A 72,089-nucleotide genomic window follows, 5' to 3' on the forward strand; every position below is an offset into this window, starting at 1 on the left:
GTCTCATTGAGGACGTACCTTGAAAACTGTGTGTATGTATGAATGGGTGTGTTATCAAAGTGCTTGGTGACATACTTGTTGATGTTGCTGCCCTCCTTCATCCTCTCTCCAGTAGCTCCAGTCTTAGCTGCTCTCTCACTGCCAGCCAGGTCAACCAGACTCAGCTTACTCACCTTCTCACCACTCGTCTACAGAGAGGGGGGGAGGGGGGGAGAGAGGAAAGGAGGGGGGGGAGAGCAGATAGAAAGTAATCTTAGTAGATTTACATTTTGATAACATCCTTCATTTTAAACTGTTAAAATGACTCCAATCCTGCACACCGCATAAACCTTCGGAATGCAAACAAATGCAACAGTTTCAGTCAAAGATTTACCATCTCATCCCAGTCATTTCCATGCAGGATACAACCATCATGTCTCCCTGCTCTAACATAAAGGGCCAGGAAGGACGATATATATGAAAGGATTCATTAACCAGACTATCAGCTATTCCTATGGAGAACAGAGGCCAAAAGCCACACACAGCGAGGCAGAGACAGACAGAGATAGAGAAAGAGAGCGAGCGAGTGCAAGACAGTGCGAGAGAGCGAGAAAGAGAGACCGAGAGAGTGTGAGTGTGCAAGAGACTGAGTGTGCGAGAGCGTGCGAGAAAGAGAGAGTGAGGAGAGAAAGAAAGAGAGAGAGAAAGAAAGAGAGCGAGAGAGCTAGAGAGAACGAGCGAGAGAGAGTAACAAGCTCCCATTGTTCTCTGTGATTTACAATCTTAGCTGCAGGGGTGGAGCTTTACTCACTGTATTTGTCTGTGTGTGTGTGTGTGTGTGTGTGTGTGTGTGTGTACACATGTAAAGGGGTCCTTATCTTAAATAAGGTATGTGTGCATTAAGGCCTGGAGCTTGACTGGGAGACGGAGAGCTAATGGAGATGAGAGAGTAGGGGAGGGGAGGTAGGGAGGGGAGAGGAGGAGAGGATGGGGGAGGAAGGAGTCATTGGAAGGAGAGATCGTGGTAAGAGAGAGGAAGAACAGAGAGAAAATGCAGGAATGCAGTAGTGGAAGGAAAGAATGTAAGAGCGAGAATGTACGAGATAGATATAGAAAAAGAGAGAGAGAGATGGGGTGAGTGAATGATTTGAGTGAGAAATGTGTGAGAGAGATGGGGGTGGGGGTAGAGAGACAAAGGGCAGCGGGGGCAGAGGGGGTGTGCATTATGTTTGGGGTCGTGTGTGTGTGTTATGTCCGGCGTCGTGCTGAGTGGGAATAGAGCGGGAAGAGATTACAGTGAGTTGTGAAAACAAAGACTGCCCTTGTCCCCAGAGAGAGAGAGAGAGAGAGAGAGAGAGAGAGAGAGAGAGAGAGAGAGAGAGAGAGAGAGAGAGAGAGAGAGAGAGAGAGAGAGAGAGAGAGAGAGAGAGAGAGAGAGAGAGAGAGAGAGAGAGAGAGAGAGAGAGAGAGAGAGAGAGAGAGAGAGAGAGAGAGAGAGAGAGAGAGAGAGAGAGAGAGAGAGAGAGAGAGAGAGAGAGGAGAGCGCGAGCGAATGAGTGAGAGAGAGGAGAGAGAAAGAGAGAGGAGAGAGAAAGAGAGAGGAGAGAGAAAGAGAGAGGAGAGAGAAAGAGAGAGGAGAGAGAAAGAGAGAGGAGAGAGAAAGAGAGAGGAGAGAGAAAGAGAGAGGAGAGAGAAAGAGAGAGGAGAGAGAAAGAGAGAGGAGAGAGAAAGAGAGAGGAGAGAGAAAGAGCGAGGAGAGAACGAGAGAAGAGAGAAAGAGAGAAGGAGAAAAAGCATGAACCGGGGTGGGCCTGAGTCAAAAATGATTGGAAGTATTTGGCTGATACCTCATTAAATGTGGAATAAAGTTCATTTTAAAACTTGTGTAATCTAGTTGAGTAACAATCTTGTAGGATTTTCCCTAGTATTTGCCTACGGTTTAGTTAATGTGCTGTTCCAACTTCATCACCCTTTTATAAAGATGCCAAACTTCCTTCTCTCTCACCATGGCACCCCCAAAGCGACATCTCAGACACATATTCTTAGATCACTCTGTCAACAGGCCCCTGTGAATTTGCATAGGACTGAGTTTCCATGGAGATTAGTAAAGGGAGGATAAAGCCAAGTGAACCTCAGCAGAAACAGGAGGCCCAAAGACGCTCCCGCTCTTTATCTCCCTCTGTGTGTGTGTGTGTGAGCGCACGCACACTGAGGCATGGCCAGCCTTTATTTGTGCATTTGTTTAAATGATCCGTCTCAGACTATATTTAGGTCTGTGTTCCAGTCCACCACAGGTGCACCTGGGGCTGCGTTCAGCAACACAACACGGTATCAAACTGTTACAGCCTCCAAAGGGGAGGCTCAGTCCGCAACACTTTAGATCAGTGATGGGCAACTTTGATGGGGATGGGGGCCACAAAAAATGTGAAAGCATCATGAGGGGCCGCAGTGGCTCGCGGGTCCGCTACCGACCGACATCAATACCCACACATGCAGACCCTAGCGTTTTGGGGGTCCTAAGCACCACCCACATCAAGATATTTTTGGTTGTTGAAAAAATGAAGTTTTCAAGTTAATTTCCTGCAATTGTACACATTTTGCCATGGGGCGTAAAGAAAATGTTTCAGTTTTAAAGCAAGTTTGCTGCAATTGTACATATTTTCCCGTGGGTCGGAGAGAAGATTATATAACACATTTCATGCAGTTCTACTAATTTAGCCATGGGGCGGAGAGAAATGTTCGCAGTTTTTAATATATCTGAGTGACTCTGACTAACAAAATCAATGGGGGCCGCCCGGTCGGTAATTCGACCATTATTACTACAAGTTTAGATAGCTGGCTAGACTAACTTATATATATATATATATATATATTTTTTTTTAAGCTAATTGAGTGACTATAAGTGACTGACATAACAAGAGAAAAACTGCTGATGCACAACCACATTTCCAAATTGCACCTTGTGCATCGTACTATTCTAACTCTCAATAGTAAGAAGATCCCCTGACTGAGTTTTTTGGGGTAATCGATCTGCGGGCCTACAGCGGGCCGCCAATTGCCCATCCCTGCTTTAGATCAACTGCCTGCGTTACATTCGTTAGGCAGAGTGTTCTCCAAAATTCTGAAATGTATTTTTGTAACTCATTTGAATTAGCTTTTTTGAAATACCGATGTGGATAATAACATATGACTGTCCTTATGAGGAAAATAGAGGTTCACTTGTCTTTTCCAGCCTTAATTTAGCCTTATTTGACCCGAACTAGAATCAACTGTTCCAGCCATTTTTGACCCAAACTAGAATCAACTGTTCCAGCCATTTTTGACCCAAACTAGAATCAACTGTTCTAGCCTCATTTGACCCGAACTAGAATGAATTGTTCCAGCCTTTTTGACCCGAACTAGAATCAACTGTTCCAGCCATTTTTGATCCGAACTAGAATCAACTGTTCCAGCCTTATTTGACCCGAACTAGAATCAACTGTTCCAGCCTTTTTGACCCGAACTAGAATCAACTGTTCCAGCCATTTTTGATCCGAACTAGAATCAACTGTTCCAGCCTTATTTGACCCGAACTAGAATCAACTGTTCCAGCCATTTTTGACCTCAACTAGAATCAACTGTTCCAGCCATTTTTGATCCGAACTAGAATCAACTGTTCCAGCCTTATTTGACCCGAACTAGAATCAACTGTTCCAGCCATTTTTGACCTCAACTAGAATCAACTGTTCCACTAAAGCATTATTCACCCTGTGTGCTTCCGATATAATGCGGTGAGACCAGGGTTGGGTGATCAGGTCACACACACGCACAGACTCAAGCTCGCAACACACACACACCACCACACAAACATACAGGCCCAGGGTTGGATGACCGACCAGGTGTAGTGTGGATAAAAGAGGACCTGGGTTGGATGACCGACCAGGTGTAGTGTGGATAAAAGAGGACCAGGGTTGGATGACCGACCAGGTGTAGTGTGGATAAAAGAGGCCCAGGGTTGGATGACCGACCAGGTGTAGTGTGGATAAAAGAGGACCAGGGTTGGATGACCGACCAGGTGTAGTGTGGATAAAAGAGGACCAGGGTTGGATGACCGACCAGGTGTAGTGTGGATAAAAGAGGACCAGGGTTGGATGACCGACCAGGTGTAGTGTGGATAAAAGAGGACCAGGGTTGGATGACCGACCAGGTGTAGTGTGGATAAAAGAGGACCAGGGTTGGATGACCGACCAGGTGTAGTGTGGATAAAAGAGGACCAGGGTTGGATGACCGACCAGGTGTAGTGTGGATAAAAGAGGACCAGGGTTGGATGACCGACCAGGTGTAGTGTGGATAAAAGAGGACCAGGGTTGGATGACCGACCAGGTGTAGTGTGGATAAAAGAGGACCAGGCTGACACAGCAGATCAGCTGACATCAAGACAGACAGAGAGAGAACTTCATTACTTATTTACAGTTTTCCTAGAGGCTGACAGTGACATCACTAGCTAGTTCCTGAACAGTGCTCACTGACAGGACAGACAGTCTCTCTGGGACACTTTTACAGTCAGTGGCCCAGTTAGACAGTGCTTTAGAACTAGGGGGAGAGGAAGACAGAGTGATATGACGAATAAGATGCAGTATTCACAAAACATTACAGCAGTCGACTAAGATGTTATGTGGGAGAGGTTGGACTGACCGCGGCGTAAGAATCAGTTGGAGAGTGTGTGTGTGTGCGTGAGTGTTTGTGTATGTCCGTGTGTGTCTGTCTTACCCCAGACTGCAGGTCTTTGAGTGTGTGTGTGAGGATGATGTTGAAGACAGCGTGAGATCTGCTACTCTCCTCGTTCATGTTGGTGGCAGCCACCGTACGAGACTTATTCCCCTCCGACATCAGAGACTCAATGTCCTAGAGAAGAGATAGGAGAGAGGGGTGGATGGAGGGAGGGAGAGAGGGGAGAAGAGGGGATGGGAGAAATATTTTGGGGAGCGGACAGTGGAGAGGGGGAGTAAGAAGAGGTACAGGGAACAGAAGGAGGCAGGAGAGAGAGGGGTGGGAGAATAGAGAAAGGAAGGAAGGAAGGAAGGAAGGAAGGAAGGAAGATGAATAAATACATGTATATTTTCTCCAGAGAAACCATCCCTCTTGATCAGGGCTGCATGGTAACTTACCACCGATATGTGAACAGCTGTCAAAGTCATTAGCCACGGTAAGCCTTGAATCCAGGGAGTGTGACGTGAGAGACAGAGTGTGTGTGTTTGTGTGTGTGTTTGTGTGTGCGTGCAGTCCGCCTTCAAGGCAGTGTGTTGATTAAATAAGTCTGTGGATGTGTGTGGGTTAACACAGTTTTGTGAATTGTTTTCATTCTGACATGGCTCATCTTAACAAAGCTCTCAGCTACCACAACCCTCCCTACGCTATCCTCTACACTCCAACCTAGAACATGAATATTTCATAGTCTATTATTAACCATACCATAATATCAATTCTGTTGTTTATGAATATTGAATAAAGCTTAAATCATCAGTAGCATGGTCATATCAGTAGTCATTCTACTAGTGCTGGTAGTGGTGTGGCGTACCTTGTAGCTGGCCACAGCCAGGCGTGACAGGCCGTCCACGTACGGCCCCAACACCTTGTGTTCCCTCACTCTAAGAGCCTGCCTGCTCCTGGGGGGACGACACATATGAATGGGGTTTACTTCAGAAAGAAAACTGGCATCATCCTTCCATGCTCTATAAATGAATCTCAAATAGTATTTTATTTGAGACGTATCCCGCTACACCAGGGTTGTGCATCGGCAGTCACTTAATTAGCCCATGTCAGCAAACATCTTTTAGATTGGTAAGTTAGTCTAGCGGCCAGCTATCTAAACTTGGCGTAAGCATGGTCGAATTACTGACTGGTGTGGGGCCCATTGATCATCAGTTATCATATTAAAAACTGCAAACATTTGCCTCCACCCTATTGCAAAATAAGTAGAATTTCAGCAAACTTGCTTTAAAAATGGCATAATTTTCTCTACGCCCCATTGCAAAATGCGCAGAATTGCAGAAAATGAACTTTAAAAGGTACATGTTTTGTCTTCGCTGTCACGAGGGGGAGCCGCTAAAATGTTTTGCTCGCAACGTGGTGGGCGGGTATTTACATTTTAGTCATTTAGCAGACGCTCTTATCCAGAGCGACTTACAGTTAGTGAGTGCATACATTTTCATATGTATGGATGTGGGTACGCATGAGTTCCGTTTTTTTGTGGCCCCCACCTCCATCAAAGTTTCCCATCCCTGCTCTACACTCTCCTACGTTCTGTGTAAAAGCAACAGTTCTCCAAATAGAATCTGCAATAGCCAGATCAACACAAGTGGAATATCAATCAGTTCTAGACTCCATATAGAGCTAGAGGCTCTCTACATCCTCCTGTGTAGTGTGGCAGACTGACTCCATATGGCCGGACGATGTAGAGCCTCCTACTCCTGTGACATGCAGCTCTGTTATCTTTTTTTATTTTACCTTTATTTAACTAGGCAAGTCAGTTAAGAACAAATTATTATTTACAATGACGGCCTACACCGGCCAAACCCGGACAACGCTGGGCCAATTGTGCGCCGCCCTATGGGACTCCCAATCACGGCCGGTTTTGATACAGCCTGGAAATGAACAAGGGGGTCTGTAGTGACGCCTCAAGCACTGAGATGCAGTGCCTTAGACCGCTACGCCACTCGGGAGCCCAATTATTCTATAGGTTGTTTTAACAGAGGTGACAGGGTCATAACCTTTGGGGTCAAGCAGGGTGCCATAGGAGCTCTGAACAGACAAGCAAGTGCAAATGTGTGTGAAAGCACTGGGGCCCTGTTCTGAAATATGTTTGGAAATGATGTACTTGATTCCTCAGAGTTTAATCACTAATATGACATGACTGGATAGGTGAAAGCTATGTCATGGAACCCCTCCTCAAACCCATCTAATTGTGTTAGATCAGTGACTAGACTTCAAGGAAGGGATGAAGCATGTTTAAACTATCTTAAAATGGGGCCACGGACAAATTGTAGTATATTCCAACAAATAAAACTAAAACAAAACAAGAGTCCAAGAGGTGGTTAAAGGTCAATATTCAGGGGTCATACATACCCTTTGGGGTCGAGGAGGTCACGGACCTTCTCGTTGTATATCTCCATGTAGGAGACCTCTATGGTGAAGCCTTCACCCTCCCTCTGCTCCAGCAGGGTGCGGTCAAACAGAGAGCTGCAGAGCCGCGGGATCAGACCTGGAGAGTCCACAGAGCCCATCATGGTGTATGACTTCCCCGAACCTGGAGGGACACACACGCAGCCAATGGACGAGAGCAGCCGTTAGGAGACAGCCACTGAACTTCAACCTGTTTTAAACTTGAAACCGTAAAGATCTGTTCCATGCCAATCATATGAGGCCAGTTAGTAGTATCATAATGTACCAATGTCATAACATACCTGTCTGTCCGTAGGCGAAGATGCAGGCGTTGTAGCCCTGGAAGGCATTGTGCAAAAGACTCTCCCCAAGGCACTGAAACACCACGTCCTGACCTGGAGACAACCACCAGGCAACGTTACAACACCACACAATACGATCATATTAATTATACAATATAAAACCCTACAATAGGACTTTGTTGATGCCCTTCGGGGTGATTTAGAAATCACCTGGAACACAAACACAATTACAAGATAATCTACACGCTATACATGTTCAGCATGTGTTAATTCATATAGGACCTTCAGACTGTATATATGAACAGTGTGAGAAACAGCATAGGTACAATAGGCCCTAGTTGGGTTTAGATGACTAGCAGGTCTGACAGGAATATTTGACATTTAAATTAAGCCAAACACCTACAGATCCATCCAAGCAAGTACACAACAAAGAGAATTCAGGTGGGATCCTTAGTCACTGTAGAGAAAAACTTCTGAATATACCTGAAAACCACCTGGACAGACGTATACCTGGGGTGTGTTCAGCAGGACGTAGCATTTTGGAACATTCAGATAGAAATATGTTACGTAGAACAAACAGGCCTCTGTAGGCCGTCATGTAGAACAAGGAATTTTGTCGCTCTATTCGTGTCATTTCTACCTGCAACGTTCGACAACGTTTGGCAACTGAATGTGGCCTACTAAATATACAGGAGGAGGAAGAGCAGAGGGAAGGAAGTGAGGATGAGGGGTTAACGTGAGGGAAACAAAAACTGACCCGCAAACTTGTCCTTTTCCGACTCGTCCATGGACCAGAAACAGTAGTCGTAGGCGAAGGTCTGAGGGGACGAGAGACCAAGGACACAATGAAACAAAATAGTTTAGAACACATTTATAACAGCTGTTATCCAGCGGGCAAAACACGTTGAAATTATCAGTTGAAATGACACTTATGACATTATTATGATATTTCAAACAGTTTTGCCCGTTGGGTGGTTCTTCTTGAGCACAGGCAGTGATAAACATGCCATACAAATTAGCCTAACAGTTTGTGTACATGTCAATATACAAGTACAATGATTGCTTTATAAATCACATTAATTCAAAGTAGCTAGTCTGTCAAGACATTAACAGCATTGACAACCAAGCATTAATACAAATCAGTAGTAATGTACTGGACTGGGCTTACCTTGGTCTGACTCCTGATGACGTTCACACAGGGGATAGAGGTCAAAGGATGGTTACATGAGTAGAGAGAGAGAAGGATCATATCTCAGACACCATGTAAACAAACACCAGAGGTGTAATCATTAGTGCACACCGTAGCAAAAGATTGCAAACAGGAAAACTCTTTGCAACAAAAACAAGAGTTTCTATTGGACAAATTCAGGTAAGTCCCTCCCGGTTTAGTTCTGTTTGCTTCTGTCTGGTTCCTAGTGAATACACCCCAGGACATTTTGATGTACTGTAGTATACATCCAGACAGACAATCACACTGTAAACAGGATTTTATAAGACAGGTAAAAAAATAAGAAAATCTGTCACTGCGTCATGGATACACATTGGTGAATATGACAGATTATTATCCATCAATAAAGACCAAAGACCACTTGAGGTTGTTAGCCTGTCTGCCAATAACCCTTTATTTGAAGAAGTAGGCTACACAGTTTGAGCACAATATGGTCTATCAGACTGGTGAAAGAGATTACATTCTACTATCATAGATGTGATCAGCACTAGATAACAACAGAGGAAAATAAAGACTACGTGTCTGTCTCAATGATAGGATAGGCCTACAGATCATAAAATAAACAGTATTCATATTGTCAGAGGTCTGCAAATCCGCCCTTCCTGATAAATGAGGGGAAAAAATCATATCTCCCAACTTAAACAGGATGCAGCATAGGTAATATAGCTAACATTAATTAAGATGCTTATTCACGTTTGTAGGCTTGCTTCCAATCAAACTTCCTGCTCTCTCTCTCTCCATGTATCTCTCAGTCTTTGACACTCTCTCTCTCGCTCTCTAAAATGTTCAGTCCTGTGGGTGCCGAGGCCTGGAGTTGATAAACCCTTGTTTACGACAATGTTTCAATGTTACTCAACCAGGGTGGGATTTTAACACACGCTAAATGCGGGTAGATTTTGTCATTGGCGGGTAAGAATGTCTATTTCACCAGCCACATTTGCAGGTGGCCACACAGAGCATTTGGAAACAGTCTTTTCCCCCATCCAAAGCCCACATGTAGAAGTTGGTTGAATTGACCCGAACAGCTACTAAAATGTGACTTTGTCCTCGTGTTTCTTGGCTAGTTACATCATTTAGTTCACATGCTAGGTTGTTTTTCAATGTTAGTTTGTATATTATATATTTTTTATCCAGTCAGATAAAAACTTAAAAACAGCCTACCCGACCGCTCGTAGGCGTCCGTATGGTCCTAAATCACACCGTTGCCTCGTTTTGTATCACATTCCAATTATAAAACTGGGGGGGACAAAAATGCAATTTGAAAATGTGGGGGGTACATGTCCCCCCCGTCCCCTGTGTGTAAATGACGTATGCCTGTGGTGTACGTACTATGTAGGAATCTGAGCTGAGCCATAAGGGAGACAAGGCATCTACCACCCCACTACCACTATCAAATTAGGCAGGGCAAATCACTATTATTTTTATTATTTTATTTTATTTTTACGTCATTTAGCAGACGCTCTTATCCAGAGCGACTTACATTATTATTTTTTTCATACCCCCTGTGGGAATGAAAAATCACCCAGTAATTAACTTGTCATATTTGCAGATTAAGTGTTTGAGCTATTAATGCCTCAATATTTATCGTCTACAAAATAGCTATGACATAGCCAATAAATACAGTACCAGTCAAACGTTTGGACACACCTACTCATTCAAGGGTTTTTCCTTTATTTTTACTATTTTCTACATTGTAGAATAATAGTGAAGACATCAAAACTATGAAATAACACATATAGAATCATGTAGTAACCAAAAAAATTTAAACAAATAAAAATATATTTTATCTTTTAGATTATTCAAAGTAGCCACCCTTTGCCTTGACAGATTTGCACACTCTTGGCATTCTCTTAACCAGCTTCACCTGGAATGCTTTTCCAACAGTCTTGAAGGAGTTCCCACATATGCTGAGCACTTGCTGGCTGCTTTTCCTTCACTCTGCGGTCCAACTCATCCCAAACCATCTCAATTGGGTTGAGGTCGGGTGATTGTGGAGGCCAGGTCATCTGATGCAGCACTCCATCACTCTCCCTCTTGGTCAAATAGCCCTTACACAGCCTGGAGGTGTGTTGGGTCATTGTCCTGTTGAAAAACAAATTATAGTCCCACTAAGCGCAAACCAGATGGGATGGCGTATCGCTGCAGAATGCTGTGGTAGTCATGCTGGTTAAGTGTGCCTTGAATTCTAAATAAATCACAGACAGTGTCACCAGCAAAGCACCCCCACACCATCACACCACCTCCTCCTCCATTCTTCCAAGGCGGGAACCACATGCGGAGATCATCCGTTCACCTACTCTGCGTCTCACAAAGACACGGCGGTTGGAACCAAAAATCTCAAATTTGGACTCATCAGACCAAAAGGACAGAAATCCACCAGTCTAATGTCCATTGCTGGTGTTTCTTGGCCCAAGCAAGTCTCTTATTCTTATTGGTGTCCTTTAGTAGTGGTTTCTTTGCAGCAATTCGACCATGAAGGCCTGATTCACACAGTCCCCTCTGAACAGTTGGCAGGTAGCTTAGTGGGTAAGAGCGTTGTGCCAGTAACCGAAAGGTCGCTGGTTCTAATCCCCGAGCCGACTAGGTGAAAAATCTGTCGATGTGCCCTTAAGCAAGGCACTTAACCCTAATTGCTCCTGTAAGTCGCTCTGGATAAGAGCGTCTGCTAAATGACTAAAATAAAATAAATAAAAATAATGTGTCTGTTACTTGAACTCTGTGAAGCATTTATTTGGGCTGCAATTTCTGAGGCTGGTAACTCTAATAAACTTATCCTCTACAGCAGAGGTAACTCTGGGTCTTCCTTTTCTGTAGCGGTCCTCATGAGAGCCAGTTTCATCATAGCGCTTAATGGGTTTTGCGACTGCACTTGAAGAAACTTTAAAAGTTCTTGAAATGTTCCGTATTGACTGACCTTCATGTCTTAAAGTAATGATGGACTGTCGTTCCTATTTGCTTATTTGAACTGTTCTTGCCATAATAAGGACTTCTTCTGTATACCACCCATACCTTGTCACAGCACAACTGACTGGCTCAAATGCATTAACAAGGAAAGAAATTCCACAAATGACCTTTTAACAAGGCACACCTGTTAATTGAAATGCATTCCAGGTGACTACTTCATGAAGCTGGTTGAGAGAATGTCAAGAGTGTGCAAAGCTGTCATCAAGGCAAAGGGTGGCTATTTGAATAATCTCAAATATAAAATATATTTTGATTTGTTTAACACTTTGTTTGTTACTACATGATTCCATATGTGTGATTTCATAGTTTTTATGTCTTCACTATTATTCTACAATGTAGAAAATAGTAAAAAATAAAGAAACACCCTGGAATAAGTAGGTGTGTCCAAACTTTTGACTGGTACTGTATACAGCACAATTTTGGATTTCACCCCCCCCCCCCCCCCCATCTCAAAATCAAATGGTTTTGACCGTTTAGACGTTTTTACGGAGTGATCTCCTCTCGCTTCAGCCATGCAGTGTGCCTCGCAAACGTAAGTGCTGTCCTCATTAAATTATCATCTTTACTGTGTATATCTAAAAATGACCATACAGTGCATTCGGAAAGTATTCGGACTCCTACCATTTCTCCACATTTTGTTACGTTACAGCCTTATTCTAAAATTGATTAAATTAACCTTTTTCCTCATCAATCTACACACAATACCCCATAATGACAAAGCGAAAAACAGGTTTTTAGAAATCTTTTCAAATTTGTTAAAAAATAATAACAGAAATACCTTATTTACATAAGTATTTGGACCCTTTGCTATGAGACTCTAAACTGAGCTCAGGTGCATCCTGTTTCCATTGATCATCCTTGAGATGTTTCTACAACTTGTCTGGAGTCCACCTGTGGTAAATTACATTGATTGGCACACACCTGTCTATACAAGATCCCACAGTTGACAGTGCATGTCCGAGCAAAAACCAAGCCATGAGGTCAAAGGAATTGTTCGTAGAGCTCCGAGACAGGATCTGGGGAAGGGTACCAAAAAATATCTGCAGCATTGAAGGTCCCCAAGACATCAGTGGCCTCCATCATTTTTAAATGGAAGAAGTTTTGAACCACCAAGTCTCTTCCTAGAGCTGGCCGCCCGGCCAAACTGAGCAATCGGGGGAGAAGGGCCTTGGTCAGGGAGGTGACCAAGAACCCGAGGTCACTCTGACAGAGCTCCAGAGTTCCTCTGTGGAGATGGGAGAACCTTCCAGAAGAACAACCATCTCTGCAGCACTCCACCAATCAGGCCTTTATGGTAGAGTGGCCAGACAGAAGCCATTCTTCAGTTAAAGGCACATGACAGCCCGCTTGGAGTTTGCCAAAAGGCACCTAAAGGACTCTGACCATAAGAAACAATATTGTCTGATCTGATGAAACCAAGATTGAACTCTTTGGCCTGAATGCCAAGCGTTAAGTCTGGAGGAAACCTGGCACCATCCCTACGGTGAAGCATGGTGGTGGCAGCATCATGCTGTGGGGATGTTTTTCAGCGGCAGGGACTGGGAGACTAGTCAGGATCAAGGGAAAGATGAATGGAGCAAGTACAGAGAGATCCTTGATGAAAACCTGCTCCAGAGTGCTCAGGACCTCAGACTGGGGCGAAGGTTCACCTTCCAACAGGAATGACCCTAAGCACACAGCCAAGACAACGCAGGAGTGGCTTTGGGACATTTAAGTAATTTAGCGGACGCTCTTATCCAGAGCGACTTACAGTTAGTGAGTGCATACATTTTCATACTGGTCCCCCGTGGGAAACGAACCCACAACCCTGGCGTTGCAAGCGCCATGCTCCATCAACTGAGCTACAGGGGACATTCAGTCTCTGAATGTCCTTGAGTGGCCCAGCCAGAGCCCGGACTTGAACCCGATCGAACATCTCTGGAGAGACCTGAAAATAGCTGTGCAGCGACACTCCCCATCCAATCTGACAGAGCTTGAGATTATCTGCAGAGAAGAATTGCAGAAACTCTCCAAATACAGGTCTGCCAAGCTTGTAGCATCATACTCAAGAAGACTTGAGGCTGAGTAAAGGGTCTGAATACTTATGTATATGTAATATCAATTTCTAAAAACCTGTTTTTGCTTTCTCATTATGGGTTATTGTGTGTAGATTTATGAGGGGGGAAAAAACAAATGTAATCCATTTTAGAATAAGGCTGTAACGTAACAAAATGTGGAAAAAGTCAAGGGGTCTGAATACTTTCTGAATGCACTGTATACACTGATTGTTTAAATCAAAACTACCAAAACTATCGCTATTGCTAAAGCTGAACACATTTTTAAAAATATATTGTTAAGCCCCGCTCAGCATGTACAGCCAGATGAGAGTTGTGTCTCCGGTAGCGTACGATTATTCCGGTAAAACACAATTTTCAACACCACATAGATAACAATAACCCAGCAAGTAACAAAAGTTGTCACTCAACTAATAAAGCCTAATATCACGCAAGCCATTTTAGCATTTGAATGCTGAAGTTGCCACGCAGATGTGCAAAATCAGGAACAGCTCGCTTCCTCGCGATGGCAGGAAGCTGGACACAGCGCGCAGTTTGACTAGGCTACTGATATTGTCTGGTTTGTTCGGCATGCTAAATGACTTGTAGATATATGACCGGCAACACAGTTACATGCAGTTCGACAGAAGGAGAGGACGCATTAGTTGTCACAAAAGACTAGGTCTTTTCGGAAGTTAGAAAGAATGTAATTTGAGCAAAACTAAATTTGGGAACCGCCGATTTGTAACGTTCAAATTTGGGATTTTCCGACCGATGCATGCTATATTTGGATCGGTTTGGGGTTTGCGGACTGATGCACTTGTATCTTAAACATTTAAATCAGGGACCGATGTGTATCGGTGAAGCTTACAATCTTCCCTAGTAAAATGCATTTGAGTACTCCCTTATCTACCCCGTGGCTGAGCAGAAGCTTTGCACAGCACTGCATGAACACAATGACCTATAGAAACATTACACACACTAACTCACAGGCAGAGGGAGAGAGACAAGTTGACACTCAGTTTCTACATTGCATTCACGAAATGCTGGGTATGTTCCTCTCTAGCTCTCACACTCAGTGGCTCCCATCTGAGAGAGCATGCATGCATGAGACACGTATTTACACACACTTTCAGTCATTTTGTGTGTGCTTTAAAGGCCCCACACACTGATTGGCCATCAATACAGGAGTCTAATAGACATGTTACTTCTGGTTTCTGAACATCATCCTACAGAAATTCATAATGACCACAGTAAACATGGTATGAGTACTAGCTAACACATCAGGCCTCCATCTCACAGAGCTGGGTGGTGGACATGGACCTCCAGGATGGGACCAGCATAGCCAATCAGGCTTTAGTGACTGGACCAGTATAGCCAAATCAGAGCTCAGGTTCAAGCCCAGTGCAGCTATCTGACGATATGCGGACACACCCATTTTAACAGGCAATTGGCAGAGAATACAATAGTTTAGCTTGCATGTTTGATCAAATCTGTAGTCTGACACATAGGCCATTCTCAATAGGAGATAAGAACTAATCTCACAGAGACAGTTGTTTGAGGCTAGGGGTGTGTCAGTAGCTGCAATAGGCTAGCCCAGGGCCTATAAAGGATGATTGGCTTATTAAAGATGTACTCTCTATATAAAGCCATGCCTGCGACCTCAGGCCTACGTTGCTGACTGCTGAATCAGAGGGAAGAAGGGTGTGAATGAGTGAGTGAGTGAATGAGAGTGAATGAGAGAGAGAGAGAGAGAGAAAGAGAGAGCGAGAGAGAGAGGGTGCAAGCACTTCATCCAAGCGGTTTGCTACATGTTCTCACACACACCCCAGCCAACTCCCTTCCTAAACAATGTAGCAATAGTTACTTTTCCCTTGTCCTATCACTGTGACTGCTCCCTCTAGCCTATGGCCCTGTTCTTATCAGATCATCTCACAACACCAACACATGGCCAGAGACACATGGCCAGAGACACATGGCCAGAGACACATGGCCAGAGACACATGGCCAGAGACACATGGCCAGAGACACATGCTAGAAACACTGCTCAGTCAGCAAGGTGGACCACCACGCCTATATGGATGGTTAGGTAGGGGAAAAACTAATTACCACTACTGTCAGATGGATTCTATGCAGAGACTGTAGATTACCCTTGTGCCACCGGAAATTATTTGAAAACCCTAGGGCTGACAACAAGTAGTCGACTGGTCGATTGTTTGGTTGATAGGCTGTTGTTCAAACCATTTTTTTTTTGGGGTCGAGCAGTAACAAATGTGTATATATACAGTGGGGAGAACAAGTATTTGATACAATTACATTTACATTTACATTTTAGTCATTTAGCAGACGCTCTTATCCAGAGCGACTTACAGTTAGTGAGTGCATACATTTTCATACTGGCCCCCCATGGGAAACACACAGTGATATGTGTCTAATTTAGGCCAGACTGGGACTGTCTACAGTGATATGTGTTTGCAGGTTTTCCTACTTAGAAAGCATGTAGAGGTCTGTAATTTTTATCATAGGTACACTACAACTGTGAGAGACAGAATCTAAAACAAAAATCCAGAAAATCACATTGTATGATTTTTAAGTAATTAATTTGGATTTTATTGCATGACATAAGTATTTGATCACCTACCAACCAGTAAGAATTCCGTCTCTCACAGACCTGTTAGTTTTTCTTTAAGAAGCCCTCCTGTTCTCCACTCATTACCTGTATTAACAGCACCTGTTTGAACTCGTTACCTGTATAAAAGACACCTGTCCACACACTCAATCAAACAGACTCCAACCTCTCCACAATGGCCAAGACCAGAGAGCTGTGTAAGGACATCAGGGATAAAATTGTAGACCTGCACAAGGCTGGAATGGGCTACAGGACAATAGGCAAACAGCTTGGTGAGAAGGCAACAACTGTTGGCACAATTATTAGAAAATGGAAGAAGTTCAAGTTGACGGTCAATCACCCTCGGTCTGGGGCTCCATGCAAGATCTCACCTCGTGGGGCATCAATGATCATGTGGAAGGTGAGGGATCAGCCCAGAACTACACGGCAGGACCTGGTCAATGACCTAAAGAGAGCTGGGACCACAGTCTCAAAGAAAACCATTAGTAACACACTACGCCGTCATGGATTAAAATCCTGCAGCGCACGCAAGGTCCCCCTGCTCAAGCCAGCGCATGTCCAGGCCCGTCTGAAGTTTGCGAATGACCAACTAGATGATCCAGAGGAGGAATGGGAGAAGGTCATGTGGTCTGATGAGACAAAAATATAGCTTTTGGGTCTAAACTCCACTCGCCGTGTTTGGAGGAAGAAGAAGGATGAGTACAACCCCAAGAACACCATCCCAACCGTGAAGCATGGAGGTGGAAACATCATTCTTTGGGGATGCTTTTCTGCAAAGGGGACAGGACGACTGCACCGTATTGAGGGGAGGATGGATGGGGCCATGTATCGCGAGATCTTGGCCAACAACCTCCTTCCCTCAGTAAGAGCATTGAAGATGGGTCGTGGCTGGGTCTTCCAGCATGACAACGACCCGAAACACACAGCCAGGGCAACTAAGGAGTGGCTCCGTAAGAAGCATCTCAAGGTCCTGGAGTGGCCTAGCCAGTCTCCAGATCTGAACCCAATAGAAAATCTTTGGAGGGAGCTGAAAGTCCGTATTGCCCAGCGACAGCCCCGAAACCTGAAGGATCTGGAGAAGGTCTGTATGGAGGAGTGGGCCAAAATCCCTGCTGCAGTGTGTGCAAACCTGGTCAAGACCTACAGGAAACGTATGATCTCTGTAATTGCAAACAAAGGTTTCTGTACCAAATATTAAGTTCTGCTTTTCTGATGTATCATACTTATGTCATGCAATAAAATGCAAATGAATTACTTAAAAATCATACAATGTGATTTTCTGGATTTTTGTTTTAGATTCCGTCTCTCACAGTTGAAGTGTACCTATGATAAAAATGACAGACCTCTACATGCTTTGTAAGTAGGAAAACCTGCAAAATCGGCAGTGTACCAAATACTTGTTCTCCCCACTGTATATATATATTTTATGGCACACGAGACATGGTCTTATTCGCGCCCATCTCAGTGAACTAATCCATTGCGAAGGCCGAGACTAATCCATTGCGGAGGCCGCGGGAATGGCACCGTCCATGAAGAAGGGGAGTGTGACTAAGATGCAGGGGCGGCAGGTAGCTTAGTGGTTAAGAGCGTTGTGCCAGTAACACTGGTTGTAATCCCCGAGCCGACTAGGTGAAAAATCTGTTGATGTGCCCTTGAGCAAGGCACTTAACCCTAATTGCTCTGGATAAGAGCGTCTGCTAAATTACTAAAAATGTAAATGCACATCTCTCTCCAGAATGCGCTCTCTTCTGCCAATTTGTGCACATTTATCGTTTCATAACTTCATTGTGTGAATTGGTTGCGTTTGATTGTTAGGGTCTATCAATTCCCCATTAAATATATCAATAGTAGTACATTTACCGTTAATTCCGATCATTTCTAATCTACAACGTTTATTTAGTTGCAGTAATTTCCGTTAATGCATTCAATATATTATTATTCCAGTCTTTTACCGTTCTCATTGTCGGACTGGACACGTTGTTTGCGGAGTGCACAACCTATTGTGAGAAACAAGTTTTGGTTTATTTCATTCCATTTACGAGTTTTGTCAATTTAGTCACTGTCTTTGGTTTGGAGCGCTCCTGTCAATGTTGAGTAAGGACGTGCACCTGATTACGCATAGAAATAGGTCTATAGGCTACCTGGGCTGCACGCAAATGTAGGCATATAAATGTGCCCATTTGGGGATCTGATAGTATTTTTGATTGGCTTAACGCACCACCACTAACTGAAGGCCAAGAATATTTTATACAATGTTGCAAATTTGGTGGCACAAGCTTCCTGGCAGACCCAAGTTAATAGTTTATACAATGTTTCAAGTTCGTTGCAGACAAGCCATGTGTAGCCAATGTGATTTATATGATATTTATTTTTATCCGGATATTTTCTACCTGCGGGGCTGCAATGTTTTTATTTGTTGGCTTCTACATAGTTGGCAATGATCATTTTCATTTAGATTTGGATATCATTTTTATCATTATAAATTAAATGAAAATGTCCCACGGAAATGTGCATATGAAAACCATAACTGGCACGTAGATCAGTAGAAATGGTAAGATAAATTGGCATTCCACATGAGAAAGGTTGCAGACTCCTCGTGTAGATAAGATTTTGGTCGACCAAGATTTGTTTTTGTCGGGGATAGCCCTAGAATACCCAAATATCCAGAATAACGTCTGCCACATTCACTTGTACACGAATACCATCTGCCACAACACATTGATTAGCCTAAACAAAACATTAATATTTTTATATTAAAATCAATAGGTCTACAGCTTTAAAGATTTCATTTGCAAGCAATGTTATAATGGCATTGACCATAGGAAAACATCTGTGCAGATTCCGTCTGGCACTAGGCTGGGGTCCCAAATGGCACCTTATTCCCTATTTAGTGCACTACTTTTGACCAGGGCTCATAGGGAACACTATATAGGGAAAAGGGTGCCATTTGGGACGCAGGCCAGTGTTGAGCTGACAAGTCCTGCCATGGACAGCGAGTTACCCCAGGCTTAGCTCTCTGACAGTCAGGGAGGGAGGGAAGGTGTGGGCGATGGAAGGATGGTCGGTAAGGGAGTGGTAGTATTTGGCAGCTGCTTTCCAGCCCTCTCCCCACCACCCACGTCCCACTAGCTTGCTCTCCTCATCCCCTGGTATGCCTATTCCCCACTGGGGCCTGGCTACAGCATGCTGTTACAGCATCAGCAGACCAGCATACTGTCTCAACCTGTCTGGGTAGTGAGAGTAGAAGACATCTGCCAGCTTAGCATCTTTGCCCGCCAGGCACGCCGACTGCACCCATAAAGCATAAAACATGTGGGCCTTATGAATCATGATATGTGGGCTGTGAAAAAAAAAGTTGTCTGATACGGGCTGGAAAATCATTCTAAATAGTTCTCCAGATCATCAGTCTGTGTGGCTGTGTGTTTGTTCACTCCCATTGGCAGAGCTGTGACAACCAGGTAGGCGAGATATAAGCAAACGGCTCTAACTTCTCCGATCCTGTCCTAGAAGATTCCTGAAGGAAATTGTCTTACAATTGGACATTCAATCAAACTCAACACTAAAAACAGAGGATTGTGGAGTCGGAACAGAACCTACCATTCCCAGCCTGCAGTCAAAGCTAGTGTCCTCTAGCCAGCCAACTTCCCTCTATCTAGCGGGCTGTGCCTAAGACCTCACTTAGTTTATTTGGTAGTTTAGGAGTTTATTGGCCAGGCTGTTAAGTTCAGTTCATGCCCCAATTAACCCTGGAGTGGTCCCAATGAAGCCAGGCATCGACTACTGGAGGCAGGGGGAATCCTCTCCACTCTACTCTACTGTGATGTGCTGCTTTGTTTACTATCATTCCGGCCAATAGATTTTCTCCTGTCGCAGAGTCCCTGTGAAACTGTTTGGGAGCATTTATCCTCAATTTAGGACAGAGCTCTGCTATAACAGCAGCTGCTGCTCTGGCATTCCCCAACACGTGTGCACAGTCACCCACACCCACACGCACAGCTTATATAGGCCTGGCTACATACCACCGAGACAAGGGGAGGAAGAGATGGGAGGGGAATGTAACCCCCTAGGAGTTGATAGTCCTGTTACTACAGCTGTACAATCTAAACCATCGGAAGAGTCATGAATTTCTCACTAACCTAATCCAATTCAATCTAAAAAGGGCTGCACCACCATGCACGTCAACATTTTTTGCGGGTGACTGTCAAAAATATGTAATTTCTTCATTAGGCTTATGAGATTAAATACAGTCACTCTGAAAGTTTCTGCTCAACTGCAGCCAAACACAAGCTAGCATAGGCTAGTTCTAGTGGGAACTAACATCACATGAAATGATACACAGTATATGCTAGCTCTAGTGTTCAGCAGCATCAACATCAATCGACCTTCTCATTCACAGGTGCTCTGTCAATCCCTACCCCATCCCTCTGCTCTCTACCTCTTTTTCTACTCCCTTCATTTCTACCCTTGCCTAGCAGTTAGAGCGTTGGGCCAGTAACCGAAAAGTTGCTGGTTCGAATAGCTGAGCTGACAAGGTGAAAAATCAGTCTACGTGCCCTTGATCAAGGCACTTAACCCTAATTCACTCCAGGTGTGCTGTACTACTATGTCTGACCCTGTAAAACAACACATTTCACTGCACCTATCTGCTGTATGTGACAATAACAATAAAACATATTGCACTTGCAGGCTCAATACACTGAGTGTACAAAACATTAAGAACACCATCCTAATATTGAGTTATGCACCCCACCCCTCAGAACAGCCTCAATCATTGGGGCATGGACTTTACAAGGTGTCGAAAGCCTTCCACAGGGATGCTGGCCCATGTTGACTCGAATGCTTCCCACAGTTGTGTCAAGTTGGCTGGATGTCCTTTGGGTGGTGGACCATTCTTGATACACACGGGAAACGGTTGAGCATGAAAAACCCAGCAGCGTTGCAGTTCTTGACACAAACTGGTGCGCCTGGCACCTACTACCATACCCTGTTCAAAGGCACTTACATCATTTGTCTTGCCCATTCACCCTCTGAATGGCACACATACACAATCCATGTCTCAATTGTCTCTAGGCTTAAAAATCCTTCTTTTCACCTGTCTCCTCCCCTTCACCTACACTGATTGAAGTGGATTTAACAAGTGACATCAATTAGGGATCATAGCTTTCACCTGGTCAGTCTGTCAAGGAAAGAGCATAGTTCTTAATGTTTTGTACACAGTCCTCTCCTCTCTCCCCTTGTCATCCCTCCATTTCTCTCCTCCCCCATAACATCAGCCTCGACCCCTTTCTTGTCCTCTACTTCACTCATCCCTTCATGACCCCATGACCCCTGTCAGACCAGACAGGATGGAATCAGACTCATAAGAGGAGCACTACAGGCATAGACGAGACACACACACTACATGGAAAAAACACATACAAGCACATACACTCAAAGTGGCACACGCTAGAAGTGGCGCACGCACACACACACACACACACAAAAACCACACTTCACGCAAAAGACAAAGAGATTGTTTACAGACAATCGAAACACACACAGAGATATTCACCAACTAATATATTTCACTTTGTGATATGCCCAACAGCAGTTAACACAGACAGACACACACACCTGTTTCCCTTTATCCATGCACATTCTTCGAAAATGCCTCAGCTGCACTTCTTCAGCTCTTTAAAAACACCCAAAACACTGGCAGGTGACAATTCTATGCACAAGGACGACTTTGAACAATTTCCACTGAACATTTTACAAAAACATTTACTTGAACAGTGCAGATGTAAAGTTTGGTAACATGATGACGGCACCAACAGCACAAACCGTCATTCTCTTACAAAACGTTGCATCTTGGTATTGGTATTCCAGACGCAGCAGCTACTCTTCCTGGGGTCCACACAAAACACCAACAAAATACAGAACACCAACAGACAGGAACAGCCACACACATTTAAAATAAGAACAAAACATCTACCCTGTTCAAGCAAATGTGTTTTGTAAAATTCTGTGGATATTTTTAAAAGTCGTCCCTGTGCATAGAGTTGTATGGTTTGTATAACTTTGCAATCATTGGTTTTGGTTTTACATACATTTGAAAGTGTAAAATCTGAGTCTCAGCATCACTCCATCACCGTGGAATTGCCCTATGTCATTTCACTGACAATAGGCTACATAGAACAACTGACATAAGCCTACATAGCCTATTTCCCTAGTAACTCCAACTGACAGTAGGCTACATAGAACATCGGACATATAGACATAGTCCCGTGTAGCTCAGTTGGTAGAGCATGGCGCTTGCAACGCCAGGGTTGTGGGTTCGATTCCCACGGGGGACCAGTGTGAAAAAAATGTATGCACTCACTAACTGTAAGTCGCTCTGGATAAGAGCGTCTGCTAAATGACTCTAATGTAAATCTAGGCCTGCCTAGCATATCACCCCAGTAACTCAAACGTTTGTGCCATTCTCCAATACAGAGAGTAGATAGGCTGTGTGATTTACACTCTGGTTAGGAACAGGCTTGAACATGTCTCTTAAACATGTCTCCTCTGTTTTCCATCAGGTCTCTCACTCAGTCTCTCTCTTTTATCCTTCATCCGTCTTCCATCACCATGTCTCTCTGTCTCTCTTCCATCCTTCCACTACCCCCCTTCCTTTCATCTCCGGCTTTTCCAGTCAAACTCATCATGTCTTCCAGATCAGGAGCCGTGCCTCGTATACACACAGGCACCCACCTGCACACACACACAGAGAGTGAGAGAAAACCCCACAGCGCAGCCCATCATTTCCCCCAGTTTCTTCCAAGAACTTAGTGAACACTATATAGTGCAGTGAGTCAGTAAAAACTCTGCAGCCCCACAGCACAGCTCAATCAAACCAACCCTCCCCAATGCATTGTTACTGGAAGTCTTTCTTGCCCAGTTTCTTCCAAGAGATCAGTGAGTGTTGAACCGCTTTGCACCGTAAAGGAGAGGAGAAGAGAACCCTCCCGCCCCCCCAGCAATAACCCACTCAGAGGTTGACGGTCGCCACACTGACAGCTGTCACGGCGACTCAGGGGCCGGTATCCGGCACTGGGTTTGGGGGGGGGGGGGGGGGGTTTCAGACTCCAGAGAGCCAAGAGGGGCCCCGTCCTGCACCCCATAACCCAGTCACACATCACGTGACACGGCCCACCGGCCAATGAGAGGAGAGGGAGGCAGTCAGGAGACCGAGTGCCCGCCCGCCAGCCTGCCCTCATTCGTTTGTTCTCTGGTTCTCTAGATTACGATCCCGTCATTTAAAAAATAAGTTTACGCGTGGATGCACACTGGCCGCTTGCTCCCATCTCCTGTGACTGTGCATGCCATGGTTGTGGAAGGCATAGGGAGGGTGAGTATGGAGAGGGACGAGGTTCAGCCTGGGCTACAGCATACTACAGGTAAGGGTTAGGGAGGGGGAGGGAGGGGGAGGAAGGATGGGGTAGGGGACACCCTCCCCTGTGCTCCTTACTGTACTATTGACATAAATAAAGTGATGCAAACTGGTGACCACTCCAATTTGCATACTGCCCCAACAGACCCATAGATTATGCAATCTATATTGCACTCAACACTGCCCTTTCCCACCTGGACAAAAGGAACACCTATGTGAGAATGCTGTTCATTGACTACATGTAGCTAAGCATTCAACACCATAGTGCTCTCAAAGCTCATCACTAAGCTAAGGACCCTGGGACTAAAACACCTACCTCTGTAACTGGATCCTGGACTTCCTAACGGGCCACCTCCAGGTGGTAAGGGTAGGCAACAACACATATGCCACGCTGATCCTCAACACGGGGGCCCTTTAGGGGTGCATGCTTAGTCCCCTCCTGTACTCCCTGTTCACCCATGACTGCGTGGCCAAGCACGACTCCAACACCATCATTAAGTTTGCTGACGACACAACGGTGGTAGGCCTGATCACCGACAACGATGAGACAGCCTATAGGGAGGTGGTCAAAGACCTGGCAGTGTGGTGCCAGGACAACAACCTCTCCCTCAACGTGATCAAGACAAAGGAGTTGATCGTGGACTACAGGAAAAGGAGGGCCGAGCACGCCCCCATTCTCAACGACGGGGCTGTAGTGGAGCAGGTTGAGAGCTTCAAGTTCCTTGGTGTCCACATCACCAACAAACTATCATGGTCCAAACACACCAAGACAGTCGTGAGGAGGGCACGACTAAGCATATTCCCCCTCAGGAGACTGAAAAGATTTGGCATGGGTCCTCAGATCCTCAAAAAGTTATACAGCTGCACCATCGAGAGCATCCTGACTGGTTGCATCACTGCCTGCTATGGCAACTGCTCGGCCTCCGACCACAAAGCGCTACAGAGGGTAGTGCGTACTTCCCAGTACATCACTGGGGCCAAGCTTCCTGCCATCCAGGACCTCTCTACCAGGCGGTGTCAGAGGAAGGCCCCCTTAAATTCCAAAGACTTCAGCCACCCTAGACTGTTCTCTCTGCTACAGCACAGCAAGCGGTACCGGAGCACCAAGTCTAGGTCCAAAAGGCTTCTTAACAGCTTCTACCCCCCAAGCCATAAGACTGCTGAACAGCTAATCAAATGGCTGCCCGGACTATTTGCATTGACCCCCCCCTCCCCCCCAAAAAAAGAATTACGCTGTTGCTACTCGCTGTTTATTATCAATGCATAGTCACTTTACCCATACCTACGTGTACATATCACTAAAAATTACCTTGACTAACCTGTACCCATGCACATTGACTTGGTACCGGTACCCCCTGTGTATAGCCTCGTTATAGTTATTTTATTGTTGCTCTTTAATTTTTTGCTTTAGTTTATTTAGTAAATATTTTTCTTAAAACTGCATTGTTGGTTAAGGGCTTGTAAGTAAGCATTTCACAGTAAGGTCTACACCCATTGTATTCGGCGCATGTGACAAATAAAATGTGATTTGATGGCCCAAAAAGATGATGATGATAATAATAATAATAATAATAATAATAATAATAATAATAATAAGCCATTTAGCAGACGCTTTTATCCAAAGCGACTTACAATCATGTATGCATACATTTTTACGTATGGGTGGTCCCGGGGATCGAACCCACTACCCTGGCGTTACAAGCACCATGCTCTACCAATTGAGCTACAGAGGATGACAATATTTTTTTGTGCGGAAACACGCGAAACATCTGTGTAAACTGCAAGACATTTTTTGTAATGAGGTTGTCACAAAAGCAAAATTTTTCTAACGATGTGATACCAGGCCAAGTATCACGAGTAGTATTGTGATACCACAGGGTTTGCCCCCTCATATATACCGGAAAAAATTTAACCGCAACATGCAACAATTTCAGCGATTTTACAGTTCATAAAAGGATATCAGTAAATTGAAATGAATGAATTAGTCCCTAATCTATGGATTTCACATTACTGGGCAGGGGCGCAGCCATGGGTGGGCCTGGGAGGGCTCAGCCAATCAGAATGAGTTTTTTTCCCACAAAAGGGCTTTATTACAGACAGAAACACTCCTCTGTTTCATCAGGGTGGCTGGTGTCAGACGATCCCGCAGGTGAAGAAGCCGGATTTGGAGGTCCTGGGCTGGTGCTGTTATACATGGTCTGCGGTTGTGAGGCCGGTTGGACGTAATGCCAAATTCTCTAAAACGACATTCAATTCTCTGGCAACAGCTCTGGTGGACATTGCTCACTCCCTGAAAACGTAAGACATTGGGCTCCCGAGTGGCGCAGCGGTCTAAGGCACTGCATCGCAGTGCTTGAGGCGTCACTACAGACCCGGGTTCGATCCCAGGCTGTCACAGCCGGCCGTGACCGGTAGACCCATGAGGCGGCGCACAATTGCCCCAGTGTCGGGGGAGGGTTTGGCCAGCAGGAATTTTCCTTGTCACATCGTGCTCTAGCGACTCCTTGTGGCGGGCCGGGCGCCTGCAAGCTGACTCCAGGTTAAGCGAGCAGTGTGTCAAGAAGCAGTGCGGCTTGCCAGGGTTGTGTTTCGGAGGACGCATGGCTCTCGACCTTTGCCTCTCCCAAGTCCGTAGTGGAGTTGCAGCGATGGGACAAGACTAACTACCAAATGGATATCACGAAATTGGGGAGAAAAATTTGTAAAAAATAAGATTTAGACATCTGTGGCATTGTGTGACAAAACGTATCATTTTATTGTTCCCAGATCATGCCGTTTAATCAGCTTCTTGATATGCCACACCTGTCAGGTGGATGGATTATCTTGGCAAAGGATAAATGCTCACTAACAGGGATGTAAACAAATTTGTGCACAACATTTCAGAGAAATAAGCTTTTTGTGCGTATGGAACATTTCTGGTATCTTTTATTTCAACTCATGAAACATGGGACCAACACTTTTCTGTTCAGTATAAATGCATTATGATCTGCATTTTCATTGTTTCAGTAAGGGGAAAACACACTAGGCCTATATGAAACCATCTTCAGCCTACTCTTCAGACAACTTTACACACATAGCCTACACACTCTCCCTGCCTCCCTCACCTACACTCTCGCTCACTCACTCCCACACACACATCCTCCTCTCTCGCTCACTCACTCCCACACACATCCTCTTTCTTTCTCTCTCGCTCACTCTCACATCCTCCTCTCTCCCTCTCCCACACACATCCTCCCCTCTCCCACCCTCCTTTCTCACACACACGCACGCGCACGCACACACACACAGCCGTGGTATATTGGCCATATACCACACCCCCTCGGGCCTTATTGCTTACATATATCAAATAAAATGAATAATGACATGTTGAGAGTTTGATCCCAGGTCTGACTGAATGAGTCAACACTGCATTCCAACACTTATGCAAATAAAGCCTTACATCACTATGCAAACTCCAATGGCAGCAGGAAGGATGAGCGAGTCAGCTGTCGGTCCACCTAGCCTCAGCCAGGTTATCAACAATAGACAGTCAGCCAGTCTGGTTGTCAGAGAAATGCAACAGACAGGGAGAGAGGAGTCTAGAGGAGTGGAGTTGGAGCCAGCGCGTTGGCAGTAACCTGCCTGTCTATGAGACATTTATGACACTGTGTGCAACAGGTCGGCCATATTGGAACAACAGTCACCCTCCCATCAGAGGTCCTCTGGCCTCGGTTGCTACAGTCTCATAACTCATTGTTGAGCCTTATGGCATAAAGGGCTGTCGTGTGTGTGTGTGTATGTGCCTGTCCTGTGTGCGTGCTTCCATGTTCTTCATGTAGTGAAAGTCCTTGAAGGTAGTGTTCGACTACAAGGACTGCGTGAGCAAGCGGCCAGTTCGTCTTGATGGAGCACATTCAGTTCCAGCCAGGGAGGGACACTCGGGGAGTGTCAGTGTACTGTAGGCCTATTGACCATTCATTAGACAGGCCCTATCTGACATTATCCTTTTCCACTCATGAATCACAATACACCAGATCAGGCAACACAGAAGCTGCTCCAGTTTCAACTGTTCTGCCTATGGAAACCTGACCTGTTCACCGGACGTGCAACGTTGTCCCGGAACTGCTGCTTTCAACTCTCCCTCTCTCTACTGCACCTGCAGTCTTGACCTCTGAATGCTCGGCTATGAAAAGCCAACTGACATTTACTCCTGAGGTGCTGACCTGTTGCACCCTCTATAACCACTGTGATTATTATTTGACCCTGCTGGTTATCTATGAGCGTTTGAACATCTTGAAGAACGATCTGGCCTTAATGGCCATGTACTGTTATAATCTGCACCCGGCACAGCCAGAAGAGGACTGGCCACCCCTCAGAGCCTAGTTCCTCTAGATTTCTTCCTAGGTTCCTGCCTTTCTAGGGAGTTTTTCCTAGCCACCGTGCTTCTACATCTGCATTGCTTTCTGTTTGGGGTTTTAGGCTGGGTTTGGTATAAGCACTTTGTGACGTCTGCTGACAAGCATTTCGCTACACGCAATAACATCTGCTAAACACATGTACATGACCAAAACATTTGATTTGATGTAAAAAGGGCTTTATAAATACATTTGATTGATTGACAGATTGTTTGTAACTATGGCTACAGGGGAGAACACACCTTTATGGTCGTTAACTTTAAGACACAGGAACAGAGACAAAACATTAGCAGTTCAATGTTCCACTAGTCACAATGGAGAGAGATCAGTCAGACAGGCAACAAGGTCCCATGCTGGGAGCAGGAAAAAGGAAAGGGGTGTGGAGGGATACAGATTGGGTTAGGCCTACGTCGTCTGAGAGAAAGCTCCAGTGGAAGCGCTGTCTGCTACTGGAGCTCATGGGGAGTGGGGTGGATATCTGGGAGTGGGGTGGATATCTGGGAGTGGGGTGGATATCTGGGAGTGGGGTGGATATCTGGGAGTGGGGTGGATATCTGGGAGTGGGACCCCCTCCGCCACCACAGGCACAGATCAACTCAAAAATCAAATAAAATGTTATTTTCCACATGTGCCGAATACAACAGGTGTAGACCTTACAGTGAAATGCTTACTTACAAGCTCATACTGCAGTCGTGTGAACTGGGGCCATAGGAGGCATCTGGGGCCCTATGGCAATGAAAGCCTATGGGAGTGGGAGAGGAGCCTCTGTCCTAAATAAACCAAAGAAACTGGGCACAACACTGAGCTGTGTATACTGCAGACAGTTGTGTGAACTGGGGCCATAGGAAGGCATCTGGTGCCATGGGAGTTAGTAGAGGCTCTATAGGAGTGAGTGAATGAGTGAGGAGGGCCTCTCTCTACCATTCATCTCTTCATCCCAGCCTGAGCCCCAGCAGCAGGTCCCACAACATTTAAGTGTCTGCAGTGTGATGGGGAGCAGCCGGCTCCGTCTTTCTCCTCCAAGTTTGAAACCTGGTCCCCCCCACCCACCGCCACCTCTCTCCCCATGGTCTCCCAGCTGGAAAGAAAGAAAGAAAGAAAAGGAGGCAGAGAAAGAGAGAAATGATAGCGCATCCCTTGTTTAACCCCATAAAAGTCAGTGGAGGATCTTTATGGCCGACAGATGCTAAAGCAAACGTGTGCTTCTTCTTTCTCTTCCTTTTTTGAATGTCTCTCGCTCCCTTGCTTCTCCAAAAGTAAAGTTCTCCAAAAGCAAAAGGGGGTTCCGTAAAAGGGGGTTCCGTGGTCGCCTAGTATTGACCTGTGTGACCTCCCCCCTGCGTTGTCAGGGCAACGGAAGAGCTGAGAAACAGAGAGGAAGTCAGCCGGAGGAGAGTTATGCCCCAACACAGGCAGGATGAGGAGCAGCAGGCAGCCTGGGAGAGAGAGGGCTGGGCCGTTGACTGACACACACACACTTTCACAAACACACTCTCTCCCTAGCTCTCACACACAGAACTGCTCAACCCATCTTCCTGACCCAAATCATTGTTCACTCAGCAGGCGATACAGCCAGACTGTTGACACGCATACATAGTCATGTGACACTCTCTAAATCCCTTTACTGGACTCCCACTCTCTTTCAACAACTGAAACTGAGTCCCATGGGTTTGCGCGCACACACACACACACACACACCAACCTGGAGTCTCCCTTGCCCAGGTTTCCTCCGCCTGGGTGAAGGATGGTCTGGTTGCCTTCCATATCCACAATACATTTTGTGTTCAGGTCCTTTTCTGTGAGGGAGAGAGAAGGGAAAAGGTTCACGGTACTGTACAAACAATCAGAACAACCTCCAGTTGCAGGGTAGGTACTCCATCGTGTGGGCATCATGTGGGTACATCATCATGTGACTAGAAAGGAGAATAACCGTACACTGTTTACACTGTGGACCTGTATGGCTCAGTTGGTAGAGCATGGCGCCTGCAACGGCAGAATTGTGGGTTCGATTCCCAGAGCCACCCATGCGAAAAATTTATGCACACATGACTAAGTCGCTTCGGATAAAAGTGTCTGCTAAATGGCATTTGAATTCAATCACTTTTTGACAGCATCCCCTATGATTTAAACAACACTTTCCATTAGGACTGTCCCTGACTTTCAAAAATCTTGGTCGACCGAAAGCCTCCGTTCTTTCGACCAATCGATTGGTCGAAATTGTTAAACATGTATTTTTCAATTTATAGACACCCTAAGTTTTTTAATAAAATGTACTAAACTCAGCAAAAAAAGAAAGAAACTCTCACTGTCAACTGCGTTTATTTTCAGCAAACTTAACATGTGTAAATATTTGTATGAACATAAGATTCAACAACTGAGACATAAACTGAACAAGTTCCACAGACATGTGACTAACAGAAATTGAATAATGTGTCCCTGAACAAAGGGGGGGTCAAAATCAAAAGTATGTTACTCCACTCTTCCACCAAGGCACCTGCAAGATCCCGGACAATTCTGGGGGATGGCCCTAGCCCTCACCCTCCGATCCAACAGGTCCCAGACGTGCTCAATGGGATTGCGATCCGGGCTCTTCGCTGGCCATGGCAGAACACTGACATTCCTGTCTTGCAGGAAATCACGCACAGAACGAGCAGTATGGCTGGTGGCATTGTCATGCTGGAGGGTCATGTCAGGATGAGCCTGCAGGAAGGGTACCACATGAGGGAGGAGGATGTCTTCCCTGTAACGCACAGCGTTGAGATTGCCTGCAATGACAACAAGCTCAGTCCGATGACGCTGTGACACACCGCCCCAGACCATGATGGACCCTCCACCTCCAAATCGATCCTGTACGTCCTGTCTCCCTGTAGCGCTGTCTTAGGCGTCTCACAGTACGGACATTGCAATTTATTGCACTGGCCACATCTGCGGTCCTCATGCCTTCTTGCAACATGCCTAAGACACGTTCACGCAGATGAGCAGGGACCCTGGGCATCTTTCTTTTGGTGTTTTTCATAGTCAGTAGAAAGGCCTCTTTAGTGTCCTAAGTTTTCATAACTGTAACCTTAATTGCCTACAGTCTGTAAGCTGTTAGTGTCTTAACGACCGTTCCACAGGTGCATGTTCATTAATTGTTTATGGTTCATTGAACAAGCATGGGAAACAGTGTTTAAACCCTTTACAATGAAGATCTGTGAAGTTATTTGGATTTTTACGAATTATCTTTGAAAGACAGGGTCCTGACAAAGGGAAGTGTCTTTTTTTGCTGAGTTTTATGCATTGAGCTTGTCTGATGCTTAAAGCTAACTGTTTGATGAAATAGGACAAATGACTCAAGAGGGCGCCAGAGATCTAGATAACCAGAAGAAAAAAAACATAACCTGACCCAACTATTCTCTTTCCGCTCCTGCTGGCTTTCGCAGATTCTGTCATTACTCTACTGAAGTTGCCGGTAGTTGGCCTCACGAGGAGTCGGCAACCTTTCTCATGTGGAATGCCAATTTATCTTACCATTTCTACTGATCTGCGTGCCAGTTATGGTTTTCATGTGCACATTTTCATTTAATAACGTCTTCATATCTCAAAATCATTGTCATGTGGTTAATCAAAATTCTATCCAAATCTAAATGAAAATGATACAAACCTAAAAAGTAACTTCTATTGTCATTGTCAACTATGTAAAAATAGCCTACCTAAAGCCAACAAATAAAAACATTGCAGCTTGGAGGTAGAAAGTATCCTGATAAAAATAAAAATCCTATAAATCACATTGGCTACACATGGCCTGTCTGCAACAAACTTGAAACATTGTATCAACTATTAACTTGGGTCTGGCCTGAAGCTAGCGAACATGCAACATTGTATAAAATATTCTGGGCCCTCAGAGTTTCCAGCTCCAGTGAGCTCGGGACAGACAGCTTTAGGCTATTTGCGCAAGGGATAAGAAGCAGTGCTTGACTTGGGCAGGAGCTCACCGGAGCGGAGTACCGGTGCCTCAAATGTTCTACTGTTTGAGCTCCTGTTCCTCTTATAGAATATTAGCTCAAAAGTATTGTGGAGCTCCTGCACCTACAGTTGAAGTCGGAAGTTTACATACACTTAGGTTGGAGTCCTTAAAACTCGTTTTTCAACCACTCCACACATTTCTTGTTAACGAACTATAGTTTTGGCAAGTCGGTTAGGACATCTACTTTGTGCATGACACAAGTAATTTTTCCAACAATTGTTTACAGACAGATTACTTCACTTATAATTCACTGTATCACAATTCCAGTGGGTCAGAAGTTGACATACACTAAGTTGACTGTGCCTTTAAACAGCTTGGTAAATTCCAGAAAATGATGTCATGGCTTTAGAAGCTTCTGATAGGCTAATTGACATCATTTTAGTCAATTGGATGTGTACCTGTGGATGTATTTCAAGGCCTACCTTCAAACTCAGTGCCTCTTTGCTTGACATCATGGGAAAATCAAAAGAAATCAGCCAAGACCTCAGAAAAAGAATTGTAGACTTCCACAAGTCTGGTTCATCCTTGGGAGCAATTTCCAAACGCATGAAGGTACCACGTTCATCTGTACAATGCAAGTATAAACACCATGGGACCATGCAGCCGTCATACCGCTCAGGAAGGAGACGCGTTCTGTCTCCTAGAGATTAACGTACTTTGGTGCGAAAAGTGCAAATCAATCCCAGAACAACAGCAACGGACCTTGTGAAGATGCTGGAGGAAACAGGTACAAAAGTATCTATATCCACAGTAAAACGAGTCCTATATTGACATAACCTGAAAGGTCGCTCAGCAAGGAAGAAGCCACTGCTCCAAAACTGCCATAAAAAAGCCAGACTACGGTTTGCAAATGCACATGGGGACAAAGATCGTACTTTTTGGAGAAATGTCCTCTGGTCTGATGAAACATAAATAGAACTGTTTGGCCATAATGACCATCGTTATGTTTGGAAGAAAAAGGGTGTTACTTGCAAGCCGAAGAACACCATCCCAACCGTAAAGCACAGGGGTGGCAGCATCATGCTGTGGGGGTGCTTTGCTGCAGGAGGGTCTGGTGCACTTCACAAAATAGATGGCATCATGAGGAAGGAAAATTATGCGGATATATTAAAGCAACATCTTAAGACATCAGTCAGGAAGTTAAAGCTTGGTCGCAAATGGGTCTTCCAAATGGACAATGACCCCAAGCATACTTCCAAAGTTGTGGCAAAATGGCTTAAGGACAACAAAGTCAAGGTATTGGAGTGGCCATCACAAAGCCCTGACCTCAATCCTATAGAACATTTGTGGGCAGAACTGAAAAAGCAACTGCAAGGAGGCCTACAAACCTGACTCAGTTACACCAGCTCTGTCAGGAGGAATGGGCCAAAATTCACCCAACTTATTGTGGGAAGCTTGTGGAAGGCTACCCGAAACATTTGACCCAAGTTAAACAATTTAAAGGCAATGCTACCAAATACTAATTGAGTGTATGTAAACTTCTGACCCACTGGGAATGTGATGAAAGAAATAAAAGCTGAAATAAATAATTCTCTCTACTATTATTCTGACATTTCACATTCTTAAAATAAAGTGGTGATCCTAACTGACCTAAGACAGGGAATGTATACTAGGATGAAATGTCAGGAATTGTGAAAAACTGAGTTTAAATGTATTTGGCTAAGGTGTATGTAAACTTCCGACTTCAACTGTATATGGTAAAATAAGGTATACCACCAAGCCCTAATTCAAATGATGTTAACTGATGTGGCAAATGCAATGGAATGTCTTTTTTCTAATGTCAGTCGAGTTGAATCAACAAATCAAAGCACATATTGATGGATACACTTCCTGCTTTTACCTCCTCGCAATGACCGCCAGTCCACCCATTATGCCATCATTGACTTGAATGGGGAGGCCCGTTATATTCATTCCGGAGGAGAAGAGAACATGTGAGTCTTAAAATGTTTTTTTTTTTTTTTTTACAGTGACTGGAGTCATTTTGCTGGCAATTACCGCCATCCAAAATGCCATTACCGTCACAGCCCTAGTGTGTGTGTGTGTGTGAGGGGCATCATCACATGGGCCACACAGAGTTCACTGGTAGTACGGATCAGTGTGTGTGTTCATACACCTGCTAATCATGTTATAACCAGTTATGACTGTTCTATGACTTTCAGGAATAGCATTGAGATCTTCCTTTTCTCAAAGGAAATGGATGGAAGAAAAATATCTGAAATGAAATGCAACGGAGAAGAGACTAATATCCTGTTGGTATTCATCTCTCATCTTCCACCAGATTCCCTCCAGTACCAGCACATTTTCCATTGGCACTTTCGCTTTCTTCCATGCGGTAAGTGAAACAGCACTGGGCTTGGTTGGTGGTACAATGGGCATGACATCAGTGTGGAAATGGAAAAGCCATGTCTATGCTGTGACTGGGATGGAGCCGATGGGGCTGTTCTTCCAAGGCCTCTCAGTAACTCCTCTGCCGCCATGGGAACGTGGTCAGTTATGCAATGCTAGCAAATAGTCATTTCAAACTGACTCCCTTCCTGCCTTTGTCCAGCACAGCCAGAGAGCAGCTAGCTCCGACTGCCACACACATTTATTAGAGGCCAAGGTTGAAAGAGAAATATGATGCCTTGCCATAACACCAGGGATACATTTCTCGAGATGTCAGTAACGCATAAACCATCATCAGTGTGAAAGATAAAATGAAGTTATGTTCTGATTTGTGTGGTTATTAACAATTCTATTACAGTTTATCTTCAAAGAAGCGGCTTCAGTCTATGGTCTGTTTTGGTGGGAATTCAATTCATTTGCAGACAGTGGGCTACTATCAAAATGGACAAGGATATGAGTAGTGGGGGATATAACTGTCTGAATGGGTACATACTGATTCTGCCCTGGGCTTGTTTCACTGCATGCTAAACCGCTTTGGATGGAGGCTACGAGAGCGAAAGCTAGTCAAGTTCCCCGTCTTGTGACCGATTTCTATGCTATGTGAGAAGGAACACGTGACCGCTACATTGTAGCTAGACAGTATTTTCTGCCTCAGTAGACTCCTGTACCTCCAGACATGTTCTCCCACGGCTAAATTCGACTTGGCACACACGGCTAAAATGTAATTTATTTCCCCCGAGCGGCATTCATAGCCCGCATTATAATTGATCGAATCATTTGAGTGTGCGCGCACAGATTCATTAACGGGAGGCATGTCACTGTGCATTCATTACCGCGGCTTATGTTATGAAAGGGTGACTACACATGTTCAGGCCGATCACATTAACTTCTTCCATAGGCAGCTAGTTTGTGTATTATGGACCAGGGTGTCCAAAACCATTTAGTACCGTGGATTTTAGGCCCGTTTCACAACAACTGAGCCAAGTGTCATGTCATCAATTTAGCCAGCTAATGTTACTCACCTCTCCTGTTCATGGGACGAACACGGACTGCGACCTTCACATTCGAGTCGTTGAGACTGGTCTCCCCCATTGTGTCCACTGTCTCGGAGATAAGTTACAGGTCCGCTCCGGTAGATTATAATGATCCCCAATGGACTCAAGTCGAAGAATCATCCAGAATCCTTGATATGTGGTGCTAGCTGCCTGGTCAGCCAGCTAGTTACAAAGGTTCGTCCTCATATATGGCACTTTCCATCATCACACAATGGCTTGCTACTAGGAGGGGAATTCTCTCTCCTTCTTCAGCAAATCTTCAATAAACGGCTGTCCTCCAGATCATGCATGTCCCGAGGGGTTTGATCTGTAAAATACAATCCAGAAAATGCGTCAATAAATGCTGAAAACAAGCAATAACTCTTATGAGCTTCACACTGGATCAATTTGATTGTCTTCCCAAGACAAGAGTCCACACATGACAGGTTAGCTGTTGGTGCTAATAAGGTCGCTAATAGTTGCTTTTGCGATGTACACGTCTTTGGCATTCACCTGTAAGCATTTAAGACTCAGCTAAACATTTTCAATTAAGTTAATTAACGCGTAAGAAAGCATATTCATGGATACCTTGGCTATGAGCTAACCAAGCAAAATTATCGTTCGTTTTGATACGCTAACACTGACATCTTGCCCTCGGAAAAAACTATTGTCTGTGTCTTCAAACAACAGAATGACAGCAACTATTGATTAAAGGACACACCCAACAAGTATACCTAATAACTGAATAGTTTATACCAAGATAGTTTCGATACGCAAACAACGTAATATATTTGCTTTGCGACCGAACCCCCTTGGCTGACAAAATTAGGTCGTTAGCGAGCTACATAGCTAATAATGCAATGCTAACTAGCTAGCCAAATAACTAACGGGCTGGGTCGAGGAACTCAACTTCGCGACATAGCTACAAGAAAGTGCTGGGGTTCAATATACCGGCTAACGACGCTGTTCCATGTTTTAAAATACACTCTTCTTCGGAACGGAAGTTCAATGGTGCTGTGTGGTTTCAGATTCAGTGTCAGATTAGTGTCTCCGTTCTCTTCGCCAAATGTTCCACCTGTTTGCCGAACAACTCCCTGTCTCAGCACCGTGTTCTATTCCGATGATTCTGTTGGCGAGCTCTCAACCTGGGGGAAACCTCGTGCCCGCCCCTTCCTGCAGGGAAGGTCGGTAGCAAATCTTAAGCAACGTTTAACTGCCATAACATTGCAGGAAAAATTGTGATTTTTGTGTTCGAAAACAGTCATGTCATTTGAAACAAATGAAATGTTTCTCTTAGGTGAAATACATTATATTTAGAAGTGCAACGTTGAAGAACATTGTAGAAAGAAATGCGGAAAGACTCCCTCGCCATAATGGTAAGGTCAAACACATATAACATTTTGTGTAGGTAGGCTACACAAATCTATTTAGGCTTACAATTGATTTGTTTACAATAGGCTAGGCCTACATGTTCACCATTGTTGATCTTAGGTATAATGTTGTGTGTTTGACCGCCACATTCCTCTTCTACTGTACTGTTTTTAATTGGATGAATGTCAGTCAGTGCTAGCTGGCTGCCAACAAAGCAGTGCTGTCACAATTTCTCTGTGTCAATCATAAAACACCATAACATGACCGCGAGAGTTAATCATTTATTATAACGAGCTGGCACCCTGCTTATGACTGAGTCAACTGGCCTATAAAAGAGGGATCGCCCCTTTCAACACGCCTATCATTCATCAATGCAAACGTATGTCAAGGTCCAAAAGGTAATCTTTTAAAGGGCCATGTGCTGCAGGCCTTTGGTGCTTCCTGGTTCAATGCAAACCACATGGTGTGACAGCTGGCACCTTATGCAACTGGTTAGTTGACCTGCATGGGTCGATAAAGAGCTATGCAAACTACTGAAATAGTTTCAAAACAAGGAAGGGGACATGGGACAACTGCTGCTTATGTTTATACAGCAGAAGGGATTTATTTTACAGCGATATGGCGACACCTGCTGGTAATAGCCGTATAGTGAAGTAAGCACCAGAGTTGGGCTCAACTCAGACTTGAATTGACAATGCCTTATAAATTACAATTCAATTCTTGAATTTGAATTGAAGTAGTAAACATAATACAGAATTGCAATTTGAATTTGATAATACAGAATTGCAATTCGAATTTGATTTAAAGGAAATATAATTCAGTGAAATTCAATGAAATTCAAATGCCTCTTCCATATTAGGTGTAGTGTATACAAATATGCATATTGTACATAAAACATCAAACATTTCGTTGTATAGGCCTACATGCATATAACATATTGTTGTAACAATTGATTTTCAGGACAAACTCTTAAAATGAATGATCAAGGAAAACAAATTGGCTATTCTAAGCACTAAGGTTAAAAGAGTATATGAACATTGTTTCCAGAGAAAAGTTATATATTCTTTAGTATCTGGAAGTGTGACCTGTCAGATTCAATGAAACTCTATGACTGAGTTTAATTGCACTGAATTAAATTCTACTTCCAGTGAGGTGTGGCGAATATAATTCAAATTTCAACTCATGAGTTGAATGGGAGTAAATTCCTAAATTTTGAATTGAGCTCAACCCTGGTATGAACCCCTTCACACATTTTAAAGGAATAGATTGGAGTGGAAACTCTGTCAATTCACTCCATGAGGGGGAGTATCAAGTGCACATGTAAGGGTGAAGGTTGAGAATCAGATTGCAGCCAGTGGGTGAATCTCAATTGTATTTCCTTTATTTTTTGTGTCTTTTTTCCCTTGAAACGCATTTGGTACCACTAGTTAGTAGAATATGTAGTGCATCTACACTGGACAGCACTAGAGGGAGCCATGCTACCAGACTCAAGCACTAGAGGGAGCCATGCTACCAGACTCAAACACTAGAGGGAGCCATGCTACCAGACTCAAGCACTAGAGGGAGCCATGCTACCAGACTCAAGCACTAGAGGGAGCCATGCTACCAGACTCAAGCACTAGAGGGAGCAATGTTACCAGACTCAGAACCGTGCTATTCTATTGCGCTCATTTCAGAGAAAACTATTGCAGTCATTCATCTCATAGTTCAAATTAAATATTTGTGTGAAGGTGCTAGACACTCCCATAACCAATTAGGGATCCCCATAATCTTGCAAAGATTAGAATTCTTGGATCATGATCTCCTACATGTTTAGAAAACCCCTCTTGCTCTTTCTTTCCCCTTCAGTGTTGACATATTTGAAGGAACATATTTGAAGGAACACATTTGAAGGAACTGTGGAAGCAATGGTGGAAGCTTGTCTCTTCAGGTCTGCAAACAACATGGGTTGGGATAAGTGGCTCTACTTTCTTAACATAAGTCTCTCTCTCTCTCTCTCTCTCTCTCTCTCTCTCTCTCTCTCTCTCTCTCTCTCTCTCTCTCTCTCTCTCTCTCTCTCTCTCTCTCTCTCTCTCTCTCTCTCTCTCTCTCTTTCTGTTTCTGTTGGAGCAAAATGTGAATGCCCTTGCTGCTGCCTTGTCCCTTGGTCAACTATAGAGCAAAAGGCTGTCGGTTGAGTAAGATGTTGAAGGACCTGTTCATTGTGTAACGCTAAGAGCTCTCCAGACCCACTAATGGAGTGAAATTACAAGGACAGACAGAGCTGTGCAGTAAGTTATTGCAGTTTGTGTGTGTGTGTATGTGTTTGTGTTATTGCGGTGAGGTGTCTCCATCCTCTCCTCAACTGCTTATGACTCACAAAAGACGTTTGAACCAAAGTGAACTTCTGCCAAAGAAAGTTGGTCTGGGGAACTCCACTAACATAGATCTAAAGTGGCTTTGTGTAGCTGCAGTGGTTCAAGGGTTCATCTCCCTCTTTCTTGCAAAATGCCACAAAAATCTGTTATCATAGTTACCGCAAATCAAATCACATTTTATTGGTCGCATACACATATTTAGCAGATGTTATTGCGGGTGTAGCGAAATGCTTGTGTTCCTAGCTCCAACAGTGCAGTAATATCTAACAATACACACGAATCTAGAATGTAAAAGAATGGAATTAAGAAATATATAAATATTAGAGTCATTGATTAGAGATTAGACGCATTAAATGTCTCTTGCATTTGTGTGTGTGTGTTTACAGATGTTGTGTGTACAGACTCAGAGTGTCTTTGAAGCTGGCTAATTTAATGTAAATGTTACGGCTGTTGTAGCACTCTGGATAGCCGGTGGTAACCACGACCCCCTGGCAGGACCTGGGAAGGAGAGGCTGTGATGTGAGCAGCCAAGCGCTGAGGGGTTTCCTATGCAAAGGGAAAGGGCTTTGAACCTGGTCTCCTTTCCACTCAGGCCCTCTACCTCTCTTTCTCATTTTACCGCTCTCTCTCTCTCTGTCTCTCTCTCTGTTTACCTCTTCTCTGTCTCTCGATGCCCGTGGGTGTGCGCCCGTGGGTGTGCCTGTCTGCGTCAGTGCGCCCGCGCGTGTGTGTGTGTGATGATGGCAGCTGATATAATGCGTAGGCGAAGGTCTCCTGGATTAAGGGGCCAACGTGGTCTCTCCTTATCAGCTGCTTCATTAAGATGACATGATTAGAGTAAATGTTCCGGCCACTGATCAGACGGAAGCATGGCAGGGGACGTGCGTGTGTGTAAGCTGGGAAGAGAAAGGGGCGGTGTTGATTGATTTTAAGAATGACCCTTATCTTTCCTTTGGCAGTTCAGAGAGCAAGGACAATAGGTAACAACACATCTGCCACACTGATCCTCAACACGGGGGCCCCTCAGGGGTGCGTGCTCAGTCCCCTCCTGTACTCCCTGTTCACCCATGACTGCATGGCCAGGCACGACTCCAACACCATCATTAAGTTTGCCGACGACACAACAGTGGTAGGCCTGATCACCGACAACGATGAGACAGCCTATAGGGAGGAGGTCAGAGACCTGGCCGTGTGGTGCCAGGATAACAACCTCTCCCTCAACGTGACCAAGACAAAGGAGATGATTGTGGACTACAGGAAAAAAAAGAGGACTGAGCACGCCCCCATTCTCATCGACGGGGCTGTAGTGGAACAGGTTGAGAGCTTCAAGTTCCTTGGTGTCCACATCACCAACGAACTATCATGGTCCAAACACACCAAGACAGTCGTGAAGAGGGCACAACAAAGCCTATTCCCCCTCAGGAGACTGAAAAGATTTGGCATGGGTCCTCAGATCCTCAAAAAATTCTACAGCTGCACCATCGAGAGCATCCTGACTGGTTGCATCACCGCCTGGCATGGCAACTGCTTGGCCTCCGACCACAAGGCACTACAGAGGGTAGTGCGTATGGCCCAGTACATCACTGGGGCCAAGCTTCCTGCCATCCAGGACCTCTATACCAGGCGGTGTCAGAGGAAGGCCCTCAAAATTGTCAAAGACTCCAGCCACCCTAGTCATAGACTGTTCTCTCTGCTACAGCACGGCAAGCGGTACCGGAGTGCCAAGTCTAGGTCCAAAAGACTTCTCAACAGCTTCTACCCCCAAGCCATAAGACTCCTGAACAGCTAATCATGGCTACCCAGACTTTTTTTTTTGTTGTTTTATTTTTACTTTTTTGTTAAAAATAAATTCACTGTTGGTTAAGGGCTGTAAGTAAGCATTTCACTGTAATGTCTGCACCTGTTGTATTCGGCGCATGTGGCCAATACAATTTGATTTGATTTGATTTGATCACTTGGGTGCCAAATGGAGATTTCAATATTACTCAAAACTCAGCTACAAATCAGAACCAAATGTAGCTATTTCTTCAACCACAGCATGATATCTCCCAGTGGGTAATGCACAGGTGAAAGGTTTCATGTTGTATGTTTTTCAGCACAGTACGGTTCCAGCAACTATGGTGGATGCGTAACCAGGCCAGTATAGCTTGGCTTGGCTTGGCTTGGTTTGTCCTTATGTGAATCAGGCAAAACATTTGCCACTACCGTTTTTCTTTGAATCTCTTTTACCCGTAGCATGACCCGATAGCAGTGAATGCAGAACCACTTTCTCCCTCTTAAGAACTATTCAACCTCAACTAATGCACCTTCAGATCAATAGGGAATTACATAGAGAGTTGGCCTTGAAGACCAGGTTTGTAATTGGTGGTAAGTAACCAGGTCAACGATTTGATTAACCTCTGAGAAGTAAATAGAAACCGCAGTCTATTTGTGGTTGTGAAATGGAAATGGAGAGGAGAGAGGTTTTTAAGTCAGCATAATTTCAAGGAGGATTCCAGTATCTCATTCGGGCAGTGTAATGCTACTTTGTTCCACTGCAATTGCAGAAGTGTGTGTGTGTGTGTGTGTGTGTGTGTGTCTGCAAGCGAGCTAGCCTATGTATGTATGCGTGCCAGCGAGCAAGTGTATGTGTTTGTGTGTGTGTCTGAGTGAGTCATGCAGGCCCAAAATGCTGTGTCCAAATAGAGGATTAGAGGCAGAAGCCTGGAGAGTCAGAGGTGGATGCTCATCTTCTCACGGTGAGGGAACATTCAAAAAGAGAGAGAGAGAGAGAGTATGTGTTCATTGTATGCTAAAGGTGATAGAGTGAGTGTTTATTCAGTGCCTTGCAAAAGTATTCATCCCCCTTGGCGTTTTTCCTATTTTGTTGCATTACAACCTGTAATTTAAATGGATTTTTATTTGGATTTCATGTAATGGACATACACAAAATCTCAGTATATATACACCTGTTCTGAATGGCCCCAGAGTCTGCAACACCACTAAGCAAGGGGCACCACTAGGCAAGCGGCACCATGAAGACCAAGGAGCCCACCAAAACTCACGGCCAGGCAAGGAGGGCATTAATCAGAGAGGCAACAAAGATACCAACTATAACCCTGAAGGAGCTGCAAAGCTCCACAGCGGAGATTGGAGTATCTGTCCATAGGACCACTTTAAGCCATACACTCCACAGAGCTGGGCTTAACGTAAGAGTGGCCAGAAAAAAGCCATTGCTTAAATAAAAAAATAAGCAAACACGTTTGGTGTTCGCCAAAAGGCATGTGGAAGACTCCCCAAACATATGGAAGAAGTTACTCTGGTCAGATGAGACTAAAATTGAGCTATTTGGCCATGAAGGAAAACGCTATGTCTGGCGCAAACCCAACACCTCTCATCACCCTGAGAACACCATCACCACAGTGAAGCATGGTGGTGGCAGCATCATGCTGTGGGGATGTTTTTCACCGGCAGGGACTGGGAAACTGGTTAGAATTGAAGGAATGATGGAAGGTGCTAAATACAGGGAAATTCTTGAGGGAAACCTGTTTCAGTCTTCCAGAGATTTGAGACTGGGACGGAGGTTCACCTTCCAGCAGGACAATGACCCTAAACATACTGCTAAAGCAACACTCGAGTGGTTTAAGGAGAAACATTTAAATGTCTTGGAATGGCCTTGTCAAAGCCCAGACCTCAATCCAATTGAGAATCTGTGGTATGACTTAAAGATTGCTGTACACCAGCAGAACCCATCCAACTTGAAGGAGCTGGAGCAGTTTTGCCTTGAAGAATGGGCAAAAATCTCAGTGGCTAGATGTGCCAAGCTTATAGAGACATACCCCAAGAGACTTGAAGCTGTAATTTCTGAAAAAGGTTGCTCTACAAAGTATTGACTTTGGGGGGTGAATAGTTATGCACGCTCAAGCTTTCTTTTTTTTGGTCTTATTTCTTGTTTGTTTCACAAAAAAAAATATTTTGCATCTTCAAAGTGGTAGGCATGTTGTGTAAATCAAATGATACAACCCCCCCCAAAAATCCATTTAAATTCCAGGTTGTAAGGTAACAAAATAGGAAAAATGCCAAGGGGGGTGAATACTTTCGCAAGCCACTGTATATGGTCTCACAAGCACTCTACATTGTGTGAGGGTAACTCATATTGAACAGCAGCACACAGATGCCGTCCATATGTGGAAGAGATACAGTTCCTAATCCTCTATATGTAAAGCTTGGATGGCAACCTCTCTTCTCCATCATCCCCTATTTCCATCCCTTCATCTTCAGGCCATTTCCCTTTATCCAACCTAATCACCATATCCATTCCATTCATGGCCCAACTTCTGATTGCAACTCCATTTCATTTCAAAATGAAACGCTGCCATTTTTTCAGTTACCTCAGTGGCTAATATCCTAAACGTCAGGTGATAGCTGAGACTGAGAGTGGTTTGACGCAGACAATAGTATTTTATGGTCGTTGGTTGCAGCCAGCGATGACCGTATAGACTCCCATTATTGAGGGTTCTATTAAGACAGATGAATTGAGAGGGTTTATGGATAGGGGGTAATTACTTAAGCAAGGGAATTGAATCTGTTGTCTAACCGCTGCCCGCTTGCGGTCACACAGAATGGCATTGTGGGTAAATTGGTCCCGGAGGTGTCCCCTGTGGGTTTAGAGACTGAGGAAATGGAGAAAAAAAAACAGACACATATTGACTGATATCTTTCATCTGCTGTAAGTGATTTATTTTCATATTTTCAAGTGGAAAAAAGTGGAGAAAAATCTTCTTAACAAAGACCTGTTTTTTTGTTTGTTTGTGAGTATTACATTGTATTGATTAGTTTGTTCCTGGCCATGGATGGTTTTCTCTCTCACGCTACAGTCACTGTGTTGTCCTCTCTTCTCCCTTTATCCTCTCCTCCATTCACCCTCATCAAACCTCTCCACCCTGCTCACCATCTCTTCTGAACTTCAGTGTCATTGTGTCATTCAAAACAGTGCTATTGCCCTATACAGAATGCTCAATCCAATACTGCACTGTAATATGTAATAGCACAACAGTGACTGGAGAACCTTCGAAATGAGTGACGCTCATTAGCCAACAAATCGTGCATTGAGTGAAAATAAATAAATAAAATATTAGTAATGATCAAACTAATTAGGCATGGTCTGGATGTTGTCCTGGGAGACCTTTGAGCATAATGGAAGAATTAAGTTGTGTTGTACTATAGGTAATGTACGCCATTATGTCAGACTGAGAAGTATTAGCATGAGAGCTTGTATATACAGTGATGATTGTATATGTGCAGAGACAATCAGAGACAAAGCGTGCAGATCTTTCTTTCCTATTTCTTTCTTTCTACCTTTCTGTCTCCCTACCTTTCTGTTACCCTTCCATTTCCCGCCATCACTATCTCCCTTTTTTCATGTCTCCCACCTCTCCCTTCAACCTTCCTTCCCTGCATCCACCCAGCTTTGCTGAACGTAGTACAATTAATGCTAAATGTCTAGCTAGATAGATAGATATAAAGTATGATTTATGGCATTGAGGTGTCATAGAAAAACATTTGCACCCCCCTCCCCAAAGTTACAAATATTTTCACATGACCCTACCTTGTACTGTAAAAAAAATGGCACACCGTCCCCCCTCATACTCATAGAATTAACTCAAAATCATGTTTACGACCACAGATAACAATAACTGTAGCGACCCTGTGTTTATAAACGTGGCTATCGACTTCAGCATGCTTTTGTGGCACAGTCAAAGCCGCGCAGGGATACAGGCCAGAAGGATGAGGGTTCGCTGACCACCACGCACTAACTCACTCACTCTCCCTGCCTGTTTCATTACACAGCGCATCTCATTATCAGAAGTAAAAAATACAGCAGGACTGGCCTGCTACTGTGCCTTTCTAGACCTTAGAAATTGCCTAGAGTAGACCCACAACTGATCCAAATGGAATAAAACATTCAAATCATAGGCCTTTATGTAAATAACATTTTTCACTGCAGCCTAGAGTAGAATTGTGTACTCGCTTGAAAACAATAATGCAGTTAATCATTGCATTGTGGTGTTGTAGGCTAGTCTAGGTAGGATCATTGCATTGTGGTGTTGTAGGCTAGTCTAGGTAGGATCATTGTATTGTGGTTTTGTAGACTAGTCTAGGTAGGATCATTGTATTGTGGCCCTAATCTCTCTCTCTGAAATCAAAGTAGATGATAATAGTTTCCCTATAGCTCCATCCTCTACCCTTTTCAGAAATGCAGGAAGTAGTCACCTGTTCAGGGTGAAGTGCAGTACAACAGTGACATTCATGCCGTGCTGTTAATTTACCTGTTCAGACCTGAAGACAAGATTTATAATAATCACAATGGGTAAGAGACCATAGCGAAGGGGAAGCATAACAAAACTTTAATCTAAACTCTAACATTGGAATGTTGCTGACTTTGGTTCAGTGTGCAACATAAAAGTGAAAGTAGATTTGATATAACCTCAGAAGCCATTACAGAGAGAGAAAATGGCTTCCAGATCGTCTCTCCTAGAGGAGGATCTCTCCTGTCCTGTGTGCTATGGCATCTTCAAGGATCCTGTGCGCCTGTCGTGTAGCCACAGCTTCTGTAAAGCCTGTCTGCAGGAATACTGGAAAGGAAAGGAAACTCGGGAATGTCCAGTTTGTAGCAGATCATCAAAACACGAGCCTCCATGTAACCTGGTTTTAAAGAACCTGTGTGAGGCCTTACAGGAGAGGAGTCAAAGAGCTTCAGCAGGGTCTGAGGTGCTCTGTAGTCTGCACAGCGAGAAACTCAAGCTCTTCTGTCTGGAGGATAAACAGCCTGTCTGTTTTGTGTGTCAGACTTCCAGAAAACACAAAAACTACACCTTCTGTCCCATAGATGAAGCTGCACAGGATTATACAGTGAGAAAGTAACTGTGAGGACATACCTAATCATTCAGAATGAGGGTATAGTGTATATAATACAGATATATAAGGAACTAATATATGGACCTATATGAGGATATATAAGGAACTAATAGATGGACCTATAAGGACCTATATGAGGATATATAAGGAACTAATATATGGACCTATATGAGGATATATAAGGACCTATAGAATCTGGTATACTTATCTACAAACTGGGTGTGTTAGAAATGAAACTCACGTGATCTGGCACCTATAGTCAGTGGTGGTTCAGCCTGCTTTGCAAGTTTCTTATTGTGTGGATTTAAGTAAAAACATAAAAGAGCTAAATCAGTGTCAGAATAGTAAACAAATGCCACTTGAATCGATGAAATAAATCACCTGATCCGAAGTTGTAAAATGTAACCCTGCTACTCCACACCATCCAGATACAGACCAGGGGTGCACTACACCTGTCTTGGAAGGCTATTGACTACCTAGGTAGCCTATTGATTACATTCATTAATCAGTGTCATGCAGAAACAAAATCGGAACGACTAACATCCTTGTGGATTAAAGAGTGTTATGCACCCCTGACATTGACACTGTGTTATTTCGTTGCAGGAGGAACTCAAGATTGCACTGAAACCCTTACAATAGAAGCTAAAGATCTTTAACGTAGTTAAAGTAACGTGATCGAATAGCAGACCACATTAAGGTAAGAATACTGAGTGCTGCTAGTATGCAATATTTTGTATATATTTAATTCACCAACAGTTACCCACATATTCCTCTCACTGTATCCAGAGCCAGGTTAAGAAGGAGTTTGAGAAGCTTCACCAGTTTCTACGAGAGGAAGAGGCAGCCAGGATAGCTGTTCTGAAGGAGGAAGAGGAGCAGAAGAGTCAGATGATGAAGAAGAAGAAGATTGAGGAGATGAGCAGAGAGATATCATGCCTTTCAGACACAATCAGAGAGGAGGAGCTGGGAGCTGAAGATATCTCATTTCTACAGGTAAGAACCAACATATTTGTCCTTTGTAGACATTATTTTATGATAAATTGATGGATAACATTGACAACCTTCTATCCTTCTGCAGAACTACACAGCCATGGTGGTTCTGAATCTGAACCCTCACAACAGCACTGACTCTTCAATGTTCTTTCAGAGCCAAGTGCACACTGCCAGATCCACAGCTGGTCTTAGGAGCACTGATAGATGTGGCCAAACACCTAGGCAACCTGAAGTTCAGAGTCTGGGAGAAGATGCAGGAAATTTTTCAGTACAGTGAGTATTGTGTTATGATTATACAAAGAATCATGAAGAAAATGGCTTATTATATATTTGTACCTAAGAAACAAACATAACTAGATAGTCATGGATATGCACATTTATAATTGTATTGAAAATTATGCAATGTATTATATTAATCATAGTATAAAAGTAGTGTTGTTAAAAAAAATAAACATCATATGAAATGTCCTTGTTTTAGTCACACTGAGGTGTTTCCTGTTCTATCTCTTTAGGTCCTGTCATTCTATCTCTTTAGGTCCTGTCATTCACACTATATGTTTCCTGTTCTATCTCTTTAGGTCCTGTCATTCTGGACCACAACACTGGTCACCCAGGTCTCCTCCTCTCTGATGATCTGACCAGTGTGAGACACATTGGAGAGACACAGCAGTTTCCTGACAACCCAGAGAGGTTTGATAAATCTAACGTCCTGGTCTCAGAGGGCACACAGCTGGGACATTGAGGTTGCAGATAGTACATTCTTTGTTGTAGTTGTGGCCCCAGAGTCTTTCTCCAGGAAAGGACATGGTCACTGGGTTAGAATGTGTGGAATACAGTGGTGTGATACTAGATACATACCATATTTTTCACCCACCCTATTCACACTGAGGTTCAGAGTACAACTGGACAGGGACAGAGGAAACTGTCATTCTCTGACCCTGATAACAACACACACCTACACACATCAACACACACTGGAGACAGACTCACTGAGAGAGTCTTTCCGTTCTACTTTAATTGTTCTACTTTCTCACATTCACTAAGAATCTTACCAGTGAAAACCTCTGTAACAGTGGAACAGCACAACTAGAGGAGGGAGGGTGAATGAATGGGCTTCTGCACAGTCATAATGGGAACTCTTTCTTAAGCTCCTGGTTAAATTGCGCATAAGAAAAATAAAAACTCTCTAAAAGGTTAAACCAGTAAGAAATATATGTGATTATTGTAAAAATCAGTGAGTTTGCTTAATTTACTATCATCCTAAATTAAAGATGTTTAATTATTTTGCTATATCTAATTAATGTATATTATGCTACTATCCATGATGTGGACAGTATGTGTTACTACATTACACAAGCTAATGTTTTGACCACATTGAATTGGGGGGAATTACACATCTTAGTATAAAAGTTTAAAGTCAGCAAGATAACACAAGATCAAAGCATAAAACAGATCAATATCTTTGGTTTTGTACTGCTGATTTTGTCATACGTGCTGGAGGTCGCAGGACTCTTGCTGTCAGTAGCTAGGTTTCCATCCAATTGCCGACAGATTTTCATGCAATTAATCTCAAATCTGCAAAAAGAAAATATGCACATTTTCCCACCAGTGGTGTGTTCCACCAAATGGACTTGTTGCTGATAAAAATCTGTGTGTGATGACATAGTGCACACAAAATGCACGTGCGCTCTAGCCAACAGCTCGCAGGTACAGTGTGGGGTAGGCTGTGGGGGTAGGCTGTATGGGTAGGCTGTGGGGGTAGGCTCTGGGGGTAGGCTGTGGTGGTAGGCTGTAGGGGTAGGCTGTGGGGGTAGGCTGTGGGGGTAGGCTCTGGGGGTAGGCTGTAGGGGTAGGCTGTGGGGGTAGGTTGTAGGGGTAGCTGTGGGGGTAGGCTGTAGTGGTAGGCTGTAGTGGTAGGCTGTGGGGGTAGGCTGTAGGTGTAGGCTGTAGTGGTAGGCTGTGGGGGTAGGCTGTAGTGGTAGGCTGTGGGGGTAGGCTGTGGGGGTAGGCTAGTCTACATGATGAGATTATTATCAATAAGGGCGAGAATATGTTTTATTTGTCAACAGCAGTCAAGCATCGATCATCATGTCACCAGAATAAGACCCTCAATAATTATTGGAAAGGAGCATCAAGCTCATCACCGTGCACTTTCACCATCCTGTGAAGTTCATATAACTTATTTCAACTGTAGCCTAATAAGTGGGAGACCACACACCATATCATTGCGTGACTCCAAGTTTACTGCGATAGGATGTTTTTTTTATCAATATTTGCGCATAAAAGCGTTTCCACCGCCATTTCTCGCATAATTAATGTTACCGACACAAAAAGATCCCACCATGTCGAACGAACAAATGATGTCTGTATTTATGAAGTTATACCGAAACTTCCTGTTTCCACCATAGCTGTCATGATTATTTTTTTTAAGGTATGACTTTACTCGCATAAAAACTGTGGATGGAAATGTGGTTATTTTCTCAAATGGCACGGAGAAATCGGGGCTGTCTATCTATAAAAGTCGCTGGCCTCACACCAATTCACAGATTTGAGAGTCAAACTATCACTTATATAACAGCCAACCCTTGTCACTGTTGATATCCTATGCCGGGTCGTGATTCGTTGAAGTTAAATAACAAAGCAACATATTTGTTTCTTCCCTGTTTCAGCATAATATCCTGCTGCCAGAAGAATGGTAATGGCAAATGCGCCTATCTACTACTTGACAGGCAGATCTGAGCCCACAAAGGATGAGAAATTAACCTAAACCTCTCATCCCACTGGGCACAGACATAAATTCACCGTCTATTCCAAGTTGGTTCCGTGGAAACAATGTTGATTTAACCAGTGTAGGCCGAGGGGGATACTTGTCAGGTATAGTTCACTTTTATTTTATATCACTCAAATATCCAATTAATGGTGGCCAATATTGAGATATCCAGTATCCTGAGGCTACCCTCACGTATCTGAAATTACATGATCAATTGATATTTATAGACCATGAAAAGCATGCAGTTACTTGCTATATAACTCTGATGATGAAGCTAATGTACGCAATTGTTTTGCATGGAATAATCTGAAATGTCTAGTTATGACTATGCTCTTCAAGACGTGATGATATTACAAACAAATAGTTAACATTTATTTAACAACCCCTTGAAAACGGGACACATGGCGGCAGGTATCCTAGCCGTTAAGAGCGTTGGGCCAGTAACCAAAAGGTCGCTGGTTTGAATCTCAGAGCTGACTAGGTGAAAAAGCAAGGCACTTAACACTAATTGCTCCTGTAAGTCGCTCTGGATAATAGCATCTGCTAAATTAGTCAAATGTACATGTAAAATGTAATAGTTTTAGCGGAGTTGGGGGTCTCCTTTAGCCCAGGTACCAGTCTCTTTAGCTAACATTCCACTCCTTGCCACGCCTTGTCATTGCCAAAGAGACTGGCCTTTCGGCAATCTCCAAATATTAACATTCTATCATTAATGAGCTTGTGGATATCAGAGGATTTTATTCTGATTTGATAACCCTCACAGCTGTCATCCAATCACAATATATATGCAAATTAGAACGATAGGAAAACGTTCTAACTTAATTCATGAATTTGATTGGAAAGACATTGGGCATTCTGATGTAATACATTTAATTGTAAACATAAACATTGGGCGCGGGGAGGACAGAAGATTCCCTTTTATTGCATTTTTACCACCAGCCAATGTGGTCACATTACACCAGAGAAGCTTTAGACATTCAAACTTCCCCACCAGTTCATTGTGAACACTTTAGCCTATTTTATATCCAGCAAGCAAGAGTAAGGCGTGTCTTTCTTCGATTATACAGTACTAGTCAAAAGTTTGGACACACCTACTCATTCAAGGCTTTTTCTTTATTTTTACTGTTTTCTACATTGTAGAATAATAGTGAAGACATCAAAACTATGAAATAACACATATGGAATCATGTAGTAACCAAAAAAGTGTTATACAAATCAAAATATATTTTATATTTGAGATTCTTCAAATAGCCACCCTTTGCCTTGATGACAGCTTTGGACACTCTTGGCATTCTCTCAACCAGCTTCATGAGGTAGTCACCTGGAATGCATTTCAATTAACAGGTGTCTCTTCTTAAAAGTTAATTTGTGGAATTTCTTTCCTTCTTAATGTGTTTTAGCCAATAAGTTGTGTTGTGACAAGGTAGGGGGATATACAGAAGATAGCCCTATTTGGTAAAATACCAAGTCCATATTATGGCAAGAACAGCTCAAATAAGCAAAGAGAAACAACAGTCCATCATTACTTTCAGACATGAATGTCAGTCAATATGGAACATTTCAAGAACTTTGAACGAATCTTGAAGTGCAGTCGCAAAAACCATCAAGCGCTATGATGAAACTGGCTCTCATGAGGACCGCCACAGGAATGGAAGACCCAGAGTTACCTCTGCTGCAGAGGATAAGTTCATTAGAGTTACCAGCCTCAGAAATTGCAGCCCAAATAAATGCTTCACAGAGTTCAAGTAACAGACACATCTCAACATCAACTGTTCAGAGGGGACTGTGTGAATCAGGCCTTCATGGTCGAATTGCTGCAAAAAAACACTACTAAAGGACACCAATAAGAAGAAGAGACCTGCTTGGGCCAAGATACACGAGCAATGGACATTAGACCAGTGGAAATGTGTCCTTTGGTCTGGAGTCCAAATTGGTGATTTTTGGTTCCAACCGCCGTGTCTTTGTGAGAAGCGGTGTGGGTGAACGGATGATCTCCGCATGTGTATTTCCCACTGTAAAGCATGGAGGAGGAGGTGTTATGGTGTGGGGGTGCTTTGCTACCACTCAAAAGTTTGGACACACCTACTCTTTCAATGGTTTTTCTTTATTTGTACTATTTTTTTAGAATAATATCAAGACATCAAAACTATGAAATAACACATATGGAAGCCAAAATAACATGCAAAACAGGCCAATTATTATATTTATTTTATTTATATATACAGAACCAGTCAAAAGTTTGGACACACCTACTCATTCCAGGGTTTTTCTTTATTTTTACTATTTTCTACATGAGGTAGTTCACCTGTGAACAGGAAAACGACCCTAAGCACACAGCCAAGACAACGCAGGAGTGGCTTCGGGACAAGTCTATGAATGTCCTTGAGTAGCCCAGCTAGAGCTCTGGAGAGACCTGAAAATAGCTGTGCAGCGACGCTCCCAATCCAACTTGACAGAGCTTGAGAGGATCTGCAGAGAAGAATGTGAGAAACTCCCCAAATACAGGTGTGCCAAGCTTGTAGCGTCATACCGAAGAAGACTTGAGGCTGTAATCCCTGCCAAAGGTCCTTCAACAAAGTACTGAGTAAAGGGTCTGAATACTTATGTAAATGTGATATTTCAGTTTTTTGTTTTTGCCTTGTCATTATGGGGTATTGTGTGTAGATTGATGAGGGGGAAAAAATAATTTAATCAATTTTAGAAAAGGCTGTAACCTACCAAAATGTGGAAAAAGTCAAGGGGTCTGAATACTTTCAGAAGGCACTGTGTGCGTATATATATATATATATATATTTTATTATTATTATTATTATTATTATTATTATTATTATTATTATTATTATTATTTTTATTTTATTTATTTTTTCTTGCTCAAAATAAGTGGCCAAACTATAGTGAACAAAAATATAAACACAACATGTTACAATTTCATAGATTTTACTGAGTTACAGTTCATATGAGGGAATCAGTCAATTGAAATACATTAATTAGGCCCTAATCTATGGATTTCACATGACTGGGAATACAGAAATGCTTCTGTTGGTCATATCACATGACGATGCAATCTCCATCACTCTGCACACGGCCCTATCCCATCTGGACAAGAGGAATACCTATGTAAGAATGCTGTTCGTTGACTATGGCTCAGCATTCAACACCATAGTACCCTCCAAGCTCATCATTAAGCTTGAGGCCCTGGGTCTGATCCCCGCCCTGTGCAACTGGGCCCTGGACTTCCTGACCGGCCACCCCCAGATGGTGAAGGTAGGAAACAACACCTCCACTTCGCTGATCCTCAATAACCCACTCCTGTACTCCCTCTCCACCCATGACTGCGTGGCCAAGCACGCCTCCAACACAATCATCAAGTTTGCAGTAGTAGGTTTGATTACCATCAATGACGAGACAGCCTACAGGGAGGAGGTGAGGGCTCTGGGAGTGTGGGGCCAGGAAAAGAACCTCTCACTCAATGTCAACAAAACAAAGGAGATGATCGTGGACTTCAGGAAACAGCAGAGGGTGCACCCCCCTATCCACATAGACGGGACTGCAGTGGAGAAGGTGGAAAGCTTCAAGTTTCTTGCTGTACACATCACTGACAAACTGAAATGGAACACCCACACACACAATGTGGTGAAGAAGGCGCAACAGAGCCTCTTCAACCTCAGGAGGCTAAAGAAATTTGGCATGGCACCTAAAACCCTCACAAACTTTTACAGATGCACAATTGAGAGCATCCTGTTGGGCTGTATCACCGCCTGGTACGGCAACTGCACCGCCCGCAACCACAAGGCTCTCCAGAGGGTGGTGCGGTTTGCACAACGCATTACTGGGTGCAAACTACCCGCCCTCCAGGACAACTACAGCACCCGATGTCACAGGAAGGCCAAAAAGATAATCAAGGACATCAACACCCTAGCCACTGCCTGTTCACCTCGCTATCATCCAGAAGGCGAGGTCAGTACAGGTGCATCAAAGCTGGGACCGAGAGACTGTATAAACAGCTTCTATCTCAAAGCCATCAGACTGTTAAACAGCACATTAGAGGCTGCTGCCTTTAGACATAGACTAGAAATCACTGGCCACTTTAAGAAATGGAACACTAGCCACTTCAATAATATTTACATATCTTGCATTACTCATCTCATCTCGTGGTCAAAAGTTTTGAGAATGACACAAATACTAATTTTCACAAAGTCTGCTGCCTCAATTTTGATGATGGCAATTTGCATATAATCCAGAATGTCATGAAGAGTGATCAGATGAATTGCAAATAATTGCAAAGTCCCTCTTTGCCATGAAAATGAACTTAATCCCCCAAAAACATTTCCACTGCATTTCAGCCCTGCCACAAAAGGACAGCTGCCATCGTGTCAGTGATTCTCTCGTTAACACAGTATGTTGACGAGGACAAGGCTGGAGATCACTCTGTCATGCTGATTGAGTTAGAATAACAGACTGGAAGCTTTAAAAGGAGGGTGGTGCTTGAAATTATTGTTCTTCCTCTGTTAACCATGGTTACCTGCAAGGAAACACGTGCCGTCATCATTGCTTTGCACAAAAAGGTCTTCACAGGCAAGGATATTGCTGCTAGTAAGATTGCACCTAAATCAACCATTTATCGGATCAAGAACTTCAAGGAGAGAGGTTCAATTGTTGTGAAGAAGGTGTCAGGGCGCCAAAGAAAGTCCAGCAAACCCCAGGACCATCTCCTAAAGTTGATTCAGCTGCGGGATCGGAGCACCACCAGTACAGAGCTTGCTCAGGAATGGCAGCAGGCAGGTGCGAGTGCATCTGCACGCACAGTGAGGCGAATACTTTTGGAGGATGGCCTGGTGTCAAGAAGGGCAGCAAAGATGCCACTTCTCTCCAGGAAAAAACCCAGGGACAGACTGATATTATATAAATAGTCCTGATCCAGTCTGACCAATAAACAGCCGCCAGAATCATGACAGGACTGAACGCTTTAAAAGTGGATGCTAATGTAGTAGTTCTTGGGACAGACAAGGTTGGCAGAGGAGCGATGGGGTGAGGTTGTGTTCCTCAAAGCAGGGAGGTAAGTTTGGCTTCTTCTTTATATGTGTCGAGTAAGCTTAAACCATGCATTTAGATTGTAGGTAGGTATTGTAGTTAGGTATTGTAGGTAGTTTATCCAGGTAGTTATTGTAGGTAGTTATTGTAGGTAAGTATTGTAGTGTATTCGGCTGAGCCCGGTGAAGGACGAGGCTAGCTAGCTAACCCACTACCTGGACCATTAAAGCTAGCTAGCTAGCAGGTAGCAACACCGCAGCCACTGCTAGCTGGCCAACTATACCAGCTAGCAGTACTGTAGCAACTAAATACATTTCAACGGAACGATTTGATTAGTGTAAAGTTAGCTAGCTACATAGTTGTCTTGGTATCAAAGACAAAGGTGTAGTATAGAGAAACTATCGAGGTTAGCTAGCCAGCTACATTTTCAAACAGTCAACACCGCAGCCACTGCTAGCTAGCCAAGATTACCAGCTAGCAGTACTGTATCATTTTAGTCAATGAGAATTTTGCAACGTAAGCTTCACTTTCTGAACATTCGAGATGTGTAGTCCACTTGTGTAGCTAGCATGACTGACTTTGTGCTAGCTAGCCAACGTTTAATTACTTCTGCGTAATCAAAGGAACTAGACACAGACATGAATGATCCATTGGTAGTTTGTTGTAACCAAGTATTGGTGCTAAACCGTGTGTTATTGGATGCTAGCATGCTAGTTAGCTATGGCGTCATAGGATACGGTGCCCTGGGGGGTTTTCACAGAAGAATACTGTACCAAGTTAGCTAGCTGAATAAACTAAGTTAGTATATTCCTGGAAACATTGAACTACTGTAGATTACAGCAATTATAATTTCTAAAGTGGAAGTTGGAAGAGAAAGGTTAGTGAGGGAGGCCTCGTTTCCCCAGATGTTTAGTTAATTTCATTCCGATCTCCTTTGCATTAGTGTAGCCTTTTCTGTAGCCTGTCAACTATGTGTCTGTCTATCCCTGTTCTCTCCTCTCAGCACAGGTCATACAAACGCTGCACACCGCGTGGCTGCTGCCTCTCTAACCTGGTGGTCCCTGCACACACGACCCACGTGGAGTTCCAGGTCTCCGGCAGCCTCTGGAACTGCCGTTCTGCGGCCAACAAGGCAGAGTTCATCTCAGCCTATGCTGAGCGGGGCGGTGGCACAGGAATCCTCATCTCTCCCAAGTGGACATTCTCTCTTTCTCCCCTGACCCATCTGTCTTATCTCCTCATTTGAATTCCATGCTGTCACAGTCACTAGCCCATTCAAGCTTAACATCCTTATCATTTATCGCCCTCCAGGTTCCCTTGGAGAGTTCATCAATGAGCTTGATAAGTTCCTTTCCTGAGGATGGCTCACCCCTCACAGTTCTGGGTGACTTTAACCTCCCTACGTCTACCTTTGACTCATTTCTCTCTGCCTCCTTCTTTCCACTCCTCTCCTCTTTTGACCTCACCCTCTCACCGTCTCCCCCTACTCACAAGGCAGGCAATACGCTTGACCTCATCTTTACTAGATGCTGTTCTTCTACTAATCTCACTGCAACTCCCCTCCAAGTCTCCGACCACTACTTTGTATCCTTTTCTCTCTCGCTCTCCTCCAACACTACTCACTCTGCCCCTACTCAGATGGTAATGCGCTGTCGCGACCTTCACTCTCTTTCTCCCGCTACTCTCTCCTCTTCCATCCTATCATCTCTTCCCTCTGCTCAATCCAATGTCCTGAGTCTGCCTCCTCAACCCTCCTCTCCTCCCTTTCTGCATCTTTTGACTCTCTATGTCCCCTATTCTCCCGGCCGGCTCGGTCCTCCACTCCTGCTCCATGGCTTGACGACTCATTGCGAGCTCACAGAACAGGGCTCCGGGCAGCCGAGCGGAAATGGAGGAAAACTAGACTCCCTGCCGACCTGTCATCTTTTCACTCCCTCCTCTCTACATTTTCTTCCTCTGTTTCTGCTGCTAAAGCCACTTTCTACCACTCTAAATTTCAATCCTCTGCCTCTAACCCTAGGAAGCTCTTTGCCACCTTCTCCTCCCTGCTGAATCCTCCTCCTCCTCCCCCTCCCTCCTCCCTCTCTGTGGATGACTTCGTCAACCATTTTGAAAAGAAGGTTTACGACATCCGATCCTCATTTATTAAGACAAATGACACCGCTGGTCCTGCTCACACTGCCCTACCCTATGCTTTGACTTCTTTCTCCCCTCTCTCTCCAGATGAAATCTTGCGACTTGTGACGTCCGGCCGACCAACAACCTGCCCGCTTGACCCTATCCCCTACTCTCTTCTCCAGACCATTTCCGGAGACCTTCTCCCTTACCTCACCTCGCTCATCAACTCATCCTTGACCACTGGCTATGTCCCTTCCGTCTTCAAGAGAGCGAGAGTTGCAAACCTACACTCGATCCCTCCGATGTCAACAACTACAGACCAGTATCCCTTCTTTCTTTTCTCTCCAAAACTCTTGAGCGTGCCGTCTTTAGCCAACTCTCTTGCTATCTCTCTCAGAATGACCTTCTTGATCCAAACCAGTCAGGTTTCAAGACTGGTCATTCAACTGAGACTGCTCTTCTCTGTGTCACGGAGGCTCTCCGCACTGCTAAAGCTAACTCTCTCTCCTCTGCTCTCATCCTTCTTGACCTATCTGCTGCCTTTGATACTGTGAACCATCAGATCCTCCTCTCCACCCTCTCCGAGTTGAGCATCTCCGGCGCGGCTCACTCTTGGATTGCGTCCTACCTCACAGGTTGCTCCTACCAGGTGGCGTGGCGAGAATCTGTCTCTGCACCACGTGCTCTCACCACTGGTGTCCCCTAGGGCTCAGTTCTAGGCCCTCTCCTATTCTCTCTATACACCAAGTCACTTGGCTCTGTCATTGCTACGCAGACGACACACAATTAACTTTCTCCTTTCCCCCTTCTGATAACCAGGTGGCGAATCGCATCTCTGCATGTCTGGCAGACATATCAGTGTGGATGTTAATTGACCCAGAAGTTAATTGACAGCATGCCAGGGCGGATTGCAGAGGTCTTGAAAAAGAAGGGTCAACACTGTAAATATTGACTCTTTGCATAAACTTAATGTAATTGTCAATAAAAGCCTTTGACACTTATGGAATGCTTGTAATTATACTTCAGTATACCATAGTAACATCTGACAAAAATATCTCATAACACTGAAGCAGCGAACTTTGTGAAGACCAATACTTGTGTCATTCTCAAAACTTTTGACCATGACTTTATATTCTGTATTCTATTCTATTCTACTGTATCTTAGTCCATGCCGCTCTAACGTCGCTCGTCCATATATGTATATATTCTTAATTAATTCCTTACTTAGATTTGTGTGTATTGGGTACATGTTGTGAAATTGTTAGATATTACTTGTTAGATATTACTGCACTGTTGGAGCTAGAAGCGCAAGCATTTCGCTACACCCGCAATTACATCTGCTAAACACGTGTATGTGACCAATACAATTTGATTTAATTTGATACCTTTAAAAAAAATGGGCCTCAGGATCTCGTTCCGGTATTTTTGTGCAATCAAATTGCCATCAATAAAATGCAATTGTGTTCGTTGTCCGTAACTTATGCCTGCCCATACCATAACCCCACCGCCACCATGGGGCACTTTGTTCACAACGTTGACATCAGCAAACTGCTTGCGCACATGACGCCATACACGTGGTCTGCGGTTGTGAGGCCGGTTGGACGTACTGCCAAATTCTCTTAAACGACGTTGAATGCGGCTTATGGTAGAGACATGAACATTCAATTATCTGGCAACAGCTCTGGTGAACATTTCTGCAGTCAGCATGCACATTTCACGCTCCCTCAAAACTTGAGACATCTGTGGCATTGTGTTGTGTGACAAAACTGCACATTTTGGAGTGGCCTTTTATTGTCCCCAGCACAAGGTGCACCTGTGTAATGATCATGATGTTTAATCAGCTTCTTGATATGCCACACCTTTCAGGTGGATGGATTATCTTGTCAAAGGAGAAATGCTCACTAACAGGGATGTAAACAAATTTGTCCACAAAATTTGAGAGAAATAAGCTTTTTGTGCGTATGGAAAATATTTGGGATCTTTTATTTCAGCTCATCAAACATGAGACCAACAGTTTACATGTTGCGTTTATATTTTTGTTCAGCATATATTGCTACTTCTGGGACATGCATTGGGCTAGGCTACTGGTTCAAGAGCTTTAAGAGAAATAGAGAGAGGATGGAAGAGAGAGGCCAGGAGAGAGGCCAGTGGTGATGCCAGTAAAGATGCCAGATGAGATGCATGTATTGCGCATGAATGGAATGTTGAAGACAGATATGTAAATTAGAAGTTAAGTCATAGGCTGGGCTATTAATCCACCATTCGTCTTCTAGCCTGTACACTGAGTGTACAAAACATTAGGAACACCTGCTCTTACCATGACATAGACTGACCAGGTGAATCCAGGTGAAGGATATGATCCCTTATTGATGTCACCTGTTAACTAATGATTTTTAAGGCTTGAGACAGTTGAGATATAGATTGTGTATGTGTGCCATTCAGAGGGTGAATGGGCAAGACAAAAGATTTAAGTACCTTTGAACGGGTTATGGTAGTAGGTGCCAGGCTCACCAGTGTGTGTGTATCAAGAACTGCAATGGTGCTGGGTTTTTCACGCTCAACAGTTTCCCGTGTGTATCAAGAATGGTCCACCACCCAAAGGACATCCAGCCAACTTGACACAACTGTGGGAAGCATTGTAGTCAACATGGGCCAGCATCCCTGTGGAACCTTGTAGAGTCCATGCCCAGACGAATTGAGGCTGTTCTGAGGGCAAAATGGGGTGCAACTCAATATTAGGAAGGTGTTCCTAATGTTTTGTACACTCAGTGTATATTAGGCCTAGCCTACTACAGTGAATTTAGGCGACCACCACCTGTGTGATGCAAGCCAGAGACAAACAAATATTTTGGTTGAATTGAAGTTGAACATTGCCAAATGCGTCAGTTAAATTATATAACCGTTGAATAAAAAAGTATAGTGCCTAGGCCAATTGAATGAAACCCTGGCTGTTGACGTAGACAACAGATCGCAAAGCAGGGAATCCCCATTTTCCACTGAGCACATGTTTGTAAATGGCAAGTTCACGTTCTCATCCATGAGCACTGTCCAGCAGCTCACATCAGCAGGATGGGGGGCCTTTTCATTAGAAGGGACATCTATCGTGGATCACTAAAATAATTATGATTGCATTTCCACAATTTAAATATTAGCCTATGGGGACAGAATTGCAGGAAATTCGCTGTAATGGTCGACTTTGTGCACAAAAAACGGTCCAACTCCTCCTCTTTATACATTTTCAAAGAGAAATGGAGTGTGCCTTTGGTGGTTCATCTATGTGTCATTCTGGTCATGTGCGCTGCGACCGACATAGCTAGTTCGTTAGCTAAGCTAGCCACTTGTAGCTAGCCAGTAACTCCTCCAGTATGTGTTGACATGATTTCTCAGGATTTGTTTTTAGACGGAAGCTGTAGAGATCGGTAAGAAATGGCACTTCTGTAGCTAAATATTGTATTAATATGTATATTTCTTAAGCATTATATGACCTGGTATGATGATATGTTGATCCGTTATACAGTTTAAAGCCATTATTTTTGTGTTTTTGTTCAAAGTCGACCTTTAAAGTAACTGTCCAGTCAAAAAAAAGAATCATGCAAGTAGACCGCTGATTGGCCAGCTGTGAGGAAATAGTAATCATTTTTGAAACCGTCTGTTTGAGATACATGTCTGAGGTGGGGTTTTTATAGTGAATACCCTGAAATGAGCATAAGAAATTGTAAAAGTCATGATGATCAGCATACAGTATGTGCGAGGAATGACGACAGTTGCCGGTTTTGCATTTTTTTCTCTCATTAAAGGAGCTACGTATAGAATGTTTGCATTGTAACTTCAGAAAATGTCTATAATAAATCTGCAGTAATAGTGGAATGATAGTGTTTCACAATATTATTTCCCAAAAAAAGTGTGGGGCCAATACAAAATTGCACTCTAAAATGCAGACTTTCGATTTGACAACAAAAGCGAGACCGGCTTCTGTTGACAAGAAGGGAAAATTACACCCACCCTCTCTTATATCGGCATCACTAAGAGGCATGGTCATCTTCTCCTTGAGCACAACGAACAATGGCAGACTGGGGAAAGCGGCCATTATAGAAATCGCTCTGTCTTTTCCTAGTTGCTAAAATTTTACACTCTTCGCTCAATTTCAGTTTATGTGAGAAAACAATCACTGAATGATATAGGGAATACTTGTACCATCTAAATATATTTTCAATAAAAAAAATTGAGTTTTTACAGATGTTTGAAGTTGGTGGATGAAAACTGAAAGTACCATGGTCCATGCTATCTGGGATCCTTGGGATATTCCAACTCTGACGTTACCTCTCCACCAAGTTTCAGGGAAATGGGAGGGGGGAGTTGTTTGGAATGCAGCCTAGTTGTTGTTTCAATTCACCTAGCATCCACATTTTATTTATTTATTTTTATTTTTTAGTCATTTAGCAGATGCTCTTATCCAGAGCGACTTACATGAGCAATTAGGGTTAAGTGCCTTGCTCAAGGGCACATCGACAGATTTTTCACCTAGTTGGCTCGGGGATTAGAACCATTAGAATATTGCAGATAGATTGTAACTTCCATCAATGTAATTGTCTGCATCACTTCCAATCCCCCATATATTTCCCCCCCCGCAAATATATATACAGTGGGGGAAAAAAGTATTTAGTCAGCCACCAATTGTGCAAGTTCTCCCACTTAAAAAGGTGAGAGAGGCCTGTAATTTTCATCATAGGTACACGTCAACTACGACAAACAAAATGAGGAAAAAAATTCCAGAAAATCACATTGTAGGATTTTTAATGAATTTATTAGCAAATTATGGTGGAAAATAAGTATTTGGTCAATAACAGAAGTTTCTCAATACTTTGTTATATACCCTTTGTTGGCAATGACACAGGTCAAACGTTTTCTGTAAGTCTTCACAAGGTTTTCACACACTGTTGCTGGTATTTTGGCCCATTCCTCCATGCAGATCTCCTCTAGAGCAGTGATGTTTTGGGGCTGTCGCTGGGCAACACGGACTTTCAACTCCCTCCAAAGATTTTCTATGGGGTTGAGATCTGGAGACTGGCTAGGCCACTCCAGGACCTTGAAATGCTTCTTACGAAGCCACTCCTTCGTTGCCCGGGCGGTGTGTTTGGGATCATTGTCATGCTGAAAGACCCAGCCACGTTTCATCTTCAATGCCCTTGCTGATGGAAGGAGGTTTTCACTCAAAATCTCACGATACATGGCCCCATTCATTCTTTCCTTTACACGGATCAGTCGTCCTGGTCCCTTTGTAGAAAAACAGCCCCAAAGCATGATGTTTCCACCCCCATGCTTCACAGTAGGTATGGTGTTCTTTGGATGCAACTCAGCATTCTTTGTCCTCCAAACACGACGAGTTGAGTTTTTACCAAAAAGTTCTATTTTGGTTTCATCTGACCATATGACATTCTCCCAATCCTCTTCTGGATCATCCAAATGCACTCTAGCAAACTTCAGACAGGCCTGGACATGTACTGGCACTGCAGGATTTGAGTCCCTGGCGGCGTAGTGTGTTACTGATGGTAGGCTTTGTTACTTTGGTCCCAGCTCTCTGCAGGTCATTCACTAGGTCCCCCCGTGTGGTTCTGGGATTTTTGACACCGTTCTTGTGATCATTTTGACCCCACGGGGTGAGATCTTGCATGGAGCCCCAGATCGAGGGAGATTATCAGTGGTCTTGTATGTCTTCCATTTCCTAATAATTGCTCCCACAGTTGATTTCTTCAAACCAAGCTGCTTACCTATTGCAGATTCAGTCTTCCCAGCCTGGTGCAGGTCTGTTTCTGGTGTCCTTTGACAGCTCTTTGGTCTTGGCCATAGTGGAGTTTGGAGTGTGACTGTTTGAGGTGTCTTTTATACAGGTGTCTTTTATACTGATAACAAGTTCAAACAGGTGCCATTAATACAGGTAACGAGTGGAGGACAGAGGAGCCTCTTAAAGAAGAAGTTACAGGTCTGTGAGAGCCAGAAATCTTGGTTGTTTGTAGGTGACCAAATACTTATTTTCCACCATAATTTGCAAATAAATTCATTAAAAATCCTACAATGTGATTTTCTGGAGAAAAAAAATCTCTATTTGTCTGTCATAGTTGACGTGTACCTGTGATGAAAATTACAGGCCTCTCTCATCTTTTTAAGTGGGAGAACTTGCACAATTGGTGGCTGACTAAATACTTTTTTCCCCCACTGTATATGTACACATACATATACACATACATACATATACATACAAATATACACATATCCTTTTTTTTAAATATATTTCCCTTTAGTACTTTCCAACCCCACCACCCCTCCCCTAATTGGAGTAAAATAGTGAACAACAACGCTTAGGCCTCTACTTCCAGCTTATACATACTATATACATTTTATGGACACAGTCAATTTTAGAATAATTCTATTTTGTTTGTTTTTACTCGTGAACTTCCTCTACCCTCAACCTCTCCGATCATTTTCATGATGTCCATCCGGTTTGCTTCTATATGCCATATCTTTCTAACTGTGCTCTTTCACAAAAGCTCTCAACCTATAACCTATGTACTTATTATGGACACAGTATGCTTTACATTAGTTATCTTGTTGTTATTAGTTGTTTTTAGTTGTTATTAGTCCCATCCTTCAGCTCCATTCAACACCGCCCATCTATCTCTTAACACCATCCATATTGGATTTCTATTTGCCATATATTTTTCAACTGTACTGTGATGTTTCACAAAAGTTCTGAACCCTTCTATTCTCATTGTTTCTACAGATTGTAAATTGAAAATATTTTTTTTTGCAAAAAGTATTATTATATTATTGATCGATTAACTATGACTTTTCAGATCACCAAGTAGTGCTATCTGCAGAGTTAGCTCCAGGTAAATATTGCAATCCTTCAGCCATTCCTGGACCTGTGTCCAAAAACAAGCTACAAATGGACAGTACCAAAGCAAATGATCTAATGATTCTGTCTCTTCGCATCAAAATCTACAGAGCTGGGAAGATTGTATCCCCCATATAAATAACATTCTATTGGTAGCAAGAATTTTATATAATAATTTAAATTGAAAAATTCTAAGTTCTGAATCCAGCGTCGTTTTGCATATCAGTTCATAAACACTATGCCATGGAATCGGTACGTCAAAGATTTCTTCCCAACTATTTTGAAATCTATATGGGATGGCTGTCAATCCTTTGGTCCTTAAATGAAACTGGTATCCTTTTTATTTATCACAATTTTCTTTAATCAATTATGGTCTTTAATGCAGGACCGACAGACAAGTTCCTTACTTTTTCCCCCTTCCACTTTCCTCTTCCATTTTTGTGGTAATGCTGCAATTATTTGGTTTTAATTTTGGGTAGACCAGACGTTTCCATATGTTTTTGTTAGCTGCATGTGCGACATAACTCCACCAGTCCTACCTATGATATAATTTACGAAGATTATACCTTTATTTTTATTTTTTATAAAAAAATAATGGTGTTTTATCAATTAGTATATTTGAGTTTAACCACAATATTTTTTGCATTATTTGTTCTGTCGTTTCTGGAGGATTACATTGAAATTGCAACCAATTTACTATGGCTTGTTTTAGAAATGGTGATATTTGGAAGATTATTTCCTTTTCAAATAACTGAAAGTGAGAGGTTGTAATCTGAATAAATGGAAAAAGGCCATTCTCGAACATGGGGTGAGACAATCTTACTAATTTGCTAGAGAGCCAGTTCGGATTTAAGTATAACTTTTGTATGACTGAAGCTTTTAGTGATAGGTCTAATTAAAATTTACATTTTAGTCATTTAGCAGACGCTCTTATCCAGAGCGACTTACAGGAGCAATTAGGGTTAAGTGCCTTGCTCAAGGGCACATCAACAGATTTTTCACCTAGTCGGCTCGGGGATTAGAACCAGCGACCTTTCGGTTACTGGCACAACGCTCTTAACCACTAAACTACCTGCCGCCCCTAATGCTTTAATATTTAATAATTTCTGTCCTCCGAATTCATATTCATAATATAAATAGGCCTGTTTAATTTTGCTGGCTTGCCATCCCAAATAAAATGGAATTTTTTTCTCACATAATTTCAAAAACTGTTCGCTAGGCGTAGGCAAGACCATAAGCAAATAGGTAAACTGGGATAATACTAAAGATTTAATCAGGGTGATTTTTCCACAAATAGACAGGTATTTACCTTTCCATGGTAGCAAGATCTTATCTATTTTTGCTAACTTTCTATTAAAATGTATTGGAGTGAGATCATTTATTTCATTTGGGATATGTATTCCGAGTATAATTCACATCACCTTCAGGCCATTTTATTGGTAAACTACATGGTAATGTATTTTTTTTTTTTTTTTGTGATCCAATACGTAATATAGTACATTTATCATAATTTGGTTGTAATCCAGAGAGGTTAGAAAATGTATCTAGATCCTCTGAGGCTGTGGAGGGATTCAAGTTGTGGATTTAAAAGAAAACATGAATTTGTTTTTAAGCCCTGGATTTCTAATCCCTTGATATTATTGTTGGATCTGATTTGAATAGCTAACATTTCGATGGCCATAATAAATACATATGCCGATTGTGGACAACCTTGTTTTACTCCTCTTGACAGTTTAAAACTTTAGGAGAAATAGCCATTATTTACTATTTTACACCTAGGGTTACTATACATGATTTTAACCCATTTTATAAGAGATTCTCCAAAATTGAAATGCTCCAGGCATTTATATATAAACTCCAGTCGTACTTTATCAAATGCCTTTTCAAGGTCTGCTATGAATAGCAGGCCTGGTTTCCCAGATTTTTCATAGTGTTCTATTGTTTCCAGTACATGCCTTATATTATCTCCAATGTATCGTCCATGTAAAAAACCTGTGCGAAAAGTGCAAATCAATTCCAGAATACAGAATACTATTCCAGAAAATGATGTCATGGCTTTAGAAGCTTCTGATAGGCTAATTGACATCATTTTAGTCAATTGGAGGTGTACCTGTGGATGTATTTCAAGGCCTACCTTCAAACTCAGTGCCTCTTTGCGTGACATCAAATCAAATCAAATCAAATTTTATTGACCACATGCGCCGAATACAACAGGTGCAGACATTACAGTGAAATGCTTACTTACAGCCCTTAACCAACAGTGCATTTTTTTTTTACAAAAAAAGTACAAATAAAACAACAACAAAAAAAGTAAAAATAAAACAACAACAAAAAAAGTGTTGAGAAAAAAAGAGCAGAAGTAAAATAAAATAACAGTAGGGAGGCTATATATAAAGGGGGGTACCGGTGCAGAGTCAATGTGCGGGGGCTAGTTGAGGTAGTTGAAGTAATATGTACATGTGGGTAGAGTTAAAGTGACTATGCATAAATAATTAACAGAGTAGCAGCAGCGTAAAAGGATGGGGAGGGGGGGGGGGGTGCAAATAGTCCGGATAGCCATGATTAGCTGTTCAGGAGTCTTATGTCTTGGGGGTAGAAGCTGTTGAGAAGTCTTTTGGACCTAGACTTGGCACTCCGGTACCGCTTGCCGTGCGGTAGCAGAGAGAACAGTCTATGACTAGGGTGGCTGGAGTCTTTGACAATTTTGAGGGCCTTCCTCTGACACCGCCTGGTATAGAGGTCCTGGATGGCAGGAAGCTTGGCAACCAGTGATGTACTGGGCCGAACGCACTACCCTCTGTAGTGCCTTGCGGTCGGAGGCCAAGCAGTTGCCATACCAGGCGGTGATGTAACCAGTCAGGATGCTCTCGATGGTGCAGCTGTAGAATTTTTTGAGGATCTGAGGACCCATGCCAAATCTTTTCAGTCTCCTGAGGGGGAATAGGCTTTGTCGTGCCCTCTTCACGACTGTCTTGGTGTGTTTGGACCATGATAGTTCATTGGTGATGTGGACACCAAGGAACTTGAAGCTCTCAACCTGTTCCACTACAGCCCCGTCGATGAGAATGGGGGCGTGCTCAGTCCTCTTTTTTTTCCTGTAGTCCACAATCATCTCCTTTGTCTTGGTCACGTTGAGGGAGAGGTTGTTATCCTGGCACCACACGGCCAGGTCTCTGACCTCCTCCCTATAGGCTGTCTCATCGTTGTCGGTGATCAGGCCTACCACTGTTGTGTCGTCGGCAAACTTAATGATGGTGTTGGATTCGTGCCTGGCCATGCAGTCATGGGTGAACAGGGAGTACAGGAGGGGACTGAGCATGCACCCCTGAGGGGCCCCCGTGTTGAGGATCAGTGTGGCAGATGTGTTGTTACTTACCCTTACCACCTGGGGGCGGCCCGTCAGGAAGTCCAGGATCCAGTTGCAGAGGGAGGTGTTTAGTCCCAGGATCCTTAGCTTAGTGATGAGCTTTGAGGGCACTATGGTGTTGAATGCTGAGCTGTAGTCAATGAATAGCATTCTCACGTAGGTGTTCCTCTTGTCCAGGTGGGAAAGGGCAGTGTGGAGTGCAATAGAGATTGCATCATCTGTGGATCTGTTGGGGCGGTATGCAAATTGGAGTGGGTCTAAGGTTTCTGGGATAATGCTGTTGATGTGAGCCATGACCAGCCTTTCAAAGCACTTCATGGCTACAGACGTCAGTGCTACGGGTCGGTAGTCATTTAGGCAGGTTATCTTAGAGTCCTTGGGCACGGGGACTATGGTGGTCTGCTTGAAACATGGGAAAATCAAAAGAAATCAGCCAAGACCTCAGAAAAAAAATTTTGACCTCCACAAGTCATCCTTGGGAGCACTTTCCAAACGCCTGAAGGTACCACGTTCATCTGTACAAGCAATAGTACGCAAGTATAAACATCATGGGACCATGCAGCCATCATACCGTTCAGGAAGGAGATGAGTTCTGTCTCCTAGAGATGAACGTACTTTGGTGCAAAAAGTGCAAATCAATCCCAGAACAACAGCAAAGGACCTTGTGAAAATGCTGGAGGAAACAGGTACAAAAGTATCTATATCCACAGTAAAACTAGTCCTATATCGACATAACTTGAAAGGCCGCTCAGCAAGGAAGAAGCCACTGCTCCAAAACAGCCATAAAAAAGACAGACTATGGTTTGCAACTGCACATGGGGACAAAGATCGTACTTTTTGGAGAAATGTCCTCTGGTCTGATGAAACATAAATAGAACTGTTTGGCCATAATGACCATCGTTATGTTTGGAGGAAAAAGGGGGTTGCTTGCAAGCCGAAGAACACCATCCCAACCGTGAAGCACGGGGGTGGCAGCATCATGCTGTGGCGGTGCTTTGCTGCTGGAGGGACTGGTGCACAAAATAGATGGCATCATGAGGAAGGAAAATTATGTGGATATATTGAAGCAACATCTCAAGACATCAGTCAGGAAGTTAAAGCTTGGTCGCAAATGGGTCTTCCAAATGGACAATGACCCCAAGCATACTTCCAAAGTTGTGGCAACATGGCTTAAGGACAACAAAGTCAAGGTATTGGAGTGGCCATCACAAAGCCCTGACCTCAATCCTATAGAACATTTGTGGGCAGAACTGAAAAAGCGTGTGCGAGCAAGGAGTTCTACAAACCTGACTCAGTTACACCAGCTCTGTCAGGAGGAATGGACCAAAATTCACCCAACTTATTGTGGGAAGCTTGTGGAAGGCTACCTGAAACGTTTGACCCAAGTTAAACAATTTAAAGGCAATGCTACCAAATACTAATTGAGTGTATGTAAACTTCTGACCCACTGGGAATGTGATGAAAGAAATAAAAGCTGAAATAAATCATTTTCTCTACTATTATTCTGACATTTCATATTGAGTCTCCGCCATGTATATTTCACTAGGTCAGGATATTTAAGCATCCATATATCCACTAGTTGTAATGTATCCATGACATTCATGATTTCCTTAAGAGCATGAAGGTGAAAGTTTGTAGTGTGATTTCCTTTACAGTCCATTAAGCTATTTAAAACAGTATTGTAATCTCCTACCATAATAATAGAGTCTTGTATTGCTTGCAGGGTTGACAATGTATTATATATATTGTCAAAGAAGCGTGGATCATCATTATTTGGTCCGTAAAGGTTAATAAGCCATATCTGTTTATGGTCCAATAAATTTTTTTAATCATCCATCTACCTTGCAGATCTGTTTGGACAATTTGCACATTCGGATCAAAATTACTGTTAATTAATATCATCACCCCTTTTGAGTTTCTTTGCCCATGGGAGAAGTATATTTTGTTGAACTAAGCTAATGAGGCATTTCTAAGTTATATTCTTCAAGAATCAATCGGTACATTTAATTAATTCATAAGTGAAATAATGTATGTAGCAACTGAAGATTGCCCCTTTAATGGCATGCAACTGAAGCAAACTTGGATTGGATCTTGTAGGCTAATATTTTCTGTATCATTATTTCTCTCTCTCATTACGGAGTCCTCTCTAGCCACAACAACAACATCTTGCATTGACACTGCCATCTCACAAGAGAATGACAGCAGCAGGTCGTAGCGTTATTGTTTGTTGTTGTTCTTGAAATTCTATATATCGGCAAATTTGCACTATAACATTGTCATGGAAAATATGAATGTTGTTTCCAACCACCAATCAGCAACTGCGCCGTAAATCCGGCTGCATATTAAACGTTAAGATTGCCGAAAGGCCAGTCTCTTTGGCAAATTACAAGGAGTGGAATGTTAGCTAAAGAGATTGGTCCTCAGGCTAGGTCTCCTTGCCCCCCAGCAGGGAAATTGGGTTCTCAAGAGCTAAGGTTAGCAATTTGGGGATTATTAATTTTTACATAATAACATGCATCTTCACCGATTAACTTTGCTGAAAGCTATACTTTATTAGATTAAATTCACAATTTTGAAAATTAATATAGGCTACTGTTTTATGTGGGATGTAGTATCTCATAATGATACTGCTCTGTCTGTAGTTTGCATAATACATATAAAATGGTCCTAAAAAGAGAGGTGAATAAAATCATGTAAAATCATAATTACTCTGTTATATTCTCTCTATTATCAGTTTGTGTTTAATAAAGAAAATTCACAACGACCTGATTTATCAAATTGACCTGTTAATTCAACCATCTTGATGAGCAACCTTGACATACTGTACAGTAGGTATCCATATTAACAGTGTGACCTCTAACTTCAGACCTAGCAGGATATTACGATCAGCATGAGTCAGTATCTGCGTCCGAAATGGCACCCTATAGTGCACTATTCTTTACCAGGGCCCATGGGGCCTCTCATCAAAGGTAGTGCACTATATTAGGGAATAGGGTGCCATTTCGGATGCAACCAGTATTTTGAACAGCACATGCAGTATTGGTCTCATACAGCAGCTAACAGTGGGGTTAAAGGGAGGTGAGTGGAAGATCACTGTCAGAGTTATGGACACACGCTTAATGAAAAGAGAAAGTTCCTTTATCTTCACTGGGAAAACGAGAGGCCTGAAAGTGCATTTCAGGTCTCACACCAGAAGGCAAACCTGACCAGTCTTAGGAGGAAACACACAGGGGAATAATTATTGAAACTCTTTCTCATGTAGACCACCCTTGTAGGCTAGTAACAATAAGGAACAAGCAGAGGGCACACATGCTCCTCTCCCCCTTTCTTCTATCAGCCAGCCACACACCAAGGTGCATGATTGATCGTTTATTTTTAGGGACTGTGTTTGTGTGTTTGTGTGTGTGTGTGTGTGTGTGGAATCAGTCTTGTAGTATCAGGATGAGGAGCGACACTCAACATGACTTCCGTCAGAGGGGGTAAGGTGTGTGTGTATGTGGGGGGGAGGGGATGTCGATGCTGATAAGACGGCATCGACATCCGATGGATCTTCCGTATCGATTCGCCAGACTGCCCTATCGACTCGCCAGCCTGCCACATCCTGCTCACACTTCACAACTTAGATTGGAGCCATGCTCTGACAGAGAGCGAGATGGAGGGAAGGGGGGGAGAACAGCAAGAGAGGAGGGAGAGGGATGGAGAGAGCGAGAGAACAGGAAACAGAAAGAGAGAGAGAGACATCCAATAAACAATAGAGCTATAACCAGGAAAAAATACCATCTTTAGTCATTATTGTACTAGGACTAGTCAAATGTTGAAATTCAAAGTCCACAACACCCGTGGTAGTTAATTTGAAAGTTTGCAACGTTTCCTTTCTCCTGAACGCAGCCCAACTCCAGTTTTATCGAGAGGTACTGTAAATCTCCTCCCACTCCCTCCACCGCCATCCCACAGTAATCTTCACGCTTGGAGAATAAAGAGGATTAAACTTCATATTAAACTCTGTCTGCTCGCCAAAGTCAGGTAAGCTGTTCCACACAGGCACTGTGTGTGGCCTCGTACCTCCTAACCTGTGTGTGCCTGTGTGTGTGTGTGTGTGTGTGTGTGTGTGTGTGCCTGTGCCTGCGTGTGTGTGTGTGTGTGAGGAGCCGGACACGGACAGCCACCCAGCTGTCCAGGGAACTCTCAGAGATAAGAGAGCAATCACTTCCTGTCGCTCCGATAAGGACAGGAAGGAAGGACAACACGTGTATGTGTGTGAGACAGAGAGAGAGAGTGAGTGTGTGTGTGTGGTGCCGAGAGTGTATGTCTGTCTGTCTGACAGAGAGAATTGTTCGTGTGAGTCTGAGATAGAGTTTGGTTTGTGTCTGTGTGCGTCACTGTCCTAGACATATAAAGTAAAGTTTACGTTACCTTTTTTGGGAATAATAAAACCCAGTCGGTAGCTAAACTACAGTCGTTGGGCTGAGTCAGCTGTCCTTGGGTCCGTTTTCTCATCACAGGTCTGACAGACCTCAAGGCTAGTTTCCCACAATCCCTTTCACTGTGACGACCCTGTCCCACAGGCCTCGCCCTCCTGCCGCCTCCTCAAATCCACAACTAATACTTCTGACCCCAATCAGTGCCCCTTCCTTTCCCCCAACCCCCTTACCAGCCCCTATCCCCACCCATCATCAGAGGGCTGTCTCTCTCCATTCTGTTCCCTTCTTCCTCTGCTCTCCTTTTCTCCTCCATTATCTCTTCCTACTGCTCTTCACCATTCCTTCCTCTTCATCATCCCTCTCTTCTTCC

At 43.6% G+C, this 72,089-nt stretch overlaps 2 protein-coding genes across 2 annotated transcripts; one reads left to right on the top strand and one right to left on the bottom strand.

Moving 5' to 3' along the window:
- Positions 1 to 18: 18 nt before the first annotated feature.
- Positions 19 to 36,619, bottom strand: LOC311115380 (kinesin-like protein KIF13B; the record flags this gene model as incomplete). Its single annotated transcript, XM_084190559.1, has 10 exons — positions 36,454 to 36,619; positions 35,491 to 35,830; positions 29,780 to 29,873; positions 8,590 to 8,602; positions 8,179 to 8,239; positions 7,422 to 7,514; positions 7,084 to 7,264; positions 5,537 to 5,624; positions 4,729 to 4,863; positions 19 to 188 (listed from the first exon to the last, which is right to left on the bottom strand). Coding segments are annotated over exons 2-10 (905 nt in total), but the record flags the coding sequence as incomplete, so codon positions are not given.
- Positions 36,620 to 45,722: 9,103 nt separating this feature from the next.
- On the top strand, positions 45,723 to 47,862 carry LOC311115381 (E3 ubiquitin-protein ligase TRIM35-like; the record flags this gene model as incomplete). The annotated part of the gene is made up of 4 exons (XM_084190560.1): positions 45,723 to 46,121; positions 46,914 to 47,145; positions 47,250 to 47,393; positions 47,699 to 47,862. The coding sequence occupies 4 exons, from the start codon at positions 45,723 to 45,725 to the stop codon at positions 47,860 to 47,862; spliced, it is 939 nt and encodes a 312-aa protein (XP_084046686.1).
- Between the last annotated feature and the right edge of the window lie 24,227 nt (positions 47,863 to 72,089).

This window comes from Coregonus lavaretus (assembly GCF_964263955.1).
Source record: "Coregonus lavaretus genome assembly, contig: HAP1_SCAFFOLD_2634, whole genome shotgun sequence".
Taxonomy (NCBI): Eukaryota; Metazoa; Chordata; class Actinopteri; order Salmoniformes; family Salmonidae; genus Coregonus; species Coregonus lavaretus.